Consider the following 58,712-nt stretch of genomic DNA (forward strand, 5'->3'; position numbering starts at 1 on the left):
AGGAGCTGGTTGGTACAATTCACTAAAGAGCTGTGGTTCCAGTGGTTAGAATGCAATATTGCAGACTAATTCTGCCGGCTGCCAGCAGTTCGAGTCTCACTGGCTCAAAGCTGACTCCGCCTTCCATCATTCCGATATCTGTAAAATGAGGACCCAGATTGTTGGGGGCAATAGGCTGACTCTGTAAACCACTTAGATGGGGTGTAAAGCAGTGTGAAGTCTAAGTGCTACTGCTATGTACAAAGTGCCTTTGAAGAGGTGTACAGTTCTTGTGCTTCAAAGGCCAAAAAATGCCTTAGGCCACACAGGAATCTCCATAATATCTGTCTACAAGTGTTAATTCATCATCTGTTTTTTCCTAGATCATGCAATGACAGCCCTCATTGTTCCAAAAGGCTAAATGTACAACATTTGAGCTTAGTACTTGAGTCCCTGTCAATGTACATGTTTAGAGACAAGAGGGGAAACGAAAGGATTTCCATTTTTATTTCAAGGCAATGCTCTTTTTCTCCACTACCCTTATCAAATTTTTATCTAGTTTCACCCAGAAAGTAAAGGCAAATGCAGATAAGTAGTTTCACCCACTAGAAGGAATTACAGTATAGGGAAGTTTAAGATGGGGATTGGGATTATTTAGAATAAGTCCTTGTATTTTCAAAATGATTTATAGAGGACTAGAGTAGGTTTCAATGTTGTTTTTCTCCATTTTTGTGGGTGTTTAGAGCCAACCCAAATAATGTCCCCCAACTTGTTCTCCTTTTTAGGGCTTGGCTCCTTCCTATATAAGCAATGGATTGCAGTGTTCCTCCAATGTAGTAATTTGTCAGTAATTTTAGCAGTGCAATTCTTGATGTTGAGAGCTGGGAACTGCATGCGGTCCACCCTTTGCCAATTCTGAGTTATTGCAAAATTTCTAGACATCAGAAACACCTGCACTTTTGTGATCAAATGTGCTATTTAGGTTCTTCAGTAAATACATTTCACTGGAAACGTCAGATGAACAAATGGTCCTCTTTATTTAATAAAAACAAAATGCTTTAGAATATACCCACCACATAATCAAGAAAAACATAATGCTCGTTAGGAAGTTTCAGTCCGTTTGAATACTGCACAGTTAACTGCAAGCACAAGGCAAAATGAAAAGAAACCCTATTAAATGAAAAGTAAACAAGTTTTATTTCTGGAAATTATACTCTGCACAGACTAATCACTCGTCCGGACAGGATCAATTTTAGACCATCAGATTACCATTTTCCCCCATTGACATTCACAGACAAGGACACAAATATCAGTACTCTGGAATTGCTAAAGCAGAGAAAACATGCAACAGTGGCAGAAATTTGTTTTACAGAAGAATCAGCGCATTTTGGGGGTGGGGGGAGGGGGGATAGACAGCCATATATGTCAAGGCTTAATATTTTGCTTTATTTTTCTTCTAAACTCTCCTTTGCTCTCATCTTTGTCAACTGCTCCCATTCACACCGCTTCTTCTGTTCGGCATCATACCGGCCCAATTCTCTTCTGCATCAAGCAGAAACTTTATCCCGTTTCCGAATGCCTTCAGATCAGGAATGGAGTTTGGCCTGATTAATATTATGCTTGTTTTTTATTTAGAAAGACAAACTAGGTTGGAAGTTCATGGGTCGGGTGGAGACTAAGCCCGATTCTCAAATATACTATGGCAAAACAAACATGCACACAAATAATTCGGTGAGAAGATTCGGTACCAGAAATCTGAGAATGAAGATGGCCAATACTTCTAAAGCATCTTGCAGAAGCAAGATGCTTTAGACACTTTCCAAATTTGCTGCATTGCATGCTAGCTATTATTGGCAATATTAACTTATAGGAGTCACTTTGATCTAAGCTGCGACCTGGGTAATTTAGTGACACACTCGGTCTAGGGGGGGTGAGGAACTCTGATCATAAAATGGGTCTGTACATTGGCCTCGCCCAAAATATCTCTCCTTTCACAAGTCAACACTTGTTCTAACCAACTTTGCTTCAGGCACCTGGGTACAAATATGGCCACAAGACAAATAAAAGCCAGAAAGTTACAGCATGGTATTTCCTAGGGCAGCTGTCACCTAACTACACTGAAGTCTGGAGCGGAAGATTTTGTGGATCAAAATTTGTGCCATGCGTTTCTGAAGGCTAAGGAAAATGCGAACCCCAAAGGTGTACATCGCGTCAATGACAGGTAATTAAAGTAACCATCCAGGTGAAGGAACCCAACAAACAGGGAGATATGGTAAAGATCAATCATCGGTGTAGAAGTGAAATCGCATGTCAACAATTTACATTTAAAAAAAGGAAAAACCCCTTATAAAAAAGATGTTACACAGCTACAATAAGTTAAGTGCTTCTGTAAAATAGCATGCTGCTTATTGTCTCTAAATTCCTATATACTGGGACAGCATAGTTGTATATCTGAGGTACATTAGTTTATATATGTATAGATAAACATTGTAAAAAGGTTATTTTTTTCCATCCAGTTTTTTGTCTTCTTCATCTCCAAGAAAGAACAAGGGAAACATTCCTAAAAGGCAGCCAATGGCCACTCCAATAGCTTTACCCTAAAAAGAAAGAAAGAAGAGAATGGGATATTCATTTAGGGTCAAATCCGATACCAAACATCACTTATGTACAGGTGGTCCTCAACTTAGGACCACAATTGAGCCCAAAATGTCTGTTGTTAAGCGAGACATTTGTTGAGTGAATTCTGCCCCCGTTTATGACCTTTCTTGCCATAGTTGTTAAGCGAATCACTGCGGCTGATAAGTCGGTAACCTGCTTGTTAAGTGAGCATGGATTCCCCATTGACTTTGCTTGTCAGGAAGTCACAAAATGGGATCATGTGCCCTTGGGACACAGCAGCGGTCGTAAGTGCGAACCGGTTGCCAAGCATCTGAATTTTGATCACGTGATAGTAGGGACGCGCCAAAGGTTGCAACTTTGAAAAACGGTCAAAAGTCACACTTTTCAGTGCTGTTGTAGCTTTGAACGGTCACTAAATGAACAGTTGTATGTTGAGGACTACCTGTGGTTCAAGCTGAAGTTTTCAGATTAGGAGCTCATCACTTTGCACAGGAAATAATGTGCAATTACCGTATTTTTTCGGAGTATAAGACGCACCAAGGTTTTGAAGAGGCAAATTAAAAAAAAAAAGTTTTTGCACTCTGCAGAACTCCCCAAAATGGCCTGGTTTTAGTGAAAACCGGGCCACTTTTTGTCCAAAAAAAAACAGGGAATGCATAGCCCTTAGGAGGCTTGTAGAGTGCTCCTGGGAGGTTGGGGGGGGGGGGGCAAAAACGAGAAAAAAACGGCCCGGTTTTTTTGCGAAAACGGGCCCATTTTTTGTCAAAAAAAAAGCATGCATAGCCTTTAGGAGGCTTATAGAGGGCTCCCGGGGGCTGGGTGGAGCAAAAACAAGCAAAAAACGGCCAATTTTCCCACTCATTTTTGCCCTCTCCAGCCTCTAGGAGCACTTTGGAAGCCTCCTAGAGGCTATGCACGGCCATTTTTGCAAAGAGGGCAGGGTTTCGGGTGGCCAAAAACGATGTATTCAGTGTATAAGACGCACCCATATTTTCACCCTCTTTTTGAGGGGAAAAAGGTGCGTCTTAATACTCTGAAAATCCTCTTGAGAGAATCAGTTGTATGCAGATTATGGTGCATAATCTACACTAAAAGGTTCCGTTTCTATTTTTATCCCCACAGGAATAACAGACAATAATGCATATGTTAGATGCTTGCCTCAGTTATAGTGGTTTCCACCAAGGTCCTCTGTTCCGGCGGGAACAGAGGTTTAATCTCATTGGTCGAAGGGTCTGACAGCTCCCTATAAAAGGGCTGCTGTCAGACTCAACCTTCGCTGGATTGTACATAGTTGCTACTGAGATAATAAAGAGCTGTTGTTACCGTTAGCCTGCGTGTACCTTTCCATTACCCGATCTAAATGCGGCCGCGTGGGCTGTCATGGGGAGGACCAGGTACTCCCATATAACACCACTCCTGCGCGAGCTGCACTGGCTGCCTGTGGTTTTTCGGGTGCATTTCAAGGTATTGGTTACCATCTTCAAAGCGCTTCATGGCACGGGACCTAGTTACCTGCGGGATCGCATCTCACCTCATACATCCCTGCGACCAATCCGCTCCCACAGGGAGGGACTCCTCCGGGTGCCGTCCACTAAGCAGTGTCAACGGGCGGCACCCAGGAGTAGAGCCTTCTCTGTGATGGGCCCAACCCTCTGGAATGACCTCCCCCCCGATATTAGAATTACTACCGACCTCCGCTCCTTCCGACAGAAATTTAAGACCCACCTGTTCCAATTAGCTGGCCTGGCTGATTTATAGTCCCACTTTCAACCTCCTGGCAAACACCTTATTTTGGGGTAATTTATAAGGGTAATTTTAATTTATATTTGAATTTTAATCTATTGTACAGTGTATAACCTACCTCCTCTGTCTATTTATGTATATCTACCTATATTTTTGTATTTACATTGTTTTAATATGTCTGTACACCGCCCCGAGTCCTGTTTAGGAAAGGGTGCGGTCTATAAATTAAAGTTTATTATTATTATTATTATAACAGCATACATAGTTGGTATCCAAATTCTAGTGTTCAGGCAATATTGAAGTTGCTATTTTTCTCCGTCTTGGTTTCCCCTCGAGCTCTCATCCATAAATACACATACTCACCAAGTGTGCACTAAGACGTGTTTGCCACATATCAGCTTGTTTGGGGGTGAGATCGGGAATTGAAAGGCCCAATCTGGAGGCCATAGCTTCAATGTAGCCTGCAAGACTTGGGAGAAAAAAAATACAAATACATTGAGCACATGAATCCCTGAAAGATGCCACTTTTGCTTGATTTTGATTAACTGTAGAAAATTAAAGTTAGCCATGAAAGAGCCAAGCTGTGTAAAATTTTGCAATGACAACCCAGCACCGATAAACTATACAGTAGAAAAGGGAGCATTTTTAATCTTGACCGTAATATTGTTTTGCCTGATTTATACGTGCAAAAATCATTCTAATTTAGGTATAGAATAAGTGGCAAACACTTAAATGCCTTCCTTTCCCCTTTGAGTGTTTTTATCATTCTTGCCTTTTTTTTTCAATACTTAAAAATATTTTTGTTTTGAATTATTATATTCTAATATCATGCTACATTTATTAAACCTCCTTAAATGCCCAATTGTCCCCTGGAAAAGCAGAATATAAATTTAATAAAAACACAGTTCCCTGACCTAGATGATTCTTTAGGTCATACTACAATGTCAACTCCTGAAGTTCCCATTCTTCTTCATGTAAACACCTATTCTTAGCTGACTTGAGAACTGGGTAAGAATTCAAAAGAGAATGAGGAAATATGAACTCAACCGAGGGCAACAGGCACGATTAATCTATGAAGTTACACCCTTTGCTCCAACACCCTGACTTGAAGTGGAGTTCCAGCTTATATTACTCTGTACCAGCCTATCCTCAAACCCCAATAAATACAAATAGTCCTCGACTTACAACAGTTCATGTAGTGACCGTCCAAAGTTACAAAGGCACTGAAAAAAGTGGATTATGACCATTTTTCACAGTAATGAACTTTGCAGCATCCCCATAATCCTTTTACCAAAAATTCAGGTGCTTGGCAATTGGTTCACATTTATGACCTCTGCTGTGTCCCAAGGTCGTGGGATCATCTTTGGTGACCTTCTGACGAGCAAAATCAACAGGGAAGCCGGATTCACTTAACAACCGTGTCAACTAACCTATCAACTGCGATGATTCACTTAGCAACTGTGGGAAGAAAGATTGTAAAATGGGGCAAAACTCACTCATCAACAGAAACTTTGGGCTCCATTGTGGTTGTAAATCGAAGACTACCTGTATATCAAAATTCAAAAAAACATGAGGGAACATGCAAAACATTTCCATGTTCAAATCAGGTTGTTAGTCCTCAAGATGTTATGGTGCTTTTCCAGCTATCATTCTGAGCGGAGATTAGCATTTTGAGCTTCAAATGATTCTATTATAGAAAAATACTGCAAGTTCATGAAAAAAAATATATAATTAAACTTACCCCAATCCAGCTAAGTCTGAGACAAGATTTCCCAAGGCAGCAGCTAGATAGTTGGAAAATTACAGTATTATATAAATTAGTAACACTGCAGAAATACCCAGAAAATGTTTTATAACCATATTATTGCTTAAAACTAAAATTCTTTTGAAGATTATTATTGGGTATATTTATGTACCACATAAAAGCTGATTCTCAACATAGAATAAAAATATAATATCAATCAGTCAGCCGTCATGATTTTTTTTTTTAAGTATGAGAACATCATAAATTTAGCAGGGTAATTTACAAAATTGTTCAGTAATTGGCCCTGGTTGATCCCTAGGAGCTTAAGCACTTCTAGGTTATTGCTATTAAAAGTGAAGCCGCTGTCTCATGGGGGGGGGGGGGGTTGGGGTACTCAGAGAATCTGAAAGACAGTCCTCAGAAGAGAAACTTGAGGAAAAAAATATTCTTTTAGATGGGCAATTCCTAAGAAGAAGTTTTAAATCAAAGAAGGACTTTGACTTGAGCCCAGAAACAACTTAGAAACCAGGGAAATTAATATGATACAAATTTAATGTCCCACAACGACTATACCTCCGTTCTCCATTGTTTAGTATACATGTGTATGGATGATTAGTTCAAATTAGAAATCAAGCATCATGAAAGCTACGGGTTATTTTCTGCGGGTATCCCACTGGCCTCTATGGAAAGGGAATGCTGATATGGCAGATATTTAATCTGCTCCAACAATACACTGTTTATATTCTCTAGAGCAAGATCATGACAAACTTAGATCTACCATAAAACAGTATTCAAAATTCTATTCAAAATTAAGTACGGTAGTGTTTATTTTATTTGAAGAGAGCATATTCTATTTCTCAAAATTATTCTCAAACTTTCTAAAGTCAAACTATTGAATAACAACACGTGAGAGATAAAACAAATTTCTTCAAAAGCTGGAAGCAAAATGAGGAGGCCAATTCGTCATCTGGAGAATCTGGGTGTATATACTGTAGCACGCGAAACGACTGTTAAACTGTAACAGCAGCCTTAGCCAAAATCCAACATCACAAAATGGTCTAACGCCAAGTGACTCATCCTTTAATCTGTTTTTAGAAAAGCAATCAAAAAGCTGTGTCCAAACAGGTGGCAGGTCAATAATGGAAGCTCCTTTCCTCCAATAATACGTATTTTTCTTTTCTTCACTCTCCTCCCCCCCACCTGCCCAAAAAAGTGCAAGATCTGCTTCTTTTCAAATGAATTGATAGTTGATCAACTGGTTGAAACAAGAATTGATCAAGTGACCTGTCGCCAGAGGCTGATATTGTAGGCTGGCTCAAAGTCTCCCAGCTGTTTTTCATGACTCAGACAAAACTAGAATTCACAGTCTCCTGGTTTCTAAATAGGTGCCTTAGCCACTAAACCAAACCATTGTTTCCTCCAAAGACAATAATAAATCATCCAATTATTGTTCAGACAATGAGTCATAATTATTTCCCCTTTGCAAAAAAAAAAGAAACCCAATTCCGTACTCTTTCAATTACTTCTACAAAATAAACTCTCCCATATTGTTGTACCCATACAAAACAGCACTCAGATACAGCTATTTTTTTAAAAGAGTAGGAATGCTATATTATTTACAGATAAAATTTCCCAAAATTGCGTCAGAAGAAGTAGAAGAAAAATATCAGGAAACTTCAGACAAAGATGGATATGGTTCCTAATTTTATCTCGTGATAAAAGTTCCCACTGATGTTAAGCACATGCTTTCCTCAAACAGCAGCAAGGGGTTCTATGAATTTCACTGTGCATAGAAACTTAAATGATAAATAAGCAGCTATAAATATCCACATAAACAGCAAATGGGCTTCGTTACTTGCCTGCCATGGTAGAAATTCCAAGCACAATCCCTATAGATAACTCTATCTGTGTGCCCTAAAAATAACAGAGAGTTTCATTATCACCCACACATTATGTAGACAAACCACCAGGAATCACTTGTAAGAAACAATGCAAGTGTAAAAAGAGGGAGGCGTGCACACCTGCTCCTCTAGAACAGGGGTGTTAAACGCAAGGCCCGTATCCTTATATGCTTAGATCTGAACCGCGGGGCCACCCTAGAAACAGCAAAGGACTGGCCCAGGGTGCCTCTGCCAATGAAAATGGAGCTCATGAGGGTTGCGCGCGGCCTCCCCGAGTTCTGTTTTTACTGCCAGAGGGCTGCAGGAAGCTGTCGCGGCCAAAAATGGAGCCGGGGGGGGGGGAGCGCATGCAGCCCTCCTGGGCTCTGTTTTTGCTGGCAGAGAGCTAGCAAAACAAACTAAAAACTAAACAAAAGGAGAAATGTTTCTCCTTTTGCAATTCATGCAAGAATGGACCGGAAAGGAGAAAGGGAAAGACAGCAAGGAAGGAAAAATAAAGGGAAGAGGAGAAGGAAGAAGAAAGGAGAATGATGAAGGAAGAAAGGGAGGGAGGGAGGGAGATAATAATGAGAGTGAGGGAGAGTCTGAGGAAAGTCTTGCCTTAGTACCTGGCCATCACAGGTGACATCAAGGTGGCCATGCCCACTCACACCCAGGTCAAACACAACCCTGAAGCGGTCCTCAATGAAAACACCCCTGCTCTAGAAGACCCCAAAGCAATATATACATGATACTGCATTGGCGTAATGGTGTGTTCAAACAGAACCGAAACTAGCAATGCTGCATTGCTGCAATACTAGAAATATTTCAGGATATATAAAGATTGGTATCAAGATGACTTACCGCAGCAATCATAATGGCATTATCAAAAAATCCAAAGCCTACAAAAGGTACTGCATTGTGGAAAAACACTAGAACAAAAAGAGAGGTGTACAATGTTTTAAGTACTTTAAATCGCCACTTGCAATTATATCAAAAAATATGGCATTGTTTGCTATTTATCCAAATAAGGGTTGAAATGTACTAAATGATTTTAGCCAATCTGTAACTAGGAGAGAGATAAGAGGAAGAATTCAAAAGATCCTCATCAGAGCAGACCTCTGTTTCTAGAGCCTAAAGTAGCATGGCTAATAGTGTCCGTCCGTCCCCCCAAAATGTGAAAACTAACAGCCAAATACTAAGAGTGGCAATACTGCAGTTATTGGGGGCTTTCAATCCCTTGACCCATGGAAATATCTGATTTTTAAAAATAATAATACAAAATAGACATAAGCATTTACCGTGTTTCAGTTGTCCAGTGGATGGTGGTGCAACCTCCAGCTTCTCTAAATTTAAAGAAAGGAATCTATAAGCATAGACATATTTGGCTAGTTATTTTGTACACAGCAGTGTTTAAATGTGAACACGTAGAATAATAATTCTGATGAGAAAAATATAGCTAAGGTAAATTGTCCCCAAACTTCATTGGGATTAAAAAAAAACCTGTCCCTTCAGTCACTAAATATGACGCAACATTTTTTCTTAACTTTGTTATCGCTATAATCAGTATACCACAATTTTAAATGGCTTATTGTATTTAAGTAGTGGGCAAGATGCAGACTTTGAAGGTGGGGGGTGTCACGATGTTAAAAAGTTTGCTAGGCCTGAACTGCCTGAATTGACACTCAAGAGTTAAACTAAGAAAGCTTTATTGCGCAGGTCATAAAACAAAATGTTACCTGAAAGTGATTTATTGCGCACGCGTTACACATTCCAAAAAAAATTCCTCTCTTCTTTGTTCGGCAGCCAACTTTGGCAGACGTAGCTTTCATTATCAAAATGTAACCAATTAGTTATTTCTGTTTCATTTACTTTTATTATTTTATTATTAAAGTTTGTTTATTAATTAGAATATTTTAAAAGACTTTTATTTTTTCTCAATATCTCAAAAGATATGCGGAAGGAAGCCACGGTCCATTGATCTCAGATTTCCCAGGGCATTTTTTTTCCCTGACAGGGGGGCGGGGGGGATCATTTATATTTTCATTATTCTAGATAAAACACATCCTTAGCCAAGAAAGGCAGAAGTACTTGGACATCTCAACCAGTACTATAAAAATATTAAACTGTCCAGAATAATTTTGTAACATTAGTTTATGGCTATCAAACAGTTTCATGACAGAAATCTTTATCAAGTTCCACTGACTTCAGGGATTACTCAGGAAATAAAAATGGATTTAATTAACAATGAAAGATTTTGCTTAAGCAGTAGATCACCAAAAATTGGCAACGTAACTAATATTCACCAGCCATAAATAGAAAATTAAGGCTGTCATGAGGACATATCTGGCAAGCATAGGGTAAAATTTATCTTAATTTTATGTAGTTTAAGGTTTCTGGGTTATTAAATAAAGATTTTAATTTCTTTGCCATGTGTAGTATACTTCTATTTAAGATATATATACAAGACATACGCCCTAAATCCATTTTTTGTTATAAGCAACCTATATAGGCAGTTGATTATGAGTTAACAAAAATACTGATCGTGGCTGGCAAAGAATTATGGCAAATGGGTATCATTTAATCATGTTTCAATCCAGTCAGGTGTCATGGGTAACGTTAAGTTATGACTCCTGGTTTGCAAAATGACAGTAGCTGCATTCACAAATCACATTCAACAAGATCCAGGGTCCATTACATTTTTGAGTAACATGCACACACAATAATATATTGGATCGAAGTTAACTCTTTACTAGTGACTATTTAGCACAATCTAACCTGTTGCTCCATGCAAAGCTCCTGGAGTAAGTGGAGGAAATAGAAACAATACAATGCAAAATAAATATATTCCAGTTCAGAGCCTCTGAGAGAATGATGACCTGACATAAAGAAAACTAAACAGACAGAATAAGGGATTCTATCTTCCCCAAGTTTACCGTCTGTGCCTCAAATCTGGTACTATTTCAGAGTATATAAATATGTATTCCCTCTCCAATCTGTCTGTTAAGGCAAAGCCAGAAAGTCGCTTGATGGGGAGAATCTTAAATGCATTACAAAAAGGCTTTTTCCCTTCTTTGTACTAGATTTTATTCAAGAATCCGTTAAAAATGGCATAATACAACAAAAGAAGTTTGCACTGCTAGATAAGAGGCACAGGAATCAAATCAATATTTTAACCTTATTTCAATAAGTGGAATATTCTCTCATAAACAAATTATGAGAACAAAGGCTTCAATTGAATGTTTCATTTGCAGGTTTTAAATGAATATGCAAATATTAGCAAAACATACTTTTATCAGTAACTTTCTGCCTTTGGCCTCATTAACACAAAGAAGTAGTTATTATTCAAAGATGGATAAAAAATCCCAGGAGCTCAGATATCTACTTTCTTGTGTAATGTTAAATATTAAAACTAACCTACATTCAAAATGTATAAATAAATGTATCATGTTCTATAATGTTTTCAAGCTTTCTTACAAGTAATCCTTGACTTATGACCACAATTGGGATTGGAACTTCCTTAGATAAGTGATGCAGTCCTTAAGTGAGTCATGCTTGATTTTATGACCTTTTTTTACTGCAGTCGTTAAGCTAACCAGGCTTCCCCCATTGATTTTGCCTGTTGGAAATAGCAATACCACTTAGACTTCACAGTGTTTTTATAGCACTCTCTAAGTGGTTCACAGTCAGCACATCGCCCCCCCCCCCCAAAAAAATAATCTGGGTCCTCATTTCACCCACCTTGGAAGGATGGGAGACTGAGTCAACCTTGAGCCAGCCGGTGAGAATTGATTTATTGGCAGTGGGCAGAGTTAGCCTACAATACTGCATTCTAATCACTGCACCACCACAGCTCCATAAACCCCCCCAAAAGGCCGCAAATGGCAATCCTAGGGCACTGTAGCCATTGTAAATACATGCCATTTGCCAAGTGTCCAAATTTTGATCACCTGGAAGTAGAGATGCTGCAATGGTCATAAGTGTGAGGACTGGTCATAAGTCATTTTTTTCAGCACCATCACAACTTCAAACCGTTGTTTGTTAAACAAATGGCTGTTAAGTCAAAGACTACCAGTATTTTCTCTTCCGTTGTGTGCTACAATCACATCAACTCTTGGTAACGGTTTGGTATTTCACCAGAACCTATGAACTATAGCTTGCATTTGTGTTGGGTCAGTAAATGGAGGGGGAAGAATAAGGACGTGCTTGTATTATCAAGTCGTGAACCAGTTTTTTCTGGGTCACCCACATTTGACTCATGCTTTGTCTGGAACACATGCTGAAAAATGTAAGAAAATTATCAGGTGGGCAGGAATACCTTAGTTGGTGGGGGGGGGGGGAGGATAAATGATGTAAAACTTTCAATTCATAAAAAAATAACACATCAGAAATGAATGAAATTACAGCCAACGCAGAAAAAGTAGGCAGAGAAAAGCAGCTGTTTTCATCATTACAGTAATAATTGGAAGGCCAGCTTCTTCATATGAAGTGAACCACGTATGTAATTAATTTCCACAAGTTACAATTGCAACAACTGTTTGTTTGAAATGCAAAACAGCACATTAAGCCACTTGGGGCGAGTTTCTAAATCTCATGCAAAAATCCCTCTGTAGCCTAACATTAGATGTGGTCCAAAGCCAAACGCCTCTTCAAAAATATCTTTTAGAGTAACAGTATTAATAAAATAAAGACAATCTTGGAAGCAAGCAAGCAGCAGAAAAAGAACGTTGGTCTTACCTGAACGTTTTTTTCTGGAGTAGTGGAGGGAGGGGTCACAGAAGGGTTAACACAGCCTGATTGGTCCATTTGACTGAGAGAAAACTTCTTAACCTTCGCCTTCTCCCGTTGGTTCCCAGTTTCCGCGATGTCACGGCCAGCACCTGCAAGTTAAACACAAACAAGGACAAGCCCCCCCGGGGCCTCCCGACTCTACACCTCCCGGACCCTGTCTAACTAACTAGGGCGGGAATGTGACCCCTCCCTCCACTTCTCCAGAAAAAAACGTTCAGGTAAGACCAACATTCTTTTTCCAGTAGAGTAGAGGGAGGGGTCACAGAAGGGACATACCCACGCTACGTCCCCGGGCGGGCAGACTGGGTCCCAGGTGAGGAATCGGCCACCACCCTCTGAAGGACCCTCCGGCCAAAAGATGCCTCAGCCGAGGCATAAGCATCCAAACGATAGTGCCTAATAAAGGGCGTGGGGGAGGCCCAGGCAGCCGCCCTACAAATATCCTCGAAGGGCGCCCTGGTGGCCCAGGCCGCAGAGGTAGCGGCACTGCGGGTGGAGTGAGCAGTGATCCCTGACGGGGGGGGTCTTCCCAGAAGCCCCGTAAGCCTCAACTATGGCCAACCTAATCCATCTTCCGATGGTGGAGGAAGACACCTTGCGTCCTAACGAGCCTGGATGAAAGGAAACAAATAACGCCTCGGTCTTCCTAATGCCCTCAGTTCGCTTTAGGTATATGCGAACAGCCCGGTGAACATCCAGCTTATGCCACACCGACTCCTGCTCCCTCGAAGGGTTGGGACAAAAATTCGGGAGCACGACCTCCTGGGCCCTGTGAAACTGTGAATTCACCTTCAGAATGAACGAAGGATCCAAACGAAGGACCACCCTGTCCTGGTGTATTACACACAGGTCACTGCGGGAAGAAAGGGCCCCCAACTCCGAAATGCGCCTGGCCGATGTAATGGCCACTAAAAACACCACCTTAAGGGTAAGCAGACGCATGTGTACCGTCCTAAGTGGTTCGAACGGGGAGCTCGTCAGAGCCTGGAGAACCAGGGTCAGATCCCAGGTCGGAAATCTATGAACCGGAGGCGGACGGATGTTAGCCGCCCCCTTCAGAAAACGCTTAATCAGGGGAGAACGGGAAAGGGTGGGGGAACCCTCCCCCCCCAGAATGGTGGCCAAAGCCGCCACTTGGCGTCGGAGCGTATTATGCGACAAACCGTCCTCCAACCCCCTCTGGAGGAACTCCAACACGTTCGGGATGGTAGCCCTAGAGGGATCCAACCCCAAGGGAATACACCACTTCGCAAACGCCTTCCATGTGGCATTGTAAATCCTAACCGTGGACGGCCTCCTAGACGCCTCTAAGGTGGCTATAACTCCCGACGACAGTCTCTGCCCCCTCAGGATCCCCCGTTCAAGAGCCAGGCGGTCAGATGAAGCCACTGAGGCCCTGGGTGATGTAAAGCCCCCTGACTCAGAACGACCTCCCCCGGGGGAATCCTCCAGGGATCTGCTACCAACAGCTGGACCAGGTCCGCGAACCAGGGTCTCCTCGGCCAGTACGGGGCTAACAGGATAACGAGAGCCCTCTCTGTGACTATCTTCCCTATCGTACGGGGAACGAGGGGAAGGGGAGGAAAGGCATAAAGAAGGCCCAGGGGCCACCGGCTCCTGAGAGCATCCGCTCCTTCCGCCGACGGAGACTGGAACCGGGTAAAGAACCGGGGCAGCTGAGCATTGTCGGGGGAGGCGAACAGATCCACCCGGGGCGTGCTGAATCTGCTGCATATCTTCCGAAACAACTCCGGGCTCAGTTGCCACTTGCCATCATCCAGGGTTGTGCGACTCAGCCAATCCGCCTGAAGATTGGACACTCCTGAGATGTGCTCCGCCACTATGGAAGCTAAGTGTCTCTCCGCCCACAAGCCCAACAGCTGCGCCTCTCGCCAGAGTGAACGGGAGTGGGTGCCCCCCTGGCGATTGATATGGGCCTTCGTCGCCACATTGTCCGTGAGCAGGAGGACATGGCGCCCCCGCAGGTGATGACGAAACGTCCGAAGGGCAAGTCGTGCGGCTTTCAGCTCCAGCCAATTGATGTTGTGGCGGAGATCCGAGGCAGACCAACGTCCCTGGGTCATGTCGGAGTCCATCACGGCCCCCCAGCCGAAGAGGCTGGCATCCGTCGTCACTGTGACTCTCTCGGGCTCCCAAAAGCAAGCCCCCTGTTGCAGCGCCGGGGACAACCACCACCGAAAAGAGAGTCTCACCTCCGCTGGCAGAGGAACTGGCCGCAAGGAGTTGCTCATCATCCTTCTCTGGACTGGGATCAAGGCCCACTGGAGAGGTCGCAGGTGGAGCCGGGCCCAGGGCACTATCCCTATACAAGAGACCATCTTCCCCAGGAGTTGAGACAAGGTCAGGATGGAAACAGACCTTCTTTTTCGTACGGAGACTAGCTGGCGTAGGCGGGACAAGCGGTCTGGGGATAGGCGGACCCTCCCTGACTCGGAGTCTATCACTGTCCCTAGGTGTAGGATCTGCCCGGATGGGGACAGGTGGCTCTTGGGAAAGTTCACGGAAAACCCCAACGCCTGAAGCCAACGGATCGTCAGCCGAAGATCCGACGTGGCTCTGGGGAGGGACTCCGCCTGAACGAGGACGTCGTCCAAGTAGCACTGAAGTCTCACCGGGATGGAACGCAGGTAAGCCGCCAGTGCTGCCAGGACCTTGGTGAACGTCCGCGGAGCTGAGGCCAGACCAAACGGGAGAGCCCGGTACTGGTAATGCCTGCCCCGGTGAGAGAACCTGAGATAACGCCGGTGAGACTGAAGGATGGGGACGTGGAGATAGGCCTCCGTCAAATCTACCGAGGCCATGTAATCCCCCTTCCGAATGCCCTGCAGGATAGATTTCAGGGACGCCATCTTGAACCGCCTGTATACTAGGTAGCGGTTCAGGCGTTTCAGGTTGAGAATCTCCCTCCAACCCCCCGAGGATTTTGGGACTACGAACAGATGGGAATAGAAACCCAGACCCCTCTCCGGCTCCGGAACGACCTCCACAGCCCTGATTTCTAGAAGATGGGCGACCGCGAGGTCCATGAGACGACGTCGCTCCGGGTCCCGAGCCGGGGGAAAAACTTTGAAAAAACTTGGGGGTTTGGAGAGGAATTCTAACCTTAGGCCATGGCGAACGGTCGCCCTGACCCAACCGTCTGACGTGATCTGATCCCACTCGTCTGCATACAGTGCCAGGCGGCCTCCGATGGGATGACTCGGGTTCGAGTCATTTCCCTCTGCGGAAGGGACGGCCGCCCCCCCCTCGAAAGGGCCGCTTGGACTGCGGCTGATACCTAGAACGGTCCTGAAAGTTCTGCCTATTGAACGACCTGTCCTGCCTGTACGGTTGGTATCGCTGATCCTGATCCCTGTCATAGGACTTGAACTGGGGCCTGCGATAGGGATGACTACGGGACTCCGCCTTCTTGGTGGATGTAGGCATAACCTTCTTTTTATCTTTGTTTTCCACCAAAATCGGGTCTAAGGAAGCCCCGAACAAATTTGGACCTGCAAAGGGGGCAGCCACCAGGTCCCACTTGGCTTTATAGTCCATCTGCCAGTTCCTGAGCCACAGGAGCCGACGAGAGGCCACAGAGGTGGCCAAAGCACTTGAGCCAAATCTAACAGCGTCTAGGGTCGCATCAGCCGAATACTGACACGCTGCCATTATTTTAGCCAAATCCTGGTGTACGCGCTCATCCTGGATCGGAATGCGATCCTGAAGCTGGCGGAGCCACATGACCGTTGGCGGTTGAAGTACGAGGCGGCAGCCGCCGCCCGCACCGCCCATGCTGAGGCCTTATAATTCTTACGTAAGGTGAGCTCCGCCCTCTTGTCCTCTGGCTTAAGTTTGTCTGCCGCGTCCCCCGAGACCACTGGGGAAGAGGAGACTAAAGCTGCTATGGGCTGATCTATAACTGGAAGCTGAGTAGCCGCACAAAGGACTTTTCCATGTTGTAGGCGCGACGGTCGTTGCTGCCAGGTGGGGAAAAATTAGAAGGACGGTCCCATTGGCTAGTAGCCACCTCTAAGAAAAGAGGAGGAGCAGGAATCTCCTCCTTATTGGTGGCCGTCGCTGAGAACATGACCATGTCCGGATCCGTGGGCGGTGGGACCGTGGGGTCCCCCGTGCCCACCTTGGTGGTCCTCCTAGCCTTCTTAAGTAATGGTTTGAACATGGCCTGGAGGAAAAGGTTGGAAGAACGAGGCGGCTCAGGAGCCGCATCCTCCTCCTCAGAGAACCCCCAACCATCCCTCCGTGCCTCCCCCCTAGAGGAGACCTCACTCATGAGGGAAGGAGAAGAAGCCCTAGATCTGGACCTACTAAAGGGAGTAACTCGACTGTGGTGGTAGGGCCTGTCCCTTTGAGAAATGCCCCTAGAAATGGCTGCAGAAATAAGCCTTTTGAGATTCTCAGGGAGGTTTTCTAGATCCTCCTCATCACCTTCTGAATCATAGTCTGGTGCCACATAGGCCCTGCTGGATCTCCTACCCCTAACGGGACCTGCAGAGGTACCTTCCAATGGATCCCCCCTATCTGCCTCCCTAGTCCTCAGGGAAGCAGAAGGAGAGCGAGGCGCCCCCCGCTCCTGACTCCTATCAGATCTGCATGGAGAAGCAGAGGAAGAGGAAGGACTGAACCCCCTGGCCACAGGAGGGGGAGGGCAGGGAGCCACCGTGCGTGGGGATCTGGATCTAGGCCTAGGATCCCTGGCCTGTCTCTTCTCAGCTCTTTCAATGACCTTCTCAATGGCCCTGGATCGCCTGAGCTCATCCCTCTGCAGGGCTCTCGAAGGTCTGTCCTCCGCTGAAGGCCTAGAAACCCGAGGCCTAACTGGGGGAGTGCGCTCAGCCTGATCTTCGCCTGCCTGAGCTGGCGCGGCCTGCTGGGACTCTGTTCTATCTGCCATCCCCACTCACGTGCTCCAGAACGAAGTTTTTGGTAGTAATGGCCCTTCAGCTGGTGAGAATCGCCTGCTCCGGGCCTCCGGCAAAGTTGCAAACAGCACTGCCACGTTTTTCACAGCCTCTCCGTGTTGCAAGCCCCAAACACGTGATTCAAAATGGCCGCCGGCTTCTTTGGGCGGCGCCTAAAAATGGCCGCCTACCTCGCCCTGAATAGCTAATGCCTGCGAGCTGCAAGCTCGCCTTTCCAAACAAACACTCCAGATCACTGCTGAGCTCCTAAGCCACGAGGAGCCTTCCAACACCAAAAAAACGACTCCGCGCTGCTGCCGTGGGCTGTAACCGGCCCGGGAAGCTAGCAGTTTGAATTTGAAGCCGAATAGCCGCTTTCGCGCCGAAAAGCCCCAGCGCGCTGCGAGCCTCACAGGAAAAGTTTTAAAAAGGCAGTTTAAAGCACGCAGGGTCGCCCGGCACACCCGAGACCCCAGGCACCAGTCCGGAGAGATCCCTTAGGAGGGGGGAGGAAGCGCCCCCCCCCCACTGACTATCTCAGCCTTCTGCGGGCAGCCGAACAACAGCCCTGCAAGGCGGACCCACTACAAAAATTTTTTGAAATAAAAGAATCCGAATTCAAAGTACCAACAACACTAATACTGACTAATAAAACCCAATAAAACACTCTTACTAAGAACCAAACCTGTGTCTTGGACCTTGACTGAGAGGAAACTGGGAACCAACGGGAGAAGGCGAAGGTTAAGAAGTTTTCTCTCAGTCAAATGGACCAATCAGGCTGTGTTAACCCTTCTGTGACCCCTCCCTCCACTCTACTGGAAAAAGACTGCTCTTCTCAGAGTTCAACTAGCTATTACAAGCAGGGCTACATAACAAAATGACAGATCATTTGGTCTGGCCAGGGAGAATTCTTCGAATCATGGTTTGCTATTACATCCAGACAAGACAAAGGTGTCAAAATGTCCTAAATTAAACTGAAAATAACCCATAGTAAATCATATGTTAGGGGCCTTATTAGAATGTATAAGGTTTTCAGACCTTTCTCACTTCATCTAAACTACCTGCTTAAAACATTAATGTAAGTCCTTTAATTAAAGTGGGATCAGTTTAAATTAAACTTGCAAGCAAATTTTAATTAAGAATTTGGCTTGTGATTATTTTAGACCAGTTCGGCCGTTAATTCTTACTGTTACTCTGAAAGAAATCAAATGTTGATGCAGACGGAAATAATCAAAAGCATTTATATCAGAACATGCCGGATCATTTGATGGGGAAACATTAGTAAGTTCATGTATGGTTGTTATATGACCAGCACCATTTAATTCACACCATGCCTTATTTATCAACAAATAGCAAAATTTACTATACCCAAAGCCCTAGGTATTTCTGCTGAGGCTACCTGTTTCACTGACATCTTAAATGGTACCAGCGGTTTAGGAAATCTGGATGCTAAAAAGTTTTCATACAAAAGAAACATCACGTTATTTTACTTTCAGCTGAACATTTTAAATTTTCACTATTCAAATCCAGGATCCCAAGTTTATTTATTTAGAAGTAACAGCAACAGTCACTGACTTTAATGGATATTACTTCCTTATAAATATTGTTTATCTTGCATGTCTCACTGTGTCACTAATGGGATTTACTTTGTAGGATGGAACATTAAATTAAACTGAAAACGAACCTTCACTCCACCTTCACCAAATTAAATATGTAACCATATTCTCATTTCCTCTGGTCCACTGCACTTCATTAAAACATTTGCCCAAACATCTGAAATAGTACAGTGTTTCCTGCCTAAGCAGGGGGTTGGACTAGAAGACCTCCAAGGTCCCTTCCAACTTTGTTATTCTAAATTCACCTGCACAAACATATGAATTCTCATGCAAACAAATGTGAAATATTTGTGATTTGCAGCAGGAAAGAGCTTAGTTGGTAGTGCAGATTCTTTGACTTGAAGGCAGTATTAGTCCATTACTAAAATAAAACACAATCAATGGCAGTAGAGTTTGTTTTTTCATGCTTCCAACCCATCTTGTTGTTCTGACCAGAGGATGATGGGACATTTTCACATACCATTTTCAGTCTCACCAACTCATCATGGACTGATTCCCAGTATCCTGTGGTTTTCCTTACCAATGTCGTTCTTGCAATGTTATAAACAACTCGTGCAACCATCAGTCCGCCATTCAACTGAGCAACAGTATAGGGCAAAAATCTACACTCCCAGGGTACCTCAGAACGTGATGCTCTCACCACATCTGTTTTACATGTACATGAAGCCACTGAGTAAGTCCATTTGCTGATTCAAGATCAACTAGCACCAATATGCTTTTTATGTATCTTGTCGTTTGATTGGACAAGCAATGCTGTTGCAATCATGTCCTAATGCTTAGACCAGGGGTGTCAAACTTGCAGCCCCCGGACCGGCTGTGTTACATGCTGGCCATGCCCATCCCTGGTTTAGCAAGGGTGGGGGGGTCGTGATACGTCATGTGATGACAATGTGATGTCATGAGCTTGACACCCCTGGCTTAGACCCTGTGAGTGTTTGGACATGAAGGAACAAGCTGAACTCCACCTGGCAAGACTGAGTAGCTGTGGGTGTCTGCCCCCCCCCCCCCGTGTTGGGAATCCTCCAACTGTGTTCCTGAATGGGGCTACATTGCTTTGTTGAGGTCTTGTGTAAAATCTGGGGATTCTACAGCTGCAGCTTGAAAAACAGGAGGTAGATGTGGCCAGGAGGGCCTTCACATGGGATAGGTGGCCCTAGCTGCACCCTTTTCTGAACCAGAAGGCACTTCTTACAATCATTGATTTGGTCGCTTTGAGATGCATCATTGCAATGTGCCCTTGAAAACCATGTGGAAGATACAGAAGACAGCAACACACGCAGTGATGGGGACTGCATCATGCCCATGTTATTGACTGACTTCCAGGTGCAATTTAAAAAGGTGGCTGACATCTTTAAAGTCCTACCTGACATAGGGGTCAGGTTATTTGGGAGACCATCTGTTTCCTATTTTTTTTGCCCATCTCATAAAACTGACGGTTGGCTCATTCCTTGTTCCATCAATTCAGCAATGCCATCTCTCAGGACTCAGGTAGCAGACCTTTCGTCCCTGCCTTATCAGTTTTAAAAGAGCATAAGAAGGGCTCTTTCCCCAGCCCTTGAGTTAGGCTGGCAGGGGAACTTCTTTGTCTGTTTTGGGGACAATGGTCGCCGTTTATTCAAGATGCTACTTTGGGATGTATTCTTGGTTTTGTCTAATAGATGTTTAAATGCCTTGAGTTGTTGGGGATTAGGGTTTGACCAAATAACAAAAAATTTGCAAGCCGCCAAAACAATTTTTCCTGCACTTCTAAATTGAAAATGATTTAGCCGTGCAAATCAATGGGCAGCACGAGTACAATAGCAGTGTGGTGGCACTGCAGCGATCACAATTTTGTTAATACAACTGGTGTAAAGTTCCTTGAAATTTCAATTACATGGGAGTAATGGGTCCCCGATTTTGAATGTATTTTTAAATTAGCGGATTGGAGGCACTCAGATTCAAAACATTTTGGGCTCTGCTTTTATTGAAGGTTACAGACAGACAGGAGAGTGTTAGATAGGTACATGTAATTTATTTTTTTGTCTTTCTTAGTGACCTGCAATCCAGAACAAATGCAAAGGTTGTGAATGGGCAGGCATTCTCTCTTGATCCCTATTCAATGACAGAGTTGTCTGATATTCAGTCCACTTTCTTCACTTTAGACTTGGAATCAATATCTTCAGAGGAGTCAGTGAATGCCTCATGTCATTACAAAGCCCTCCCTTTCTGATGGGAGAAAAAATGTTTCTCTTTTTTTAAAAGGCAGAAACTGGCACAAAAGACTAAGAAGACAGACAGGCCACTTTTCATTTCCCCAGCAGCCTCAGAACTAGCTAGCTGGCATTGTAAAGGGCTAAACCTGACTTGGGAACAGCAGTTGGTATGAAGTGAATGAATCAGCAATTGCGTACATGCCAAAAAAATAATAATACCAAAGAGAGCATGAAACTTTTGGGAGGCATCGGTATAGTTCCCAAACTGCAGGAAATACTTTTTCCCCATTTCATTTTCCATGAGTCCACAGCGTTTCTGACTGACTGGAAAGTCAAGTAAATGGAAATAAAGACGGAGGAGAATAATTAGGATGATTTGTAGTCTGGAAAGTAAGTCCTATGTTGTACTTTGTCTGGAGCTTCTGAAAATTCTTTAAGTACCTGGATTATTTAAGTAGCTTCTTCATCATTCCAAGACATGAAATAATAAAGTTACAGGAATGTTGCATGTTGGGAAAAATCTTGTAGCAGTAATTTGTCAACAAGTCAAACAGGTGTTTTCACTCCCTGCCAGCAGACCAACAACAACCATCAATTTTACTGGCAAGTATTTGGTTTTTAAAAGCTCAGAATGCAAACTAGAGAACTCTCCTCAAAGACTGGCCTATCACAGTCTTTAGAGAATGGGACTTCAGTTTCCAGATGGAACATGAATTTGTAAGAATTCCATGTAAACAAAGCGAGGATTATTTTCGCATAGTACTGGAAAAATGATGATATACCGCGAGATGAAGAAATAGACAAGAAGCTGCTAGGTTGTGCAGAAATTGATAGATTGACACTGAAAATTAAACAGAAAGAGGATGGACGATATTATCAAACATGGAATTTATTTTACCGATGGCTGGAAAAAAGGGGAAGATAAAGAATGTGATCTGCATTGTTAAGCAAATTAAATACCCAGACAACACAATGTTTATTAAGCACTGAGGAATGTATTTAATAGAAAACCAATAAAATAAAATAAAAAATACAGAATTCCATTAAGTATATACTACATTTTATACACTCTTAGTCCAAAGCTGTATTCTTGAGGCTTTTGATTTCTGGTCTGATATTAAGTAAAATAATAACTCTGGTGTCCCTACAATGCCTATGATGTGATGGAAAGTTTCCAGGATTTTGGACAATAATTACCGTATTTTTCGGAGTATAAGACACACCAAGGTTTTGAAGAGGCAAATTTAAAAAAAAGTAGGTAGGTAGATAGAGGGATAGAGAGGGAGAGAAAGGGAGAGAAACACAGTAGGTAGATAGGGAGAGAGTGAGTGAGTGTAGGTAGGTAGGTAGAGGAATATAGAGAGAGAAATAGAAAGAGATAGAGAAAGAACGTTGGTCTTACCTGAACGTTTTTTTCTGGAGTAGTGGAGGGAGGGGTCACAGCAGGGTTAACACAGCCTGATTGGTCCATTTGACTGAGAGAAAACTTCTTAACCTTCGCCTTCTCCCGTTGGTTCCCAGTTTCCGCGATGTCACGGCCAGCAACTGCAAGTCAAACACAAACAAGAACAAGCCCCCCCCGGGGCCTCCCGATTCTACGCCTCCCGGACCCTGTCTAACTAACTAACTAGGGCGGGAAATGTGACCCCTCCCTCCACTACTCCAGAAAAAAACGTTCAGGTAAGACCAACGTTCTTTTTCCAGTAGAGTGGAGGGAGGGGTCACAGCAGGGACATACCCACGCTACGTCCCCGGGCGGGCCGACTGGGTCCCAGGTGAAGAATCGGTCACCACCCTCTGAAGGACCCTCCGGCCAAAGGATGCCTCAGCCGAGGCATAAGTATCCAAACGATAGTGTCTAATAAAAGGTGTGGGGGAAGCCCAGGCCGCCGCCCTACAAATATCCTCGAAAGGTGCCCTGGTGGCCCAAGCCGCCGAAGTAGCCGCACTGCGGGTGGAGTGCGCAGTGATCCCCGAAGGAGGAGTCTTCCCAGAAGCCCCGTAAGCCTCAACTATGGCCAACCTAATCCATCGTCCGATGGTGGAAGAAGACACCTTACCTCCTAACGAGCCTGGACGAAAAGAAACAAATAACGCTTCCGTCCTCCTAATGCCCTCAGTTCGCTTTAGGTAAATGCGAACAGCCCGGCGAACGTCCAGCTTATGCCACACCAACTCCCGCTCTCTCGAGGGATTGGGACAAAAATTCGGGAGCACGACCTCCTGAGCCCTGTGAAACTGTGAATTCACCTTCGGAATGAACGAAGGATCCAAGCGAAGGACCACCCTGTCCTGGTGTATTACACACAGATCACTGCGTGAAGAAAGGGCCCCCAACTCTGAAATGCGCCTGGCCGATGTAATGGCCACTAAAAACACCACCTTAAGGGTAAGCAGACGCATGTGTACCGTCCTAAGTGGTTCGAACGGGGAGCTCGTCAGAGCCCGGAGAACCAGGGTTAGATCCCAGGTTGGAAACCTATGAACCGGAGGCGGACGGATGTTAGCCGCCCCCTTCAGAAAACGCTTAATCAGTGGGGACCGGGAAAGGACGGGGGAACCCTCCCCCCCCAGAATGGTGGCCAAGGCCGCCACTTGACGCCGGAGCGTATTATGCGACAAGCCATCCTCCAACCCCTTCTGGAGGAACTCCAACACGTTTGGGACGGTAGCCCTAGAAGGATCCAACCCCAAAGGAAGACACCACTTCGCAAACGCTTTCCATGTGGCATTGTAAATCCTAACCGTGGACGGCCTCCTAGACGCCTCTAAGGTGGCTATAACTCCTGACGAAAGTCTCTGCCCCCTCAGGATCCTCCGTTCAAGAGCCAGGCGGTCAGATGGAGCCACTGAGGCCCTGGGTGATGTAAAGCCCCCTGACTCAGAACGACCTCCCCCGGGGGAATCCTCCAGGGGTCTGTCACCGACAGCTGGACCAGGTCCGCGAACCAGGGTCTCCTCGGCCAGTACGGAGCTAACAGAATAACGAGAGCCCTCTCTGTGACTATCTTCCCTATCGTACGGGGAACGAGAGGAAGGGGAGGAAAGGCATAAAGGAGGCCCGCGGGCCACCGGCTCCTGAGAGCATCCGCTCCTTCCGCCGACGGAGACTGGAACCGGGTAAAGAACCGGGGCAGCTGAGCGTTGTCGGGGGAGGCGAACAGATCCACCCGAGGTGTGCCGAACCTGCTGCATATCTTCCGAAACAACTCCGGGCCCAGTTGCCACTCGCCATCGTCTAGGGTTGTGCGACTCAGCCAATCCGCCTGAAGATTGGACACTCCTGAGATGTGCTCCGCCACTATGGAGGCCAAGTGTCTCTCCGCCCACAAGCCCAACGACTGCGCCTCTCGCCAGAGAGAACGTGAGTGGGTGCCCCCCTGGCGATTGACATGGGCCTTCGTCGCCACATTGTCCGTAAGCAGGAGGACATGGCGCCCCCGCAGGTGATGCCGAAAAGTCCGTAGGGCAAGCCGCGCGGCTTTCAGCTCCAGCCAATTGATGTTGTGGCTGAGATCCGAGGCAGACCAACGTCCCTGGGTCATGTCGGAGTCCATCACGGCCCCCCAGCCGAAGAGGCTGGCATCCGTCGTCACTGTGACTCTCTCGGGCTCCCAAAAACAAGCCCCCTGTTGCAGCGCTGGGGACAACCACCACCGAAACGAGAGTCTCACCTCCACCGGTAGAGGAACTGGACGCAAGGAGTTGCTCATCATCCTTCTCTGGACCGGGATCAAGGCCCACTGGAGAGGTCGCAGGTGGAGCCGGGCCCAGGGCACTATCCCTATGCAAGAGACCATCTTCCCCAGAAGCTGAGACAAGGTCAGGATGGAAACAGACCGTCTTTTTTGTACGGAGGAGACCAGCTGGCGAAGGCTGGACAAGCGCTCTGGAGACAGGCGGACCCTCCCTGACTCGGAGTCTATCACTGTCCCTAGGTGTAGGATCTGCCTGGATGGGGACAGGTGGCTCTTGGGAAAGTTCACTGAAAACCCCAACGCCTGAAGCCAACGGATCGTCAGCCGAAGATCCGACTTGGCCCTGGGGAGGGACCCTGCCTGAACGAGGACGTCGTCCAAGTAGCACTGAAGTCTCACCGGAATGGAACGCAGGTAAGCCGCCAGTGCTGCCAGGACCTTGGTGAACGTCCGCGGAGCTGAGGCCAGACCAAACGGGAGAGCTCGGTACTGGTAATGCCTGCCCCGGTGAGAGAACCTGAGATAACGCCGGTGAGACTGAAGGATGGGGACGTGGAGATAGGCCTCCGTCAAATCTACTGAGGCCATGTAATCCCCCTTCCGAATACCCTGCAGAATGGATTTCAGGGACGCCATCTTGAACCGCCTGTATACTAGGTAGCGGTTTAGGCGTTTCAGGTTGAGGATTGCCCTCCAACCCCCCGAGGATTTTGGAACTACGAACAGATGGGAGTAGTAGCCCAGACCCCTCTCCGGCTCCGGAACGACCTCCACTGCCCTGATTTCTAGAAGATGGGCGACCGCGAGGTCCATGAGACGACGCCGCTTCGGGTCCCGAGCCGGGGGAAAAATTTTGAAAAAACTTGGGGGTTTGGAGAGGAATTCTAACCTTAGGCCGTGGCGAACGGTCGCCCTGACCCAACCGTCTGACGTGATCCGATCCCACTCGTCCGCATACAGTGCCAGGCGGCCTCCGATGGGATGACTCGGGTTCGAGTCATTTCCCTCTGCGGAAGGGGCGGCCGCCCCCCCCACGAAAGGGCCGCTTGGACTGCGGCTGATATCTAGAACGGTCCTGAAAGCTCTGTCTATTAAATGACCTGTCCTGCCTGTACGGTTGGTACCGCTGGTCCTGATCTCTGTCATAAGACTTGAACTGGGGCCTGCGGTAGGGATGACTACGGGACTCCGCCTTCCTGGTGGATGTAGGCATAACTTTCTTTTTATCTTTGTTTTCCACCAAAATCGGGTCTAAGGAAGCCCCGAACAAATTTGGACCCTCAAAGGGGGCAGCTACTAGGTCCCACTTGGCTTTATAGTCCATCTGCCAGTTCCTGAGCCACAAAAGTCTACGAGAGGCCACAGAGGTGGCCAAAGCACTTGAACCGAATCTAACTGCGTCTAGGGTCGCATCAGCCGAATACTGACACGCTGCCATTATTTTAGCCAAATCCTGGTGTACGCGCTCCTCCTGGATCGGAATGCGCTCCTGGAGCTGGCGGAGCCACATGACCGTAGTGCGGTTAAAGTACGAGGCAGCAGCCGCTGCCCGCACCGCCCATGCTGAGGCTTTAAAATTTTTACGTAAAGTGAGCTCCGCCCTCTTGTCCTCTGCCTTAAGTTTGTCAGCCGCGTCCCCCGAAACTACTGGAGAGGAGGAGACTAACGCTGCTATAGGCTGATCTATAACTGGAAGCTGAATAGCCTGCACAAAAGACTTTTCCATGTTGTAGGCGCGACGGTCGTTGCTGCCAGGTGGGGAAAAGTTAGAAGGACGGGCCCATTGGCTAGTAGCTACCTCTAAGAAAAGAGGAGGGGCAGGAATCTCCTCCTTATTGGTGGCCGTCGCTGAGAACATGACCATGTCCGGATCCGTGGGCGGTGGGACCGTGGGGTCCCCCGTGCCCACCTTGGTGGTCCTCCTAGCCTTCTTAAGCAATGGTCTGAACATGGCCTGGAAGAAAAGATTGGAAGAGCGAGGCGGCTCAGGAGCCGCATCCTCCTCCTCAGAGAACCCCCAATCGTCCCTCCGTGCCTCCCCCCTAGAGGAGACCTCACTCATGAGGGAAGGCGAAGAAGCCCTAGATCTGGACCTACTAAAGGGAGTAACTCGACTGTGGTGGTAAGGTCTGTCCCTTTGGGAAATGCCCCTAGAAATGGCTGCAGAAATAAGCCTTTTGAGATTCTCAGGGAGGTTTTCGAGATCCTCCTCATCTCCTTCTGAATCATAGTCTGGTGCCACATAGGCCCTGCTGGATCTCCTGCCCCTGACTGGGCCTGCAGAGGTACCTTCCAATGGATCCCCCCTATCTTCTTCCCTAATCCCCGGGAAAGCAGAAGGAGAGCGAGGCGCCCCCCGCTCCTGACTCCTATCAGATCTGCATGGGGAAGCAGAGGAAGAGGAAGAGGAAGGGCTGAACCCCCTAGCCACCGGTGGGGGAGGGCAGGAAGCCACCGCGTGTGGGGATCTGGATCTGGGCCTAGGATCCCTGGCCTGTCTCTTCTCAGCCCTTTCAATGACCCTCTCGATGGCCCTGGATCGCCTGAGCTCATCCCTTTGCAGAGCTCTCGAAGGCCTGTCCTCAGCTGAAGGCCTAGAAACCCGAGGCCTAACTGGGGGAGTGGGCTCAACCTGATCTTCGCCTGCCTGAACTGGCGCGGCCTGCTGGGACTCAGTTCTATCTGCCATCCCCACTCACGTGCTCCAGAACGAAGTTTTTGGTAGGAAATGCCCTTCAGCTGGTGAGAATCGCCTGCTCCGGGCCTCCGGTAAAGTTGTAAATAGCACAGCCACGTTCTTCACAGCCTCTCCGTGTTGCAAGCCCCAACACGTGACTCAAAATGGCCGCCGGCTTCTTTTGGGCGGTGCTTTTAAAAGCGCGCCTAAAAATGGCCGCTCACCTCGCCCTTAATTGCCAATGCCTGCAGCTGCAAGGTCGCCTTTCCAAAAACACTCTCCAAATCACTGCTGAGCTCCTAAGCCCCTAGGAGCCTTCCAACATCAAGAAAAACGATTCCGCGCTGCTGCCGTGGGCTGTAACCGGCCCGGGAAGCTAGCGGTTCAAATTAGAAGCCGAAAAGCCGCTTTCGCGCCGAAAAGCCCCAGCGCGCTGCGAGCCTCACCGGAAAGTTTTAAAAGGACAAATTAAAGCACGTAGGATCGCCCGGCACACCCGAGACCCCAGGCACCAGACCGGAGCGATCCCATAAGAAAGGGGGAGGAAGCGCCCCCCCCACTGACTATCTCAGCCTCCTGAGGGCAGCCGAACAACAGCCCTGCAAGGCGGACCACTACAAAAAATTTTTAAATAAAAAAATCCAAATTCAAAGTGCCAACAACACTAACACTGACTAATAAAACCTACTAAAACTCTACTACTAGGAACCAAACCTGTGTCTTGGACCTTGACTGAGAGGAAACTGGGAACCAACGGGAGAAGGCGAAGGTTAAGAAGTTTTCTCTCAGTCAAATGGACCAATCAGGCTGTGTTAACCCTGCTGTGACCCCTCCCTCCACTCTACTGGAAAAATACAGTAGATAGGTAGGGAGAGAGAGTAGGTAGGTAGATGTTTCCAGGTGTATTTATCATGTGTTGGAGAAGGAAATCTCTGACAATCTATAGCACATAAGACTTTGTTTCTGCTGGCACAGCACTTGATCAATCTAATTCTCATCGATCAGTTAAAGAGCTTTTCAAAAGGGGAAAAAAAGTTTTTGCACTCTGCAAACTTCCCCAAAACCGTTTTTATGGAGGCTTATAGAGTGCTGCTGGAGGCTGAGGGGGGGGGGGCAAAAAACAGCCTATTTTTTGCTCATTTCTGCCCTCCCCAGCCCCCAGGAGCTCTCTCAAAGCCTCCATAAGGCTCCGCACGGCCATTTTGGTGAAGGGGCGGGGTTTCGAGTGGCAAAAAATGCTGTATTCGATGAATAAGACGCACCCAGATTTCCAGCTTCTTTTTTGAGGGAAAAAGGTGCATCTTATACTCCGAAAAATACGGTAGCTGCAAGGTCTGTGATCTGCATGTATCCTAATGCAAAAATGATCACGTAAGTCAATAGTGTCCAACCTTGGCAAGTTTAAGACCTTGCCGAATTCCCCAATCATCCCAGGGGAATTCTGGGAGTTGAAGTCCACAGGTCTTTCAACTTGCCGAATTCCCCAATCATCCCAGGGGAATTCTGGGAGTTGAAGTCCACAGGTCTTAAAAGTTGTCAAGGTTGGACACTTCTGAAGCAAGTGATATGTTTTTGCAAGTTGGAATAGTAAAGCTCTGTAGTTTTCTACATTATTCTTTGTACTTTGACAATATTTTTTGTAATTCTTTGTAATATTATGGTATGATTCACATGTGGATTTGGGTAGCGTTTAATCATTTGTCAATCTAGAATGATTAATATCACATAATTACTATAACTCAATTAATATAAAAAGAATTATGTCTGATTATGCATTGAAGAGGTTTTTTTTTAACCAAAGTAAGGGACAATTGTATCTGCAATCAAAATTTCTATTTCTGAGTCGCTACCATGTCCTCCCATATAACACCTTTTTCAGGAAAGCTGTTCATCTGGTCCTATTTTTATGCCTATATATTATATAAGCCATTTATTGGCTAATCCAAACCTTCATTTCATCTATTTTAATAAATTCTGCTTTACTTTGAGAGAAAATTATGGAAACTGTTTTACACTTGAAACATTCATGACCCACTTTGATTCCTCCATGTAAATCTACCAAAGGAATAACAGCGGTACAACATTAAAGCACAGATCTCTGAATCAAATCTAGTTATAGAAAGAAATCTTCCAGCCACTACTACTGCTCTGTTTCCAGGAACATTACTGGATTATTGCGATACTTTGGAATAATGGAAGTATAAAACCAAATGATTTTCTACCATATAAAATTCTATTGAAAATTAGAACTGCATGATAATTGATTGATGATAAAAGTAACGTAAGAATTAGCATGCTTTTTGTTTCAATAATATTCAGACTGATACTAAAACAAGGAATAATTTTTAAAAAGTAACTTAACAGACGTTTGTGTTGTGTGCATATTCATTCTCTTCTCACCCCTTAGAATGGTCTGTGGCTTTCTCAATCTCAGGTCCTCTACCAGATGCCTGGGAGTTTGAGGGTTCTGTGCAGTGCCTTATATGTTCCTAACATCAGAACAGCTGAACAGAGAGCTCCAATATTGTTCTAGTGTTCTGCTAAAGCCACCCAGCTTAGGAGTCACAATGTGGCGTGGTCCTACCACCATGGGGACAATTTTGGCCTTTATTTTCCACTTCCTAATTCCTCTTTCAGGCCCTGGCATTTCTCCCGTTTTTTAATATTCCTCCTTCCTGATGTTGTGGTTTCTTGGCATTGCTACATCCATCAACACTGCTGCCTTCTAGTCTTCTCTACTACCACGATGTCTGGCTGATTGGCCAGTACCTGTCTGTCTGGATCTGGAAGACTCACAGAATCTTAGCTCTCTTGTTCTCCAACCTTCTGTGGAGTCTCCCATCTGGAGTTGGGAAGATTTAGACCACAGATGTCAAACTCAATTTCATTGAGGGCCACAACAGGTTGTGTTTGACCTCGAGGGAGGGGGGGCATGGCTAGCTTGACATCACTCATATCGGGGGCACATGTAGTGGCCCAAGCACTCTGCCAGAGAAAATGGGCTCCCAAGCTCCATTTTCAGCTGTGACAGCCTCCTGCAATGCTCCATTTTCACTGGCAGAGACAGCCTGGACCAGTCCTTGGCTTTTCCAGGGTGGCCCCGCGGGCCAGGTCTAAGCACCCTGAGGGCCGGATCCACAGCCTTAAGTTTGACACCCCTAATCTAGACTGTACATTGTGCAAATGTTTCTGTACACAATGCCAGCTCTTTTGTTGTGCCATTCAAGTGTATGCTATGCCTGTTTGCATTTTACACCTTGCCACTATGTGTTGAGACTGTCTCTGAGACCTCTTAGTGTAGTCTGCACCTCAGATCCTGTCCAGTGTGATAGAATGGTCTTATGCTGCTATGAACAGTCCAACCCCTGGTAGGATTTCCCAATGTCTGCCATCTCAGCTGTCTGTCTTTGCAGAGGTCTGGTCTTGCCATGGCACTTCCCTGGCATGATCTTCCTCCCGTGTCTGCTGCTGTCTCAGGCATTCTCCCATCAGCTCATCCTTTCCCGTGTACTCTTGGATGCTCTGGGCTTCATCCAGGACAGTGGCTCACTAAACCCACTAGCTCTCTTTCTCCTATCTATTCCACAACAGAAGAGCATGAATACACTTATAAGGTTTTTTTTAATCCCACCTTTGTTATTTTTAAATAACTCAATACTGTAAACTGAATTCACAAATCTGTTGCTCTTATTCCTCTGTCAAAAAAAAGCTCTTTTATCATAGATTAGACTAAACTATTTAGGAATGAAGCAACTAAAAGACCTCCGTTATTTTTTACGTTTTCCATACTCACATGGATGCCTAAGACAGTTTGTCTTCCAATGGCCTCTTTAATACCATATATAGCACTGAGGGCTTACTGCAGTTCAAATACTGACAGGCTGAAACCCCAAAACATTTGTAGATGACTGCAAATGAAAAATATCCATTAAAAAATAAATGCGGACTTTCCACCATGGGGAAGGGTACAGGATTGAGGCAAAATCAGACACAATTTTTTTTTCAGCAGAACCAATTTACTGCTAGTTCCCTTCTGGGGTATTCAAAAGAGTCTTCATATTCCAGCACCTTTGTTGCATATTTTCTCACTAAGGAAAGTGTGAGGAAACATAACAGAAGTGCTAAAATGAAAGCCCTCTGAACAGGCAATAGCAATTATAAATCACAACAACCCATGAAAAAATAGCAACGTGCACATGGTAGTACATCACACAAATTATGCACTTGCTGCCTGGTATCTGATGCAAGTTTCAGTATTTGTGTCCATCAATCCACAAGCACCAATTTAAATAGGCTTCAGACTGGCAAGATATTAGCAAAAACATGAAGGTGGGATTTTAAACTCTTAAGAAAATTACTTAAAAGATTCTAGTTTTAAAAGCCTGTAATTAAGAGAATAAGAACACATAAACATGCACGAAGGGGATGGAAAGTATTTCTTCTATTGAGGATTCCTCCAAGACTAAATAATAGTACACCAGTCTCTTATCCCCCAGGCTAGGAACAGTTCAAGCCCTTCAATTCCTTCAAGGACACCATTATATGGATCAAGGTCAAATGCAAGCTACTTCCTAAATGCATAAAATACAAAACTTAGGCATAATAGCTTGCAGTTAGTCTGTAACTGATGAAGATAAAAAAAAGCAAAGCAAGCAGTTTTGATATTTTCCATTTCAAAGGTTGACATAGCTGAAGAACTGCTCTGAATTTATCAGCTGGCTGACAGCTGTCAGTTTTTTTCAAAAAGAAAAGGAAAAATTAATGTGAAAATCATAATAGACTCATAGCTACTTTAGACTTCAGCACAATCACACACACGCAGGCTGAAACTCATAATTAGCTGTCATTTGTTTTGGAAAAAGCTGAGTGGGCATTATTTGCACTATGATGCAACTCACATACGTAACTGGCAATTTAGTGCAATTGCTCATAGTTAAGATTAATTCACATACCATGCTATGCCAGTATTTGCTTTAACCAACATTTGTTGACTAAGGCAGGGTCTCATTTTATTTATAATTCTAATCTATAAATCACAATAATTTGATATCAATATCAGGCTATTTCAAAGTGAAGCAAACTACATTAAGCAAGATTTAGCATGAGGTGTGAACACAACTTAAGTACTTTGACACTGGAAATATCTAGCCATATTCTGCAAAAAACGAATTCGTTCATTTTAAGATGTTATTAGACTATCTTTGCTACGTTACACTAACACAGCTTAGAGGTATAAATTAATGTATCTTAATTAATTACATCTAAATGTGTCAGATTTCTTCTTTTTAGCCGTTTCTGTTAATACTAATTAAGCTTCTCTTCCCTTTCTGTTTCTCCTGATGTGAATAATATAGATTGTAAGCAGTTAGACATGGCCATTCTACTTCTTTATAAAATGTTATTCAATGTTGAATTCAGGCACTCAATAATGATCCTTAAAACATGGTTTCTTTTACAAAATATAATAACTCAATTCAGGCAATACTGTAAGCCAATACAAAAACAAACTAATTATGACGTATAACATACATGAATTCAATCTGTGCAATAACATTTAAATAATGCTGCCCCAAACTGCACAATTAAAGTCTAAAAATAAGCTCAATCCTCACTCAGGTATATTTATATTCTATTCCTTTACAACTTAAAAGTGGTCGCTCTATATTCATAAATTATCATCCATCTTAATAGTCAATTCAGGTAGTCCTCGACTTATGACAATTGAATTCAAAATTTATGTTGCTAAGCATAACATTTAAGTGAGTTTTGCCCCATTTTACAACCTTTCTTGACAGTTGTTAAGTGAATTTGGCTTCCCCATTGATTTTGCTTGTCAAGTGGTTTCAAAAGGTGATCACATGACCCCAGGGCACTGCAGCTCTCATACATGCCAAGTTGAGAAGGATCCAAATTTTGATCACGTGACCATGGGGAGGCTGCAATGGTCGTAAATGTGGAAAACAGTCATAAGTCATTTTTTCCAGTGCTGTTATAATTTTGAACAGTCACTAAAATGGTTGTAAGTTGAGGATTACCTGTAAAGGGCACAATTCAATACAAGTATTCTATTGATATTATTGTTCTCAGCAAAGCAAAAGGAATTACAGGTAGTCCTTGACTTACAACCATTCATTTAGTTATCAAAGTTACAACAGCATTGAAAAAACTGACTCATGACCCATCCTGACACATAGAGCCATCACAACAACCCCACAGCACATGATCAAAATTTGGGTGCTTGGCAACGAGCATTTATTTATGATACCAAAGAGCCATTTGCAACCCTCCCAGCTGGTTTCTGACAAGCAGACAATGGGAGAAGCCAGATTTGCTTAATGACTATGTGATTCACTTAATAACTGCAACGATTTGCTTAACAACCATGGCAAAAAGGTCATAAAATGCAGTGCAACTCACTGAAAAATTGCTTTGCTTAGCAATGGAAATTTTGGACCCAATTGTGCTTGTAAATCAAGGACCACCTGTATTCCACCACATCACGTAATTTTTTACTTGAGGGATATGCAATCCTCCAGAACATCATAAGTGTGTTATATACGTATAGTGTGGCAGCTCTCAAGTTCCACTGAGACATGTGCATCTGTTAGCTGCTAACTACAAACTACCAATTAGCACCAAAAAAAAAGAAAAAAGCTAGAAGTAACTGACATTAGCAACTGCATTGCCCCAATGCAATGTGGTTATTTAGCATCACTCTACAGAAGAATGCCTCCTTTCTAGTTTTGTTCATCAGGGTTAAAAGTTATTGAAGAAAGTTGTAGTCTAGTAGACTTTCAGAAACAAATAGTAAATAATTCCATTGATTACATTTGAGGGAGAACCACAATCAACACTGGCAATGAACGTTAACACTCATTGTTACACATTGTTATTCCCTTTTGGGGTGGGCAACATTATGCAGAGTGCTGGGGAAAAAAATCAAAGAAATTAAAGGTATACAAATCTTGGGTCAAAATACTACTTTTTCCCCTATATTTTTGTACATATTTTGGTAACCCTTGACACAATATTCTTCAATGTCCTATCTCAAGTTTTTTTTTTTAAAATAAATGTCCGTTTTGATTTTCATTTCATTTGGCTTTGATCCCCGACTGAAATTAAGCCAACTCCCTAAATGCTCTAGATTGGTACCTGTTCAAGTTCCACTGCTTAAATTAAAACATCAACAAACCAACTGAGGCTCCAACAAGACATTGTGATAAAAAGTTATCAGTCCTTGCATGCAAGCTGCAGTTGGACACTATCAGGCATACCAATGAATCATAAAACAGAATTGGAACCGAGGGATATGCACATGTGCTGAAGCACCAGAAACAACTTTAAAATAGATGGAAACTAAACAAAGAGAGAACCAACCCAGAACTAAGGAGAAATTTCCTCACCGAACAATTAATCAGTGGAACAACTTGCCTTCAGAAGTTGTAGGTGCTTCAACACTGGAGGTTTTTTTAAGAGATTGGATAGCTATTTATCTGACATGGTATAGTTTTTTTTGTTTGAGCAAGGGGTTGGATTAGAAGACCTCCAAGGTCCCTTCCAACTCTATAACAAAACATTCTACAGTATTGAAAACACTCCACACCTCTAGAAATCATTGTTTCTGTTCTTTTTAAGAGAGACCTGCTGGAAGAGGCAATCAAAGTTACACACAGAGAGTCTTCTTGCACCATGGTCTGAAACAACTAAAGGAAAATATGAGAAGAGGCCATTCAGATACCACTTAGGGCACAGCAGCTGGTACAGTAACACTCATCCTGCGTGGGATTCAGCTGGAAAAGCAAGCAGCAAGCAAAAAAACAAACAACCCCCCCACCACCACAACTGCACGTGCCCAACCATCAGCTGCCACACACAGGGATCAACAGGGAGCAGAATATTTTCCTACAGCAAAATGCAGGCATGCATACGCCTGGCATACGCCTGTTCGGGATGCGTCGGGATTTGAAAGCATTGGCTTATTTCAATGCAAACAAGAAGTGGAATGACATGATCCTAAAGTCGCTGCAACCCCCCACCCCACCCAGGAATGGAACAACTTGCTGCCAATTTAACAATTGTATTTAATTGTTTAAAGCAGTGGTTCCCAACGTGGCCCCACAAGGGGGCAATTTGATTTTTAATGGGGGCGATTTGAACCTTGTTTAAACCAAGTTAATGACCTTTTAGGCTTCTTCCGAGTGAGTAGAGTTCACTTTTTGAGTAAAGTAAGAATTATATGTTGGGGGGGGGGGGGGAATCAAGATTTTAAAGATGCTTAAGTGGGGCAAAACTGCCACTGGTTTAAACCACTGGTTTAAAGTAAATAAAAAAAAATATGTTTTAGTGTTTGCCATTAATGCCGTCCCACCTTTTGCATCCTTTAATTTTTTTTTAATGATTCCGTCCCATCACCCTGTTTCTTTCATATTAGCGTCCCTTTTGTCCTGCAGCCAGTTGTCCAAGCAGCAAGCTGGCAGTGGGAAGTTGTCATACACACACACACAGGAACCAATTCGGTTCATTTGGATTTTCTAGGAAAAATCGCGCCAAAGCAGCCTTCAAGAGCCGATGCCAACATTCCCAAATTGGTCTTTGTTGGGGGGGGGGGGGTCTAGGGCCGTGCATAAGTGCACCAGCGTGCCTATATACCGTTCCTGTCCTACTGTCCCCATGTATTTGTACCCCTTTCCTGTGTTCTTATTCATGTTTATTCTTATTCCTGCTATCTTGGACATGAGTGACGAATTAAATCAAATCAAATCCAGCGCGGGGACCGACTGACGGCCCGCGTTCAAGTGTTTTACTGGACTTCCCAAGAAAAGCAGCCAGGCTTGCACTAGGGTTGCACCCCCGCCGACCCCCTCCCCAACCCCGCTTTCCAAGACCGACGATCTCGCTGACACCCCGCCCCAAAAGATGCATGTTCGCAAAGACCCCACCACCACCACCAAGCTGAGCCACAGCCAAAAGCGCGGCGCCCGGGGTCGGTTCACACGTGCACGGGGGTCTTTTCTCTCCGCGGCGAATGGGGGGGGGGGTCCTCCTCCTCACCTTGGGCGATGGCGATGGACTCGAAGCGGTGCAACTCTCTCAGCAGGCAGCTGCGCTCCGTGGAGTGCAGGCTGTAGATGAAGTCGCGGGCTCCCTGCGCCGTGTTGAGCGCCTCCATCGGCTCCTTCTTGGGGTGCGTGCCCAGCGGCCGCGGGGAGCCCAAGCAGGAGGCCGCGGCCGGCGGACAGAGTCCGTCTTCGGGCCGGGGGGCGCGACGGAGGGCGCTGAGGCGCCGTCGGAGGAGCAGGAGACAGCGGCACCCGCCGAGGCGAGACGCCCGCCCGGAGGAACCGGCCGAGCCCAAGCGCAGCGCCAACCGGCAGCTCAGCCACGTCGGCGACGACATGCCGCCCGCCCGCCGGCTCGGCTACCGGAGCTGGGAAGGAGAAGGGCGGCGGTGGTGGTGTTGGCGGGGACGCCCGGCCGCGGGGAAGGCGGTGCTCATGAGTCTGTCCCGAGCCTTTCCTTGGCCGCGCCCTGCTCGGCGGTCCCGGCGACTCACAGCCCGAGGACGGCTCCGGCCAGCCGCCGCATCTCCCTTCAGGCACCAACAGCGGCAGCAACGGAATCCGCCTCACAGCTCCCGCCTCGCCTGTCAGGCGGGACTGAAAGGAGGGAGGTGGCCGGCAGGCGCCACGCAGGCGCACTCACCTTGCCAATGGCCGAGGCCCCGCCCCCACGCCTTCCAGCCAATAGGAAGAGAGAGAAGCCTTCTCTTTTCGTCTCCGCCTTCTTCCCGCTGCTCCTAATTAGATGCGGGAAAGGATGAGATTCCAGCCACGCCCACCTCCCTGCAGATCACCGCCCCGCCCCCTTTTGCTTCTTTTTGATTATCGAAGTTGGCTGCAAAAATCAATGGTGGCGATTGAGTGGCAGTCCAAACTCCCATTTTTTGGCTCAATCTTGGCGTGACCCGGATCTTTGCTACCCAAATCAGACAACCTTCCAACCTCCAGTGCACGTTCTCTCTTGCATCCTCCCTCTTGGGTGTGGTTGTTCTCCTTCGCTCTTGATGACTTCATGGAAACATCTATATTATTTCGTTGGGAGCGGTCCAGATGTTCCGCTCAAAATATAAAGGCAACGTCTGCAAGCTGAGCTTAGTTGCTTGGTTCACGCATAGGGTTAAGACATTGAGCTTGTCAATCAGAAAGGCTGGCAGTTTGGGAGTGAGCTCCCATTACTTGTCCCAGCTTCTGCCAACCTAGCAGTTCAAAAGCATGTAAAAATGCAAGTAGAAAAATAGGGACAACTTTGGTGGGAAAGTAACAGCGTTCCATGCAACTTCGGCATTTAGTCATGCTGGCCACATGACCACGGAGATGTCTTTGGACAGTGCTGGCTCTTCGGCTTTGAAACGGAGATGAGCACCACCCCCTAGAGTCGGGAACGGCTAGCACATATGTGCGACAGGAACCTTTACCTTTTTATGTACTATATAAATGTACATGACTATAGGGCAGGGGTGTCCAAACTTGAGAACTTTAAGACTTGTGGACTTCAACTCCCAGAATTCCCCAGCCAGAATTCTGGGAGTTGAAGTCCACAAGTCTTAAAGTTCCCAAGTTTGGACACCCCTGCTATAGGGAGTAGTACTCAGCTCTGTTTGCAGGCCATGAAGCCAGCATTGTCTCAAGACATTTCTGCGGGCATGTGGCCAGCATCACAGAGCCCTGTGATCTTCCCACCGAAGTGGTGCCTATTTATCTGCTCACATTTGCATGCTTTCCAGCTGCTAGGTTGGCAGGAGCAAGGATCGGAACTCACCCCATTGTGTGGCGTGCGGGTCTCGTTTGGGCTGCTGGCTGAGAACCCAAAGTCTTAACCGCTAAGCCACCACACTGCCCAAAGGTAGGAAAGTGGTTTCTATTTTTTTTTTCTTTCAGAAACTTTTCATCTGGAAATGTACTAAAACAAGATCTGTCTCTTTTCCTATCTCCTTAGGTTTTTTTTAAAGTTGTTATAAATTAGTATCTTCTTTATATTATTTCAAAGTAATAGTTTTTTTTCTCTGTTGCTGTTGGGAGAAATGTCTTCAGCTCCAAGTGGGGAAAAAGACACTGGAGACATGGAGGCTGCATGGAAAGATGGTTTAATGGTGGACAGGATCACATGGCTTGAGGTCCTGAACAGAAAAGGGGGGGTGTCACATGCTTCCAGATGTTGGGTGAAGAAGAGAAGGCCTGAAAGTTCCTGGTTTTATACCAGTGGTGGGTTCCGGATCCCGTTGCAACTGGTACAGTGCAACGGGGCGGGTATCCACCACATGAATGCGTGCAGCATGCGTGCATGCGCGCACAGCATGTGCAGCGCACGCATGCGTACTTACCGCCTGCGATGCTCCGCAATGCCTCCGCCATGCTCCAGCTGCTTGACGGAGCATCGCGCTGGTGCCATACGCTCTGTGCGCGCAAGCCCCGAACAGCTCAAATACAGGTAAAGAGAAAGTGTGGGCGGGCCCTCCAGAGCACTGTACCGGAATGGTACCTGGTGCTCCCAGCAGGCACCGGTACGCCGTACCGAGGCGTACCAGTCGTATCCCACTACTGCTTTATACTCTCTGTTCGGCCCCACCTCTCTGTTTCCTGTTCCTGTATAAGAAAATGTATTCTGATTGGTTGTCAGACTCCCATGGGGTAATGCAGGGGCAACTCTTTAGGTTGTGCTTTGAGTCAAAGTTTGGTTGAGCATTGCTTCTTCCCAGGTGCCCTGTGGTGAGATTCTGTAGAAAGCTAATCCAACCTTTATTATGTAAAGTAGCCTAGCTCAGCCTTTAATGGCTCATTTATAAAGGATGGTGGGAAGGAAGCTGCAGGGAGCTACCTTGTCTTTAAAAACATGTTTCTCCCTTTTCACATCCAGGGAAATATAATATTTTCAATATTTCCCAGGATATTTCAGTTTTATACAATACAATACAATACAATAGCAGAGTTGGAAGGGACCTTGGAGGTCTTCTAGTCCAACCCCCTGCCTAGGCAGGAAACCCTATACAGTTTCACACAAATAGCTATCCAACATCTTCTTAAAGACTTCCAGTGTTGGGGCATTCACAACTTCTGGAGGCAAGCTGTTCCACTGATTAATTGTTCTAACTGTCAGGAAATTTCTCCTCAGTTCTAAATTGCTTCTCTCCTTGGTTAGTTTCCACCCATTGCTTCTTGTTCCACCCTCAGGTGCTTTGGAGAACAGTTTGACTCCCTCTTCTTTGTGGCAACCCCTGAGATATTGGAACACTGCTATCATGTCTCCCCTAGTCCTTCTTTCTCTTAAGCTAAACATACCCAGTTCCTGCAACCGTTCTTCATATGTTTTAGTCTCCAGTCCCCTAATCATCTTTGTTGCTCTTCTCTGCACTCATTCTAGTCTCCACATCTTTTCTACATCGTGGCGACCAGAACTGAATGCAGTATTCCAAGTGTGGCCTTACCAAGGCATTATAAAGTGGTATTAACACTTCACCTGATCTTGATTCTATCCCTCTGTTTATGCAGCCTAGAACTGTGCTGGCTTTTTTGGCAGCTGCTGCACACTGCTGGCTCCTATTTAAATGGTTGTCCACTAGGACTCCAAGATCCCTCTCACAGTTACTACTACTGAGCAAGGTATCACCTATACTGTACCTGTGCATTCCATTTTTGTTGCCTAAATGTAGAACCTTACTCTTTTCACCATTGAATTTCATTTTATTAGATAGTGCCCAATGTTCAAGTTTGTCAAGATCCTTCTGTATCTTAAGCCTATCTTCTGGAGTGTTGGCTATTCCTGCCAGCTTGGTGTCATCTGCAAATTTGATGAGTTCCCCATTTATTCCTTCATCCAAATCATTGATGAAGATGTTGAAGAGTACTGGGCCTAAAACAGAGCCTTGGGGTTTCTAGCAGAGGGATGGGTTTTAACTTCCTACATTGCAACCCCAGTTTTAGCATGCTTTCTCCAATGAAGTATAGCTAAGATATGCATCTCAGTCAAGCATTTTAATTGGTATAACATTTCCATCTGCTTCTGTATTAAAAAAACAAACACTACAGCCACCTATCATTAGGCCTCTTGGATAATAAGTTTTAAAATTCTGGGTTTTTTAAAGTAATTTGATTGTGTATGTAAGAGCCCACCCTGGTGTCTAATATGAGGAAAAGCAGAACAGAAATATTTTATAAATAAATAAGGCATCACTCATCTATTATTGAATCATAGGGCTGGCAGGCACCTTGGAGGTCTTCTAGTCCTACCCTCTAATCAAGGCAGAAGACTTTCTTCCATCCCAGACAAAGGACTGTCCAATCTTTTTCTGAAGACATAATGGAGCACCCAAACTTCTGCATTCTTGATAGTGTAGGAAGTTAGCACCCACCCCTTTCCTAGAAGAATGAAATATTCTAGGAAATATTAAAAGGGCAGAACATTTCCCCTAAAAGGGAGGCAGAAACTCAGCTCCCCCCACCTTTTTCAATGGTCTATTAAGGCCAGGGCCAGTCTATTCTACATAACAAAGATCTACCTCCTTCAGGCAGCGTCATAGGAGGAATTGTCCAACGTCCCTTCATTACATCATCACCCAGCAAGAGTCAACCAAGCTTGGGACACAGACAACCTACCCCTGCATAGCAGTCTGACAACCAATCAGAATACAAGCTCAAATTCAAAAGCCCCGAGAGGGCATAAAACCCAGGCACTCTCAGCATCTCTTCCCTTTTTTGCCCAGGACCTCAAACCCTGTGATCCTGCTGTCTATTTTTCTCTTTCCATCTGGTGTATTTTCAGGCAAGTCAGGCAAATGTTATTAAAGGACGTCAGCTTTTCTGAGCTATAGCTCCCTTCATCGGATCCATTCATCGGAAGCCTCATTACTGCATCTGATGAGCGGAGTTGCAGCTTGTGAAAGCGGGAAGCTTTTTAATCGAACGTCTTAGCTGGAAAAGAGGCTACCAGACTCCTGATATAGGGAGCAAATGTTTCAGACAGTAAGAGGAAACTAATACTAATAAGCAATTTTGTTGTGTTTGTTTTGTACAACGACAATAAAGGCTATGTACTACTAATTCCATACCGTGGTTGATTGCTGTGCTTGAATCCATCCAAAACAATACACTGGGCCCTGCCTGCATTTCCACTCTTAAGGCCATTGCATAACCCAGGGGTGTCCAAACTTGGGAACTTTAAGACTTGTGGACTTCAACTCCCAGAATTCCCCAGCCAGCCATGCATAACCGAAATGGCACCAACAAAGCAAAATTAGGCAACGACAAGCAAGCTAGGAAGATGAACAGGGATTCAAAAAAATGTTTAGGACCCCGTTGGTTTCTTCTCGTGAAATAGTTTAGTGATGCCTGAGCACATTCAATAATTAAACATAGTCCTTGCCTTACAAGCATTTGTTTATTGACCATTCGAACAAAGTTACAGCAGCATTGAAATAAGTCACGACCTTTTTCACATTTATAGCCGTTGCAGTATTCCCAGGATAATTCCCATCATGATTCACATGTTTGACAACTGTCTTGCATTTATGACGATTGTGTGGCCTGGGGCCATGGGATCCCGTTTTGCCACTTTATGACCAGCAATGTCCATGGGGAAGCCAGATTCGCTTAACAACCGTGCTACTAATTTAGCAACAGCAATGATTCACTTTAACAACTGTGGTAAAAAGGTGCAAAGCTCACTTAACAAATGTCTCCCTTAGCAACACACATTTTGGACTCAACTTTGGTCATAAGTCGAGGACTACCTGTATTCGCTTTATTAAATAAGTCTCACTTAACAACTGTCTCACTTAGCAACATAAATGTTTGTAGTAATCAGAAAAGGATTACCGGTAGATATAGCAAACTGTCTGATCTTGAGGGATGTCTGGTTGGAATTTCACCCATGGAACTCCCAGCAGAAAAATCTTCCTATGTTATGACATTTTGTTGCTGGTCCTGTTTATAAAATAATATTTTATAAATGCACTATTGGCTCACTGGACGTACAGCTAGTCCTCACATAACAAGCAATTAGCAACTGCTTAAAATTGCGATGGATCCCAAAAGTACTTACGACTCGGATTTGAACTTTCAGGCACTGTCCTTCCCCCCACATTAATGTGACCCTATTTAGGGTGTTCACCCTCATTTATGGCCATTTGCAGTTTCCCGTGAGTAATTTGGGACATTTTTTTTGTCCAAAACTACTTTTATGCCATGGCTCAGTGGCTAAGACACTGAGCTAGTCGATCAGAAAGGTCGGCAGTTCGGCGGTTCGAATCCCTAGTGCCGCATAACGGAGTGAGCTCCCATTACTTGTCCCAGCTTCTGCCAACCTAGCAGTTAGAAAGCAGGTAAAAAATGCAAGTAGAAAAATAGGGACCACTTTAGTGGGAAGGTAACAGCGTTCCGTGCGCCTTCGGCATTTAGTCATGCCGGCCACATGACCACAAAGATGTCTTTGGACAGTGCTGGCTCTTTGGCTTTGAAACTGAGATAAGCACCACCCCCTAGAGTCGGGAACGACTAGCATATACAGTACTGTGCAAAAGTTGTAGGCAGGTGTGAAAAAATGCTGTAAACAAAGAATGCTTTCAGAAATATAAATAATGATTGTTTATTTTTGTCAATTTTCAAAATGCAAAGTGAGCGAACAAAAGAAAAATCTAAATCAAATCAATATTTGGTGTGACCACCCTTTGCCTTCAAAAGAGCAGCAATTCTTCTAGGTACACTTGCACACAGTTTTTGAAGGAACTCGGCTGGTAGGTTGTTCCAAACATCTTGGAGAACTAACCACAGATCTTCTGTGGATGTAGGCTTTCTCACATCCTTCTGTCTCTTCATGTAATCCCAGACACACAGGATGATGTTGAGATCAGGCCATCACTTCCAGTACTTCTTGTTCTTCTTTACGCTGAAGCAGTGGTGGGTTCCTGCTGGATCGCACCGGATCGCGCGCGCTCCCTTTCAGCGCTCCACCTGGCTTGCGCGCTCCCTTTCAGCGCTCCACCTGGCTTGCGCGCTCCCTTTCAGCGCTCCACCTGGCTCTCGCGCTCCCTTCCGGCGCTGAAACCGGAAGTACAGTCTTGCCCCGCCCCTGGCGAAGCAACGACGCCTGCCTGCGCTCCACCAGCTCAGCTGGGAACGGAGATGTTTCCTCAGCGGAGCGGAGCGCCTGAAAAGACTTTTCAGGCGCTCCGCTCCGCTGAGGAAACATCTCCGTTCCCAGCCGAGCTGGTGGAGCGCAGGCAGGCGTCGTTGCTTCGCCAGGGCCGGGTAAAACTGTACTTCCGGTTTCAGCGCCGGAAGGGAGCGCGCAAGCCAGGTGGAGCGCTGAAAGGGAGCGCGCAAGCCAGGTGGAGCGCTGAAAGGGAGCGCGCAAGCCAGGTGGAGCGCTGAAAGGGAGCGCGCGCGATCCGGTGCGATCCGGGAGGAACCCACCACTGCGCTGAAGATAGTTCTTAATGACTCTGACTGTATGCTTGGGGTCGTTGTCCTGCTGCAGAATAAATTTAGGGCCAATCATACGCCTCCCTGATGGTATTGCATGATGGATAAGTATCTGCCTGTATTTCTCAGCATTGAGAACACCATTAATCCTGACCAAATCTCCAACTCCCTTTGCAGAAATGCAGCCCCAAACGTTCAAGGAACTTCCACCATGCTTCACTGCTGCCTGCAGACCCTCATTATTGTACCGCTCTCCAGCCCTTCGATGAACAAACTGCCTTCTGCTACAGCCAAATATTTCACATTTTGACTCATCAGTCCAGAGCACCTGCTGCCATTTGTCTGCACCCGAGTTCCTATGCTTTCGTGCATACTTTAGTCGCTTGGCCTTGTTCCCACATCGGAGGTATGGCTTTTTGGCTGCAACTCTTCCATGAAGACCACTTCTGGCCAGACTTTTCCGGACAGTAGATGGGTGTACCTGGGTCCCACTGGTTTCTGCCAGTTCTGAGCTGATGGCACTGCTGGACATCTTCCGATTTTGAAGGGTAATAAGCTTGATGTGTCTTTCATCTGCTGCACTAAGTTTCCTTGGCCGACCACTGCGTCTACGATCCGCAACGTTGCTCGTTTCTTTGTGCTTCTTCAAAAGAGCTTGAACAGCACATCTTGAAACCCCAGTCTGCTTTGAAATCTTTGTCTGGGAGTGACCTTGTTGATGCAGTATAACTACCTTGTGTCTTGTTGCTGTGCTCAATCTTGCCATGACATGAAACTGTCTTTCACAACCTCACCTTGGTAGCAGAGTTTGGCTGTTCCTCACCCAGTTTTACGCCTCCTACACAGCTGTTTCTGTTTCAGTTCATGACTGGGTTTCAACATACATGTGACATTGATGATCATTAGCACCTGTTTGGTATAATTGGTTGATCATACACCTGACTATAATCCTGCAAAATCCCTGACTTTGTGCAAGTGTACCTATGAGAATTGCTGCTGTTTTGAAGGCAAAAGGTGGTCACACCAAATATTGATTGGATTTAGATTTTTCTTTTGTTCTCTCACTTTGCATTTTGAAAATTGACAAAAATAAACAATCATTATTTATATGTCTGGAAGCATTCTTTGTTTACAGCATTTTTCCACGCCTGACTAAAACTTTTGCACAATACTGTATGTGCGAGGGTAACCTTTACCTTACTTTTACTTCCAATTTCTGGAAACAATGGGTTTGTTGTGTTTGTGTTGTGACTGTTTCTTTAAAGTTTTGTATCCATTTTATTATGCTTTTTAAAAATTTGTTCTGTCTCCATGACCTATGAGTAAGAGTTTATATGTGGATGTTTTTTTTTTTTAAGTAGACAAGTATAGGATTACACTTTCAGCTTTTCGGAGACTCTCTGAAGCATTTCAAATGAGCAAGTGAATAATGTATAGGACATTACTCCTTGTTAGCCTCTGGGAATTTTTTTTAAAAGCATGTAGACAAATTATTAAAGCAACTGGAAATAGAAATTCCATCAGAAATCCCAGCAAGTACTAGAGAACACATCAATAGCAGGATTGCTTTGTTTAAAAGGTCATTTGTATTTTGCTCAGTGGGACCTGAAATATGAAGAAGTACACATTTCCACATTTCTCTTGGCAATATAAGGTAAAGGTAAAGGTTCCCCTCGCACATATGTGCTAGTCGTTCCCAACTCTAGGTGGCGGTTCTCATCTCCATTTCAAAGCCGAAGAGCCAGCCCTGTCCGAAGACGACTCCGTGGTCATGTGGCCGGCATGACTAAATGCCAAAGGTCCACAGAATGCTGTTTCCTTCCCACCAAAGGTGGTTCTTATTTTTCTACTTGCATTTTTACATGCTTTCGAACTGCTAGGTTGGCAGAAGCTGAGACAAGTAATGGGAGCTCACTCCATTACGCGGCGCTTGGGATTCGAACTGTCAAACTGCCGAGCTTTCTGATCCACAAGCTCAGCGTCTTAGCCCCTGAGCCACCGCGTCCCAAAATATTTTATGATATATTAAATAATTAAACAAATATATTAAAATTATATATTTTAATTCAGTAACAAATACTCTGCTTTATTTGATTTCTAGATTAATGTAATTTAACCACTGCAGAGATTCATTTAACAACTGAGGCAAGCAAGATCGTAAAATGGGGCAAAATTCACTTAACAAATGTCTCACCGAACAACAGACATTTTAGGGTCAATTATGGTTGTACGTCAAGGATTGCCTGGACTTAATAATACTTTTGGTCCTAAATGGAGTAGGCAGTGTCAGATGTTCATATAAGCTGACTTCCTTTTTTCCCCCTTGTAATACATGCCTGGAATGCTCCACAGGCATCCCTTACAGGTAGTCCTCGACTTACGACCACAACTGAGCCCCAAATTTCTGTTGTTAAGTGAGACATTTGTTCAGTGAGTTTTGCCCCATTTTCTGACCTTTCAGGCCACAATTGTTAAGTGAATCTGGTTTCCCCATTGACTTTGCTTGCAAGGAGGTCACATAAAGGGATCATGCAACCCTGGGGTACTGCAACCGTCATAAATATGAACCGGTTGCCAAGCATCTGAATTTTGATCACATGACCACAGGGATGCTGCAACGGTCGTAAGTGTGAAAAAGATCATGTGACTTCTTTCAATGCTGATGTAACTTCGCTCCAATGGTCACCTAACAAATGATTGTAAGTCAAGGACTATGTTTAATTATTGAATATGCTCAGCCATCACTAAACTGCTTCAGGAGAGCAAGGAAACCAATAATATCCTAAGCATTTTTTGAATCCCTGTAGACCCGGGGCTTAAGAGTGGAAATGCAGGCAGGGCCCAGTTGATTGCTTTGGACGGATTCAAGCATAGCAATCAACAGAGGTATGGAATTAGTCTCCTCTTCCTGTCTGAAACATTTGCTCATGAAATCAGGAGGAGTCTGGTAGCCTCTTTTCCAGCTAAGGCGTTTAATTAAAAAGCTTCTGCTTTCCCATTGGCAAATTTCCCAGATGGTGACAGTCCATACAGGTTGTCCTTGACCTAAAACTATTTGGGTAGTGACCATTCAAAGTCACAGCACTGGGGGGAAAATTACGACCACTCCTCCCACTTCATAACCATTGCAACATCCCCACACTCAGGTTGTCAGAGTTATGTCCAGGATAGCAGGATAGGAGGGGTCTGTAGATATTTTCACAGCCCTCTTTTTGACTCGTGCAGTATACAGATCCTCAATGGAAGGCAGGTTGGTAGCAATTGCTTTTTCTGCAGTTCTGATTATCTTCTGAAGTCTGTCTCTGTCTTGTTGGGTTGCAGAGCCAAACCAAACAGTTATGGAGTTGCAGATGACAGACTCAATCATTCCTCTGTAGAACTGAATCAGCAGCTCTTTGGGCAGTCTGAGCTTTCTGAGTTGGTGCAGAAAGAACATTCTTTGTTGTGCTTTTTTGATGACATTTTTGATGTTCGGATGTTCAGATGAGTAACGAAACATCTCCGTTTAATGAACTTTGGTCTAGTTGCCATATTTAACCTTTTTAGATATTAACAGGCTATATAGGAACTTTAGGTTTTAGACCCAGAACCGAGATTCTTAATCCAGAGTTATGCACTTTTGATTCATAATCCAGAGTTATGCACTTTTGATTCATAATCCAGAGTTATGCACTTTTGATTCATAATCCAGAGTTATGCACTTTTGGTTCTTGTCAAACCTTTGAGGAAGACCAGATCAGAAACAGACCGCAAAAGAAATCCATCAGAATTAGTGAGACTCTTGACAACTGGACAGCTTTTTTATATTTCTCTCTCCTCTATCCAGGTGAGTTTTTTGTTCACCTGGTCCTATCTTTCTGGGCTAAGCTGATGTTTTGTGATGGTGCTGTAAACTTTCTTCAAAGTCATCTCAGTAGCTTTCTACAGTTGTTGCTGTAATACGTAATTTCTTTGTTGATTCCTATTTCTATAGTTCCTGTCTATGGATGCCTGTTTCTTTTTATGGGGTTGAAATTTTAAATGTAATTAATTTATTTAAATTTTTAATAATTAAAAATAAGGTCATGTACAGAGAGCGCAGGAGAATCTGGAAAGCTGTTAATAAGAATTTGATATGCAAATATAATTTTCTTTCTAACTTTTCTGTATGATCCATGCAGGACAGAATTAGTCAATAATTTGTTCTTGGAGCTTATTGGTTTTTCAGAGATTTCACCCAGTAAAACAGAATAACAGAATAACAGAGTCGGAAGGGACCTTGGAGGTCTTTTAGCCTCTGCTCCAGATGTGGTATTCAGCCGGTTCTGACAGGTTCTGGAGAACCAGTAACAGAAATTTTGAGTAGTTCGGAGAACCGGCAAATAGGCTGGCCCCACCCACGCTGCCTCCCACCTATCTTCTTTTGTTGCCCTGAACAGGAGAACGGAGCTGGAAAGCAGGTTAATGGGGTGGGGAGGGAATGGGGATTTTGCAGTATCCTTCCCTGCCATGCCCACAGAGCCATGCCCACAAAGCCACACCGCGCCCATCAAAGCACGCCCACAGAACCAGTAGTAAAAAAAAATTGAATCCCACCACTGCCCTGTTCAAATAGGAAAAAAATGGCTGTCTAATCTTAAAAGCCTCCAGTGATGGAGTACCCACAAGTTCTGAAGGTAAGCTATTCCTCTGGTTAATTCTTCTCACTGTTAGGAAGCTTCTCCTTACTTCTAGGTTGCTTCTCTCCTCCCTGATTAGTTTCAATCCATTACTTCTTGTTCTGCCTTCATAAATAGGAAACAACATTTATTTATGTGAATTAAACCTGCCACCTAGTGGCAAGCAAGGAAGAAAACAAACAAACAAGGGCACTTGAATTATGTAAATTATTTTACAATACAATTATGGAAAATCCCAGAGCTCATTATTTGTCTTTGTTCACTTGCTTGCTTCGTACACAATTGTTCTATACACAAGTCCTAAGTCTACATAGTTTACAGCCTCTAATAACAAGATAAAAACACATAAAATAAAGTAAACAACAATTAATCGCTGGAATGACTTGTCTCCAGAAGTTGTGGGTAATTCAACAATGGAGATTTTGAAGAAGAGGTTGAACAACCATTTGTTTGAATGGTGTATAGGGTTTCCTGCCTGAGCAGAGGGTTGGACAAGACCTCCAATATCTCTTCCAACTCTGTTCTGTTAAAATAACACTCCAAATGGGAGCGGATTCCTGAGAATAAGAATGTGAAACACTAAGATGGGTATATAAGAAGAAAGAAAAGAAGAACTGCTGACAAACATCCAAATTTTGATCATGTAACCATGGGGCTCCTGCAATGGCCATAAATGTGAAACACGGTCATAAGTCACTTTTTAGATGCCACTGTAGCTTTGAATGATTGCAAGTTGAGGTCTACTTTTACATGATTTTGCTAATGCAAGATGGATATTATTAGAACTGTCCAATCATGGACTTATATTTATTTTGGCAATTGAGTAGCTATTCAGGTAAGTTTATCCAAGACATCCTATTCCCAAATCAACCCCAGTATTATTGATCTACACTGAAATGACCCCAATTTGTATTTTCACATTAATTGGCATGTATCCAAGGTGATACGAATACTTACAAATCTTTCCCAAACTTCATTTAGATTTTTCATCCTTACCCAATATGAATAAATTTCTTAAGATAATGCTCTTAGTTATTAATGTCACCATGAGTCAGCAGCTTTGACTGAACCGAACAACGATGCCTATAATTATAGTTTATTTCCAGACAGCTGGATGTCCTGATTCATAGTAGTTTGTGCCCTTAAACTAGCTATGCTCATTATTCAAGATTCACAAATCTGAGAAGAAAGGAAATCATTTCTTTAAATTAGCAAAATCCAGAGTGTTTCCAGGTGGTTGATATATGTTCTTGTTGCTAAACCCAAAACAAAAGCAATGAATAAAACTGGATATATGCACAGATGGGTACTTTGAAGAGGATTTGAATGTTCCATGTATCATAACTAGAAAGTGATGGGAGGTACCTAATTATTGGGTTTACGGAAACTGTTCTGAAAGTGACATTTGGGAAGTCTGGATCACAGCAAATATAGCTTTCCAAGTCATTTTCTTGGCTCACAGTGATGTTTTCTAAGTGCTGAGAGAACATTATCCAATAAGGCCAAAGGGCTGAAAGTCTCGGAGATGCAGAAGCTGGGAGTTGGAAAGCCTTCCTGGAAGAGAAAGGTGCGGTGGCAGGCAGCTCTCTTTGGGAATTTCTGCTGCTCTCAGATTTCCTGCTGCTGCTTCTTCTCGGGTGGCTCCTGGGGCTTGGGACAGGGGCAGCAGAGAAGTGAGCTTTGGCTAGGGCAGTGATGGCTAACCTTTTCGGTCAAAACTGGAGCATGGGCGTGCATGGCTGCATGCATGCGCCGGAACCCAGAAGAGAGCAGCTGGCTGCCACGCACATGTGCAAGTGTACAGCAGCTGGGTTTCATTGCATGCATGCGTGCTGGCCAGCTAATCACCAGCTGATTACCAGCTGCTCTCTTCCGGGTTTCAGCACACGCATGCGCACCGGCCACTGGTCTTTGCATGAAGACCAGCTGGCTGGCATGCATGTATGCACCGGAAACCAGAAGAGAGCAGCTGGTGATGGCGCACGTGTTCATAGAGAGGGCTCTGTGTGCCACCTCTGGCACCCGTATCATAGGTTTGCCATCACAGAGCTAGAGGAAGTGGCCTGGGAGTTTAAGCAAATTTTCTAGTTGGAAAGAGGCTAACTACTTTTTGAAATGTTCAGCAAAGACTGAGAGAGATGGTGAGCAAGTAAGGAATAAGGAAGATCTCTGTGCAGGAGGGAGGGACGAAGAGTGGGATGGAGGAGGAAGATAAGGAAGGAGAAAGGGAGGGTGGGTGGGAGGAAGAGAAGGAGGGAGAAGGAAGATAAGGAAGGAGAAAGGGAGGGAGGGTTAGGGGTTAGGGCTAGGGTTAGAGGGAGGGAGGGAGGGAGGGAGGAAGAAGGAAGGAGAAACGGAGGGAGGGAGGAACAGGGTGGAGGGAGAAAGTAGGTAAGGAATAATGAAGAAGATAAGGAAGGAGAAAGAAATGGAGGGAGGGAGGGAGGAAAAGGTTCAACTAACAAAATGAGAAGAGATGCAAAAACAAAGCAGAAAAAGAGGGGAAGAGAGTTTGGTGAGGAAAGTAGAAAAGAGGTATAATTTAGATGGAAGTTCTAGACTGTATCATCTTACATAGGATCTTGAAAAAAAATTATAGAACACTCCTGTAATATAAGTGTCCTGGTTAAGAAAAAGCATTGCCAGCCAAGCGACCAAATAACATTCTACTTTCACTACTTTGCCTTGGAGTAAAGTTTTGAAATTATAATTTGCTTAATGACTTATCGTGATACTCTTCACTTTCGATCCACTAGAATTTTTTTTTATTAAGATGCTTCAGTGTTGTGGCTGCTGTATTGATGAACTAGTTCTCGTGGGATGCTTGTGACAATTTAAGCACATTAAGGTGCTCGTTTTTCTATTCCTTTGGTGGCCTTCAAATTCTTTATTTTGATTTTTTCACTTTTTTAAAAAAACCATCTTTTTAATTAGAAAAAAAAAGATGGAAGTGGGCATGCTAGAAAGCAAAGAACAAGCGTTCAGCATAATTGTTATTCACAGAAGTGCTTCTGGGCCAACAGACATTCCTGGAAAATAAATGTTGGTTGGCTGCAAACCATGTTTTGTTTGGAAACGTGCCTGCCTGTCAGGAAAAAGTAGGAAATTGACGTTGGAATATCATCAAGAGCTAGAAAGGGTGGCAGAGAGAATCGTAACCCTTTGCTTTCTGACCTGGCTACTGTTATCATAGCAACCATTTCTGAATAGGCACTCCTGCCCAATGGCAGCCATTTTGTGAGTGTGTCCACAGGCTCTCAAAATTCCAGATTTATTCACTGGCTTCATAAAGGATGTTTATCTAGTGAAAACATTTGACATTCTCCTCCTTATAAGAAGTCATAACATTTAAGTTATAAGACGTGTTTATCACAAAAATAGATATATAGCATTTACAAGATGCAATGATAGTCTGTAGAGCAGGGGTGTCAAATTAAAGGCCCGCGGGCCAGATTTGGCCCGGGGGTGGTGGTGTTGCTTAGATCTGGCCCACAGGGCCACCTTGGAAACAGCAAAGGACTGACCCGCTGTGCTTCTGCCAGTGAAAAAGGAGCTCGGGAGGGCTGCTTCCCAGCTCCATTTTCACTGGCAGAGGATTGCAGGAGGCTATTGCAGCTGGAAAAAGAGCTCGGGAGCCCGTTTTCACTGGAAGAGTTGGGCACCCCCAGGCGCCCTCGACACGAGTGACCTCGAGCTGGCTATGCCCACCCTGGAAACGCCAACCCCGTTCCCCCGAGATCAAACACAACCCTGATGTGGCCCTCAATGAAATTGAGTTTGACACCCCTACTCTAGAGTATCTATTAGTTTTCTAACTCCACTGGAATAACCTGTATTTCTAGTAACTAGGAAGCTTAATTATAGAACGGCATATTATATGCTGTGCATATATTTGATTCTAGTATGAGATTGGGAGAACCTCTCTACTATACAGGTTATCCTCGACTTACAACACTTCATTTAGTGACATCATTTAATGGCACTGAAAAAATGACTGATTACCGTTTTTCACATGACAGTTGCAGCATCTCCATGATCACATGATCAAAATTTGAATGCTTGGCCACTGGTTCATATTTATGACATTTGCAATGTCCTGGGGGAGTCATGCTTTTGCGACCTTCTGATAAGCAAAGTCAATGGGGAAGTCCGATTCACTTAACAACCGTGTTAATAATTTAACAACTGCAGTGACTCCCTTCGTAACCGTGGCGAGAAAGATCGGAAAACGGGGCAAAACTCACTTAACAAATGTCTCCCTTAGCAACATAAATTTTGGGCTCAGATGTGGTCATAAGTCAAGGACTACCTCTTTCGCTTTATTAAGTAAGACTTCACAACTTTATCATGGAGAAACTATCTGAGGTGACTAGGAGTTGAAAATGGCACGATGGCATTTATTTATTTATTTATTTATTAATCTAATTTATATGCCGCACCCTCTCCACCAAGGGACTCGGGGCGGCGTACAATTTATTACACAGCAAATAAATAACAAGGAGGAGATATAAAAAGCAATGTACAACACATAATAAATAAATAATCAATTAATTAAAAACAGCAAAATGCAATTAAAACAATTAAAATACCCAGAGTCAAACTTAATTTAAAATATTATCCAGGGGGATTAGAAGATAGCTATAATTCAGGCCAGGCCGGCTAGTTGGAACAGGGGTCTTGAGTTTCGTGCGGAAGGAGCGGAGATCGGTTGCTGTCCTAATGTCGGGGGGGAGGTCATTCCAGAGGGCTGGGCCCATCACAGAGAAGGCCCTGCCCCTCGGCGCCGCCCTCTGGCATTGCTTGGTGGACGGCACCCGGAGAAGACCCTCCCTGTGAGAGTGAATTGGTCGCAGGGATGTATGGGGCAGGATACGATCCCGCAAGTAGCTAGGTCTATGCCATGGAGCGCTTTAAAGATAGTGATCAACACCTTGAAACGCACCCGAAAGACTACAGGGAGCCAGTGCAGCTCGCGCAGGAGAGGTGTCACATGGGAGTACCTCGTACTCCCCATCACTGCCCGCAGGGCCGCGTTCTGGACCAACTGCAGTCCTCGGGTGCATCTCAAGGGAAGCCCCATGTAAAGAGCATTACAGTAATCCAGACGAGACGTCACCAGCGCATGAGTGACTGTGCGAACGGCATCCCGGTCCAATAGGGGGCGCAATTGGCACACCAGGCGAACCTGGTGGAACGCCCCCCTTGCCACGGCTGCCACATGGTCATCCATAGACAGCCGGGCATCTAGGAGGACGCCCAAGTTGCACGCCCGTTCCACGGGGGCCAGTTGGTTGCCCCCAATGGCCAGCGATGGAGTCAGCTGATTGAACCGAGAGGCCGGTAGCCACAGCCACTCCGTCTTGGAGGGGTTGAGTTTAAGTTTAATCAATCAATCAATCACAGTACTTTAATCCCGATTGCTAGTTCAATCAATCAATTCCAACTTCTCGCAAAAATAAAAATAAAAAAAGATCTTGCGAAGTTGGAATTGATTGGGCTGACCCTGGGCGAACCGGTTGTTAAATCACCAATGCCGTAAGATAGAAATAGCTTATCTGATTACGGTTCATGTCAGGGGTGGGCTCCGGCCGCCATTACTACTGGTTCGGTAGTAAAAGAAAAAGTGTGCTCACTTTGCTCGCGTGTGCGCATTTTCATTTAAAACGATCTGCACATGTGCACAACTTTAAAAAAAGAATAAAAATTACATTTTTTAAATGAAGATTGTTCTGCGCATGTGCAGAACAGAAAATCAAGATGGCGCTGCCAATCATAGAACCAGTACAGTCACGTGTCCTCCAGAGTTACAACTATTCGGCCGAACCGGACCTCTGGTTCATGTCTAATATACCCTGAGAGCCCAACAAAAGAGTATTTTCTTTGCCCAGCGTGATAGGACAGACCTCTCGTGAGGTGGAGAAAGGCGGCAGGGAGTGCTCTTGCTGATTAAACATCTGACAAATCATAGCATCAATAGGGCTGAAAGGAATCTCGGAGGTCTTTCAGTCTGTTGTGGAGCTGGCAGCAGATTCGGACAGTGAGGAGGTTGGGGAGGAACATGGGCCAGTCCTGGAGTCTGGAGAAGGCTCTGATGAGGGCTCTGTGTCGGAGGCAGAGAGGGGGCCAGAGCCATATGCCAGTTATCAGCTGCCTTCAAAGTCAGACCTTAGTGAGGAGGATGAACAGTTGGAGCCTGTTTCCAGTGTGCACATGTGCAGCATTGTCAGACGAAGGGAACAGCTAAAGAACAGGGGTCAACTTGGGAGTAAGGCCATAGGTAGACAATGAACGGCTCCTCCCAGAGGAAATCAAAGAGGAGCGAAAGGGGAGTGGAGTTTGCAGGAGATCATTAGTTCACTTAATTAGTTGGTGACTCTCCAAGACTCCTTGCCAAGTTCTGCAGAGATCAGCCTGGCAGCTCTCCAAACCAGATAAGGTCTGTGACTGTAAATCCTCCCTTGAAAGACTTTGCTGGATGTGAATGAGCAGAATTCACAGCAAATTAATAAAAGGGGGTTTTGTCGGGACAAAGAGTTTGCTTCAGGCTCTTGGGGAGCTTAGATCAGAACACAGTCCAACCCCTGTCCAAGGCAGGTATAAACGGACCTGAGTGGTTATATAACATTTCCCCATATGCAAGAACTTTTTAATTTGCTTTGCAGAAAACAAACATACAGACCTCTGTACGGATTTCTGAGAAAACAGGAGCACCAGGATGGTGTACAAAATTCCAGTTACGTTGTGATTCACATGATGGACAAGGATCACTACATGCTGAGCAAAGAGTTCTGAGGGACTTTGCTAAGACCAGGCTGACTAGATGCGATGGAAAATGAAACCGAAATCCTGTTTCTTTTTATTGCGATGCAACAAATCACAACACAATTTGCTCTCCTGTGCCAAAATCCCAGGGTGATTTCTAAACAGGCAGGTGTCTTCTAGACTTTGTTTTGGAACCATGGCAACTTTAAGATGTGTGAACATCAACTCCTGGAATTCCCCAGCCAGTGGGGATTTCCAAATATGCTGCTCAGCTTCAAAGATGGTAAGGTTTTTTATTTGTATGCATTTGCTTGTAATTTTCCTAGCTTGATTTTTACATGCACTTTCAGATTTAAGAAAAGTCCTTTCATGTGAATTGGACAACAACAGTTGCACTCTTGTTTACCACAAACAATCATGCAAGGTAACTTCTGTATTGTCTATAATTGGAAATGACAAGACTTCTAATTTGGAAGACAATAAAGCCTGAATAAGAGTTCTGGTTGGATAACAGCTGTTTGAAACTGGGTTTAACTACATGCTATGCACTGTCTGCTTGATGTTGATCCAACCACAAGTGGCAAATTCGCACTGCACATTAAGGCACAACAGTATCAAACACTCTGGTTATATTGATTGTGTAATGTTCAATTACTGTTGGCTGCCATTCTATGCTTTAAGTTGTTTTTATTTACTTCTGTTTTAAGGTAAAGGTTCCCCTCGGACATATGTGCTAGTCGTTCCCGACTCTAGGGGGCAGTGCTCATCTCTGTTTCAAATCCAAAGAGCCAGCACTGTCTGAAGACATCTCCATGGTCATGTGGCCGGCATGGCTAAACCCTGAAGGCATAGGGAACACTGTTACCTTCCCACCAATCCCTATTTTTCTACTTGCATTTTTATGTGCTTTTGAACTGCTAAGTTGGCAGGAGCTGGGACAAGTAATGGGAGCTCCTTGCCGACCTCTCTGATTGACAAGCTCAGCATTTTAGCCACTGAGCCACCGTGTCCCTTTGCTCTTATTTGTTTTAACTAGTAGTAGCCCAGTTCATGCAGATGAGATAGGCAAAATGATCTGGCTAAATAATAAAGAAAATTAAACTGACCAACCCTACTAATTTGAGAATACTGATTTCAGATAATATGTGTTTGTATGTGTGTGTGTGTGTGTGTGTGTGTATGTGTGTGTGTGCATGTATGTGTGTGTGTGTGTGTGTCCGCACGTATATATATGTGTATGTGTGTGTACACAAATACATATACATATACATGTATATATATTTGTTTGATCCGGTGCGATCCGGCAGGAACCCACCACTGGTGTGTGCATATGTGTGTGTGCGCGTGTGTCCGCACATATATATATGTGTATGTGTGTGTACACAAATACATATACATATACATGTATATATATTTGTTTTCATAGATTTTCACGGGTGTCGGTATGCTGGTCTTGTTGTATTCAGGTCTTTTCCCGTGTAAGATTGAGATTGTCTTGGCAATGTTTTGGCGAGGTGTCATTCGCCATCCTCAGGCTGGGTTTTGGGCTTAAAGCCTGGTTCGAGCTGCCGTCTTTCTATAAATCTTGGGGGGAGGGGGGGGAGTGCTGGCTTTGTTTCAGTAAGTGTACTGTAACCTAATCCAAAGGGAGACTCCCCCCCCAAAAACCGAGACACAGAACAGGACAAGGGCATCGCCCTCCTCCCTTACATCAAAGGCACCACAGATAAAATCAGCAAAAGTCTCCACAAGTACAATATCAAGACAGCTTTCAACACTGACCAAAAAATAGCCAACATCTTAAGAAACCCCAAAGACAAGCTCCAGCTAGAAAACCAAGGAGTCTACGAAATACCATGCAAAATCTGCCCTGCAACATACTTAGGACAAACGAACAGGAGAATAAATGCAACCATCGCAGAACACAAGAACACAGTAAGAAAAAAAGAAAAAACTTCCTCCCTTTTCCAGCACCTTAAAGCTACAGGACATGAAATTAATTTTGAAGGAACCAGGTTAATCTCCAAAACTGAACACTTCAGCAAGAGAATAATTATGGAAGTTATCGAAATAGAGAAGCACCCCCACATGAATAAACATGACAATACCTCCCGCCTACCAGACATCTGGAAACCAGCCCTAGTCAACAAACAAGCCCCAACCCCACCCAGGCCGTTGCAACATAAAAAAACAACAGACACACAGCCAGCACTAATCAGCACCAATTTACCAATCATGATGCAGCCATACATCCAATCAATCCACTTACTGTAACAAAGCCAGCACTCCACACACACACACCAAGATTTATAGAAAGACGGCAGCTCTGACCACACTTTAAGCCCAAAACCCAGCCTGAAGATGGTGAGCGAGACCTTGCCGAAACATTGCCAAGACAATCTCAATCTTACACGGGAAAAGACCCGAATACAACAAGACCAGCATACCGACACCCGTGAAAATCTATGAAAACAAATATATATACATGTATATGTATATGTATTTGTGTACACACACATACACATATATATACGTGCGGACACACGCGCACACACACATATATGCACACACCAGTGGTGGGTTCCTGCCGGATCGCACCGGATCGCGCGCGCTCCCTTTCAGCGCTCCACCTGGCTCGCGCGCTCCCTTTCAGCGCTCCACCTGGCTCGCGCGCTCCCTTTCAGCGCTCCACCTGGCTCGCGCGCTCCCTTCCGGCTCTAAAACCGGAAGTACAGTCTTGCCCCGCCCCTGGCGAAGCAACGACGCCTGCCTGCGCTCCACCAGCTCGGCTGGGAACGGAGATGTTTCCTCAGCGGAGCGGCCGAGCTGGTGGAGCGCAGGCAGGCGTCGTTGCTTCGCCAGGGGCGGGGCAAGACTGTACTTCCGGTTTTAGCGCCGGAAGGGAGCGCGCGAGCCAGGTGGAGCGCTGAAAGGGAGCGCGCGAGCCAGGTGGAGCGCT

At 45.0% G+C, this 58,712-nt stretch overlaps 1 protein-coding gene across 1 annotated transcript; it reads right to left on the minus strand.

Annotated features, from left to right (window-relative positions):
- Positions 1-992: 992 nt before the first annotated feature.
- TMEM65 (transmembrane protein 65) lies at positions 993-37,555 on the minus strand. The gene is made up of 7 exons (XM_081950601.1): positions 36,913-37,555; positions 9,267-9,311; positions 8,830-8,897; positions 7,945-7,999; positions 6,083-6,125; positions 4,705-4,810; positions 993-2,576 (listed from the first exon to the last, which is right to left on the minus strand). The coding sequence occupies exons 1-7, from the start codon at positions 37,256-37,258 to the stop codon at positions 2,478-2,480; spliced, it is 762 nt and encodes a 253-aa protein (XP_081806727.1). The 5' UTR covers positions 37,259-37,555; the 3' UTR covers positions 993-2,477.
- Positions 37,556-58,712: the final 21,157 nt, after the last annotated feature.

The sequence above is a fragment of the Natrix helvetica genome (assembly GCF_964273705.1).
Source record: "Natrix helvetica genome assembly, chromosome: 4".
In the NCBI taxonomy this organism is placed as follows: Eukaryota; Metazoa; Chordata; class Lepidosauria; order Squamata; family Natricidae; genus Natrix; species Natrix helvetica.

What these genes read in the sequence shown, in the direction of transcription:
- TMEM65 (XM_081950601.1), bottom strand. Translation starts at nt 37,258, where the DNA reads ATGTCGTCGCCGACGTGGCTGAGCTGCCGGTTGGCGCTGCGCTTGGGC. An exon ending in TCAGACTTAGCTGGATTGGG is followed by an intron (nt 4,811 to 6,082) that starts GTAAGTTTAATT and finishes TTTTCTCCCAAG; the next exon opens with TCTTGCAGGCTACATTGAAG. An exon ending in CACGTCTTAGTGCACACTTG is followed by an intron (nt 2,577 to 4,704) that starts GTGAGTATGTGT and finishes CTTTCTTTTTAG; the next exon opens with GGTAAAGCTATTGGAGTGGC.